We start from the raw sequence: 72,089 nt of genomic DNA on the forward strand, positions 1-72,089 counted from the left end.
CTTGGCCACAATAATGCGTTCACTATGCTGTTTGTAGTAGCTTACCCGCACTCCTATTTTTTTATTCATTATTAAACCTACTCCTGCATTACTCCTATTTGATTTTGTATTTAGAACCCTGTAGTCACCTGACCAAAAGTCTTGTTCCTCCTGCCACCGAACTTCACTAATTCCCACTATATCCAACTTTAACCTATCCATTTCCCTTTTTAAATTTTCTAACCTACCTGCCCGATTAAGGGATCTGACATTCCACGCTCCGATCCGTAGAACGCCAGTTTTCTTTCTCCTGATAACGTAACAGTGATTGCATACGAGTACATCAAGCCACTTCATAAGGAGAAGTTAGGTTAAATTTATTTCCTTTTTAGAAATTTAAATGTTCAGTAAATCTTCAAGTGTTCTGTACAGATCATTTTGGATTCCTGCCACCGGCCATCGCAACTTCCTCTTTTTTGTGTCGGTGCTGACTTCCACAGCAGCCAACAAAACATACATTTACGCTGATCGCAACCGCAACATAACTTATGGCGTTGTTAGCTTACAGGCCCATAAACAACGATTTAACGTAAGTGAGTCACTTCACAAATAAACCCACTTGCATGATAACATCCAGCACGGCTAAGCAAGATGTCACACCTTCACATTATTTGAACACAGCGTAGCTGGAATGTGCAAGCAAGGTGTGAAGCGTGTGAATCACATGTAATTCGATGAGAACTAATATGATGGAACATGGCTGTATACTACAGAGATCAAAACATTCACTAGCACAGGATAATGGGAAGTCAGATGCTCACCAGATGAAGCACATAAATACCCCCCGAAACAGCGCAAGGCCAGGCGGTTAGAGCTTAATCCTTAGAGCCGGCAGACTAATTGAAGTCTCAGCTTCACAGCTGCAGACGCCCTCCAGTACGAGCAGCAAGCAATGGCTCTTACCAAGGAGCACACCGGCGGTAAACACGTCCGCAGCACACCAACAAGCCACCACTGTCGGTGAACCAAACGCTCAGCATTAACTCTGAACCACAATGCTCACCGCGGACCACCAAAAGCAGCGCTGCCTCGTTGCGCCGCAAGCCACTTCCGCCAACTTCTCAGTCTACGGAACGCATGCTCACTCCTTGATACTTCCGACTCGCATGTCGACACGCCAGCGCGCCAAACAACCGACAACCGGTCAAAGAGGTAGGAATCTACAGTACCTACAACATGGGTCAGACACTTTGTTGCACTCTGTCACGCTCCTCCCACAATATATCACTTTCCTTCAAGCCCACTTTAACGTGCTACATATGCTTATGATATCGATATTAGTAATAATAATAATGTCCTGGGCAGAGTTAGGGATGAAAAAGAAGGGAATTAAAATTTCGATTTACCTGCCAGCTTCAAAGATATTTAAATCAAAACATCGTGGAATTTATAAATTATTCAGCGCAGCCATCAGTCATCCTTTTTTTTTTCAGGTGTTATTTAGCAAATCCACATTTCGGTTAGTGCCTAGCCATCACCAATGCGCTATTTTCTAGTCTTGATGCATGTCACTTCCCTGTAGTTCGGGCGTCAGTCAAAGAACTGTGACTGCCTCCTGAACAACAGGGAAGCCAAAATCTGGATTTGACAAATAACACATGGCAAATAAAGGACTGATGGCTGTGCTGTATAATTTATAACTCAAATCACTGTCGCTGAGTACACCCACGTTCCTAATGGAAAGTAACCTGACTTCTTCGAATGTTCGCGCTTTTTTATTTCTTAGTATTAGCCGTCTTGTCATGTAATACGCACAACAAAATTTTTGCATCACCCCGATTCGCAGAACTCCTGAAGATAGAAGTTGACTATGGATATTGTATCACAGACATAGTCCCTTTGACTGTTCAGAGATGTCACTAACCCCCCCCCCCATCCCCAAAGTAGTAAACAATAGTGCGTGAGCAGCGATTATTAGCCGATCATTTCCATTCATTCCACCAGGAAGGAGGTACACGGCTCGTGTTGTCTGTGGTTCAACCATGCCTACATGGTCAATACCGCAGTTCGATCACGTCCGCATTGTTACTTTGTGCCAGGATGGGCTCTCAACAAGGGGAGTGTCCAGGCGCCTCCTTGTGAACCAAAGCGGCGATGTTCGGACAGGGAGGAGATACAGAGAGACAGGAACGATCGACGACATGCTTCGCTCAGGCCGCCCAAGGGCTACTACTGCAGTGGATGGCCGCTACCTAGGGATTATACCTCTGAGGAACCCTGACAGCAACGCCGCCATATTGAATAATGCATTTCGTGCAGCCACAGGACGTCATGTTACTATTCAAACTGCACAAAAGGCTGCATGATGCGACTTCCAGTCGAGGTCCATCTTTGTAACCACGACACCATGCAGCGCGGTATAGATGGGACCAACTACATGCCGAATGGACCGCTCACGATTGCCATCATGTTCTCTTCACAGATGAGTGACGCATATGCCTTCAACCAGACAATCGTAGGAGACGTGTTTGGAGGCAACTCGGTGAGGCTGATCGCCTTAGACACACCGTCCATCGAGTGCAGCAAGATGGAGGTTCCGTCATGTTTTGCGGTTTGCGGTTGTTATGCGTGGCCGACGTAGGCCACTGGTGGTCATGGAAGGCGCCTTAACGGCTGTACAATACGTGAATGGCATCCTCCGACCGGTAGCACAACCATATCGACAGCATATTGGCGAGGCATTCGTCTTCATGGACGAAAATTCGCGCCTTCATCGTGCATGCCTTGCTTCAGGATAGTGACATCGCTCGACTAGAGTGGCAAGCATGTTCTCCATACGTGAACCCTATCGAACATGCCTGGGATACATTGAAAAGGGCTGTTTGTGAACGACGTGACCCATCAACCACTATGAGGGATCTACGCCGAATCACCGTTGAAGAGTGGGACAATCTGGACCAACAGTGCGTAAATGAACTTGTGGATAGGATGCCTCGACGAATACAGGCATGCATCGATGCAAAAGGACGTGCTACCGGTGTGTGCAGCGATCTGGACCACATCTGAAAGTCTCGCTGTATGGTAGTACTACATTGATAGTGTTGAGGATCAGTGGACAAAGTTCAAAACCATGGTACAATATGCGTTAGATGAGTATGTGCCAAGCAAGATCATAAGAGATGGAAAAGAGCCACCGTGGTACAACAACCGAGTTAGAAAACTGCTGCGGAAGCAAAGGGAACTTCACAGCAAACATAAACATAGCCAAAGCCTTGCAGACAAACAAAAATTACGCGAAGCGAAATGTAGTGTGAGGAGGGCTATGCGAGAGGCTTTCAATGAATTCGAAAGTAACGTTCTATGTACTGACTTGGCAGAAAATCCTAAGAAATTTTGGTCCTATGTCAAAGCGGTAGGTGGATCAAAACAAAATGTCCAGACACTCTGTGACCAAAATGGTACTGAAACAGAGGATGACATACTAAAGGCCGAATTACTAAATGTCTTCTTCCAAAGCTGTTTCACAGAGGAAGACTGCACTGTGCTTCCTTCTCTAGATTGTCGCACAGTTGACAAAATGGTAGATATCGAAGTAGACGACAGAGGGATAGAGAAACAATTAAAATCGCTCAAAAGAGGAAAGGCCGCTGGTCCTGATGGGATACCAGTTCGATTTTACACAGAGTACGCGAAGGAACTTGCCCCCCTTCTTGCAGCGGTGTACCGTAGGTCTCTAGAAGAGCGAAGCGTTCCAAAGGATTGGAAAAGGGCACAGGTCATCCCCGTTCTCAAGAAGGGACGTCGAACAGATGTGCAGAACTATAGACCTATATCTCTAACGTCGATCAGTTGTAGAATTTTGGAACACGTATTATGTTCGAATATAATGTCTTTTCTGGAGACTAGAAATCTACTCTGTAGGAATCAGCATGGGTTTCGAAAAAGACGATCGTGTGAAACCCAGCTCGAACTATTCGTCCACGAGACTCAGAGGGCCTTAGACACGGGTTCACAGGTAGATGCCGTGTTTCTTGACTTCCGCAAGGCGTTTGACACAGTTCCCCATAGTCGTTTAATGAACAAAGTAAGAGCATACGGACTATCAGATCAATTGTGTGATTGGATTGAGGAGTTCCTAGATAACAGAACGCAGCACGTCATTCTCAATGGAGAGAAGTCTTCCGAAGTAAGAGTGATTTCAGGTGTGCCGCAGGGGAGTGTCATAGGACCGTTGCTATTCACAATATACATAAATGACCTGGTGGATGACATCGGAAGTTCACTGAGGCTTTTTGCAGATGATGCTGTGGTGTATCGAGAGGTTGCAACAATGGAAAATTGTACTGAAATGCAGGAGGATCTGCAGCGAATTGACGCATGGTGCACGGAATGGCAATTGAATCTCAATGTAGCGAAGTGTAATGTGATGCGAATACATAGAAAGATAGGTCCCTTATCATTTAGCTACAAAATAGCAGGTCAGCAACTGGAAGCAGTTAATTCCATAAATTATCTGGGAGTACGCATTAGGAGTGATTTAAAATGGAATGATCATATAAAGTTGATCGTCGGTAAAGCAGATGCCAGACTGAGATTCATTGGAAGAATCCTAAGGAAATGCAATCCGACAACAAAGGAAGTAGGTTACAGTACGCTTGTTCGCCCAATGCTTGAATACTGCTCAGCAGTGTGGGATCCGCACCAGGTAGGGTTGATAGAAGAGATAGAGAAGATCCAACGGAGAGCAGCGCGCTTCGTTACAGGATCATTTAGTAATTGCGAAAGCGTTACGGAGATGATAGATAAACTCCAGTGGAAGACTCTGCAGGAGAGACGCTCAGTAGCTCGGTACGGGCTTTTGTTGAAGTTTCGAGAACATACCTTCACCGAAGAGTCAAGCAGTATATTGCTCCCTCCTACGTATATCTCGCGAAGAGACCATGAGGATAAAATCAGAGAGATTAGAGCCCACACAGAAGCATACCGACAATCCTTCTTTCCACGTACAATACGAGACTGGAATAGAAGGGAGAACCGATAGAGGTACTCAGGGTACCCTCCGTCACACACCGTCAGGTGGCTTGCGGAGTACGGATGTAGATGTAGATGTAGATGCTATGTGTGGTTTCATGAACAATAAAAATAGCGTAAATGATGTTTATGTTGATTTCGATCTCTATTCCAATTTTCTGTACAGGTTCCGGATCTCTCTGAACCGAGGTGTTGCAAAACGTTTTTTGATGTGTGTATAATTCATCGTGCTATGTAACATGATACATGTCATCCCTCGTGAAACAAGTCCACAACCAGGAATTTTATGCCCCCAGAAAATTTTTTTTGGCCATTAGATGTATGCTCTGCTACCATTTGATATTATAATTATAATTTGTTTACTCTGACTCCCGTATTTTGGGCACAGCTTCACGGACTTAATACTCTAAATTACAAGATGCATGTGTGACAAAACCTTGTAGCTAGGACAGCTCATTGCTTTGAGGAAGAAGGGTTACCTTGTGCAAAAAGTGCGGATATATCAAGATGTGATTTAAATGTCTTTGAAGGTGCCAGATATGTTTTAACGCTAGTTTTTTTCTGTTACACCCCTAACTCTGCCCAGAACAAGTTTACCTTTTTGGGTTAGTAATATAGGAGGACTTTTAATTCTGGTTGCCAACTTTTTACTCTACCACAATTTTGACATGAGACCGCCATATCGGATGACTGTGCGTGTTGAGTGATCGTGACTGACGGTCATTGAAGCGGATTTTGACGAAAAATAAGAGGACGACAGCAGGGAAATTTACTGCAGAAGTGGACGTCGCACTTACGAACGCCGTCAGCGCCAAAACAGTACGATGGGAGCTCCATAACCAGGGAACTGCAGGGCGAGTGGAACCCCAAAACCACTCTTCAGTGACGCAATCGCCAGTAACGGGAATACATGGTGACGAAGCCATAAAGCCTGGATTATAGAGCAATGAAAAACTGCCATTTGGTCGTATGGACTTGTTTCACATTATCTGGACGAGTTTACATCACAAGAGTTAAACGTGGCGGGCGTTCGGCAGCCTTATCATGCTGTTCCATAAGCCTCTTGAAGGTCGCGTTACTGCCAGCGATTATGTGATCATTTTGGCTGATAAGGCCCATCCGAAGGTATACGTTTGTTCCCCATTGTTTGTGCTGTGTTCCAGGTCAACAGGGCCCCTGCTCACAGAAGTTACATCCACCACAACTACTTTTCGAGCACGAAGATGAATTGTGGCATGTCTCCTGAATATTACTGGGACTTTATGGCTACCTCGGAGAGAAGGGTGCCTGATCGCTATTCACCTCCATCGTCGTTACATGAAATTGCCACTGTTTTGCAGGAAGGATGGTGCAAGATTTCCCTGAGAACTATACAGGACCTATTGAAACGCCCCTTAGAAAAATTATACAAGACTGGTCTATGTGAAACGTCCTCTTTGAACAATTATACACGAATGTGCTTAAACTGACACACAATATTTTTAGCGCAACGCAATCTGACTTCCAAAAATCCCTACGAAAGAATGGCCCTGACTAACATTAACCTATATGTTTCACAAATCACTTACCTCACAAAAATCTTCGTTACTCGAACTACTGCAATACAGCGAGCGCCACTACCGCCAGCTAACTAAAAGATTCAAACTACGGAAGTCACTAACTACTGAGGCACAGTTAGCAAATGAAAGATTTTAATAGAGAACAAACAATGTATTTACCTTAATAGTCATAATACATATATCAGTTTATGACACCAATTCTTACAAATTTCAAAACTCCACGATCTCTCTCCCCACGTCCACCACTGCTGGCGGCTCACCTCCAACTGCCCAACGCTACTCGCTGATAGCATCCAGCTTACGCTGCCCAACACTACAATGGCGAGTATTACAACAATGCCAACCAGCCACAGACTGCACACGGCACAGCCAGTGATTTTCATACAGAGCGCTACGTGGCGGCGGCGTTACCAATAAAAAAACCTAAACAGCTTACTTACACTATATTCATCGATTCCGATACAACTGAAAGCTGACAGGGAACCAGGAACTGTATTAAATTTCTTAAAGCGTTTATTGACGAATCTGTCAACAGTTCCAGTATTTACTTTAGCTGACTAATTTCGAACATTATAGGTTCATTTTAAAAGATTGGCCTACTGAGACTGCACTGACAGTGCCTCTTCTTAATAATAAACATATGAGTGGCAACATTAATAAAGCTTGTGTTGCCACTTTGATGTTTAGTATTAATAACTGGCACTGCCTGTGCAGCCTCAGCAGGTCACGCTTGAAAACGAGCCTCTAAGGTTCGAAACTAGTCAAAAATAGTTCAAATGGCTCTGAGCACTACGGGACTTAACATCTGAGGTCATCAGTTCCCTAGATCTTAGAACTACTTGTACCTAACTAAGCTAAGGACATCACACACATCCATGCCTGAGGCAGGATTCGAAACTGCGACCGTAGCAGTCGCGCTATTCCGGACTGAAGCGCCTAGAACTGCTCGGACACCGCGGCCGCCTCCGCAACTAGTCGCCTAATACAAAGACTGCAACTGTTGACAGAATCCTTAATAAACGGTTTAAGCTGTTTTCACGGTAGCGTGGGCAGCTTGCAGAACTCCAACTGCGATTTGCCCACAAGCTGAAAAGTGTATTCAGCGGTATAGAACACGGTATAATTCACAAGGAAGCCCAGAGTGCATTAAAGTCATAATAACCTCATAATTGTGGAATTCTATTCCTGGCACTCTCTCTCTCTCAGTGATTCCTAACGCAAACTCCGACTTCGCAGCATTCAAATCAGCTGCCTGCAGACACGCGGCTACTCCTTCGTAATGACACTACGTCCACATCTCTAACCATCATGAATCCACAGCCTGGCGACGAGCAACACAGAGACAGCGTCACAGACGCCTACTATACTGTTCTGCAACTCTGTGGCGGGTCCCGCCTTTTATAGCCGCCAGCCACGTACTACCCCATATTGGGGATGCCCTGGAAAATTCCACGTGACGTACATAGTGGTCACTTCTTTGAACCTTACCATATTTGGACATATTTCAAGGCGCAGCTTTCGGCGTACAACCGAATGTGTCGGGATAGTGGTCGCGTGCTTGGTGAACACGGCGCTTCTCGTATGTGCTTAGTCAGTTCGCCGCGGGCTGAAGCTAATTGAGTACAAGGATACGTAACGTTTCCGCTGCTTTCTGAAGGCAGCCGTCGTTAGAATTTGGAATTAGGACCTTCGTTAGATACCAGTTTCATCTTTCGATAGCCGACCGTGGAAGCCGAGTGGTTCTAGGCGCTTCAGTCTGGAACCGAGCGACTGTTACGATCGCAGGTTCGAATCCTGACTCGGGCATGGATGTGTGTGATGTCCGTAGGTTAGTTAGGTTTAAGTAGTTCTAAGTTCTGAGGGACTGCTGTCCTCAGATGTTAAGTTCCATAGTGCTCAGAGCCATCTTTCGATATCTACAAGTAATTTGCGACAGCCTGCTAATCTGTTATGTTTTTGGTTTTTGTCTAACTTCTATATGTAAAATATCGCGTGAGTCAAAAAGGATTTTATAACTTCGTAGTACCACAGAAATTTATTGACATAACTTACAGAATGGCAAATGTGTCGCTTTACAGAAAACAACTTCAAGGTTCGCACGAAAGTATCAAGTGTTATTTTGGTTAGATGAGACCACCATTTTTGATGCGTTAAACATCCCACCGATAGTCAATTTATTCTCACACTCGTCTCAGAAAATCGGACGTAGCATGTGCAACAGGCGCGCTAAATTATTTGGTAGGCGAGGAACATATACACGATCTTTAATAAAACGCCAGAGAAAGAAATGGAGTGGTGTCAAGTCTGGAGAGCGAGGTTGTCGTGCAATTGGTCATTCGCTGCGAATCCACCGACCTGGGGAGGGATTGTCGAAGAAACATCTAACTTCTATGAGGAAATGAGGTGGTACACCGTCTTGCTGTTAGTAAACTATCCCATGTCGGCCATCGATCTATGGAACTAAAAAGTTTTCAAACTTATGCATATAAACAATACCAGTGACAATTTTCTCTATGAAGAAGAAAGAGCAGCACACTTTCAATTTGCTATGGGCACAAAACAAACGTCTCAACAAAATTCTTGTGCCACTAGTAAATTGGAGGTTGTTTAGCGTATTCAGTGCAAAATTTGCGCCGAACATTAGTTGCAGAATTCGTTTCATGAAACCAAACCACACAGCGGGCACACTCCGCACCAGTGAGAGTAGTCATTTTAATAGTAAGCTACGCTGGCGCTACTGGTGGCGAAATGGGGTACTGATTTCACACATGAATCAAACTTGAGGTTCTTTGCTACAGAATGACACGTCTACCGATTATTTATCTCAATAAATTTCTGTATGATCCCAAAGTTGGCGAGTTCTTTTCGACTTACTCTGCACAAACGCTTCAACTAAAATGGTTTATGAGGGAACATGACCACCCACGTATATCCTCTTCCGCCCTCCCCCCCCCCCCCCCCACTCACCACTCCCACCACCGTATTTCATCTTGGATCCAGGCCGGTTTGCCGCCGAGGTACAAAGTTGTTTTTGTTTCGCGTAACGGCCAAGCTCGCAGTCCTCAGGTGGACGGGTCATTGCCTGAGAACAAAAAGCCGTCATTAGAGGGCCGGGCTGTGCCCTACATGCGGCGCGCCGGCAGCCGACACAGGCGCTGCCGCTCCAGCCAGGGGCAGAGGCACGTGTGTGACGCAATGCGCGCCGCGACCCGCGACATTTCGCCGGCAGCCTGCAGCCGCAGCCGCAGCCGGCCACGGCGCACGGAGGCAGCGGTGCGCGGCACAGGTAAGTGGACCCCTCCCCTGCCCTGCTCCGCTCTGCCATGGTCTGGTTACACTCGCCGCGGACGCTGCATGGCTCACTCGCAGCGCCCACTGCCGCTCAAACAGTTCATCGCCCTAGCGGCTGACCGTCTCTCGTGCCGCGAGCTGCTCGTATTTCCCGTAAAGCTCTACAAAAATTTGTTGTTGTGGTCTTCAGTCCAGAGACTGGTTTGACGCAGCTCTCCATACTACTCTATCCTGTGTAAGGTGGTTCATCTCCCAGTACCTACTGCAACCTACATCCTTTTGAATCTGCTTAGTGTATTCTTCTCTTTGTCTCCCTTTACGATTTTTACCCTCCACGCTGCCCTCCAGTACTAAATTGGTGATCTCTTGATGCCTCAGAACATGTCCTACCAACCGATCCCTTCTTCTTGTCAAGTTATGCCACAAATTTCTCTTCTCTCCAATTCTATTCAATACCTCCTCATTACTTACGTGATCTACCCATCTAATCTTCAGCATTCTTCTGAAGCATCACATTTCGAAAGGTTCTATTCTCTTCTTGTTTAAACTATATCGTCCACGTTTCGCTTCCATACGTGGCTACACTCCATGCAAATACTTTCAGAAACCACTTCCTGACACTTAAATCTGTACTCGATGTTAACAAACTTCTCTTCTTCAGAAACGCTCTCCTTGCCATTGCCAGTCTACATTTTATATCCTCTCTACTTCAACCATCATCAGTTATTTTGCTCCCCAAATAGCAAATCTCATTTACTACTTTAAGCGTTTCATTTGCTAGTCTAATTCCCGCAGCATCACCCGATTTAATTCGACTACATTGCATCATCCTACTTTTCCTTTTGTTGATGTTCATCTTATATCCTCCTTTCAAGACACTGTCCATTCTGTTCCACTGCTCTTCCAGATCCTTTGCTGTCTCTGAGAGAATTACAATGTCATCGGCGAACCTCAAAGTTTTTATTTCTTCTCCATGGAATTTAATTACTACTCCGATTTTTTCTTTTGTTTCCTTTACTGCTTGTTCAATATACAGATTGAATAACATCGGGGATAAGCTACAACCCTGCCTCACTCCGTGCCCAATCATTGCTTCGCTTTCATGTCCCTCGACTCTTATTACTGCCATCTGGTTTCTGTACAAATTGTAAATAGCCTTTCACTCCCTGTATTTTTACCCCATTTTACCCCTGCCACCTTCAGAATTCGAAAGACTATTCCAGTCAACATTGTCAAAAGCTTTCTCTAAGTCTACAAATTCTTTACTTAATCTATACCGGTCGACATGGCCGTGCGATTCTAGGCGCTTCAGTCTGGAATCACGCGACCGCTACGGCCGCAGGTTCGAATCCTGCTTCGGGCATGGATGTGTGTGATGTCCTTAGGTTAGTTAGGTTTAAGATGTTCTAAGTTCTAGGCGACTGATGACCTCAGATGTTAAGTCCCATAGTGCTCAGAGCCATTTGAATCTTCATCTATTTTCTAAGATAAGTCTTAGTGTCAGTATTGCCTCACGTGTTCCAATATTTCTACGGAATCCAAACTGATCTTCCACGAGGTCGACCTCTACCACTTTTTCCATTCGTCTGTAAACAATTTGTGTTAGTACTTATTAAACTGATAGTTCGGTAATTTTCACCTCTGTCAACACCTGCTTTCTTTGGGATAGGAATTATATTCTTCTTGAAGTCTGAGGGTATTTCGCCTGTCTCATACATCTTTCTCACCAGATGGTAGAGTTTTGTCTGGACTGGCTCTCCCAAGGCCGTCAGTAGTTCTAATGGAATGTTGTCTACTCCTGGGGACTTGTTTCGACTGAGGTCCTTCAGTGCTCTGCCAAACGCTTCACGCAGTATCATATCTCTTATTTCATCTTCATCTACATTCTCTCCCATTTCCATAATATTTTTCTCAAGACCATCACCCTTGTATAGACCCTCTATATACTCCTTCCACCTCTATGTTTTCCCTTTTTTGCTTAGAACTGCGTTTCCGTCTGAGCTCTTGATATTCATGCAAGAAGTTTATGACCATTAAAATGGAAAAACCGAGGTGGATCAGTGAATAGCGAAATTTTACTTACTGTACACGTACAGTACAGGAACGCAAATACGTGGTTAACTTCTTAGGGTCAGCTTCGAATCTAGTACGTGGGCACACAAACTGAACCTGGTCGCCAACAAATCAGATGAGGGCAGAGAAATGTCCTTAGTGTATCAGACGCCTTCGGCACCACCTCAGTGGATGCACTGTATATGGTGCTCGGAATATGCCTGATGGATATCGCGATCAAGGTACCAGCTAAGATAGGGAGAGTAGACAAGGTACACCCAATGACTGGTGTAACAATACAAACGACTCGTGACCTTAGAGTAAGTGATAAGGGACGTAGAGTGTACGACTTCCTCCCTGACATTAGGGACCGGTGCAGAAGGAAAAGTATCGGTCCGAATTGCGATATGGTACATTTCTCAAACGGAGGAGACCTTATCCCACACACCTGAACGGCGTAAATCTCAGACTCCTACATGCAAAACTGGGAAGAAATTTTCCAGGAACACAGTGTTTTCTTCTGCGGGCATACGCGAACAGTAGAAATACATCAGATTACACGAAACAGACATATACATGTACAAAGCAAGAAGAGACTAATAACAGTGGATACAGATACATTAACAGGCAGTATTTCAAAAACAACGCATCAGGAGTACCTGCGGACACGACACAAAGGACATGCGTATATTCAATGTAAAAACTATCTCCCGAGGGTACCTACGAACACTAACAGTGTTCAAAATGCTCAGATGTGTGTGAAATCTTATGGGACTTAACTGCTAAGGTCATCAGTCCCTAAGCTTACACACCACTTAACCTAAACTATCCTAAGGACAAACACACACACACCCACGCCCGAGGGAGGACTCGAACCCCCGCCGGGACCAGCACTAACAGTGACAGCTGCAACAGCGACACTGAACAGGATGACGAGGAGGAAGATGAGATGTAACAGTAAATAAGACACCTAGAACTGTGAATCAAACATAATATGCCAAAATGCTCTCACAAATTATACATATCAGCCAAGTAATACTAAGAATTACGAATACAAGAGTAAATGTAACGTAAGATACTGGAAATCTAGCCAAGAAATCATCCAGTGTTGTACATGGATGAATATCTAATGTTGATGCAATATAATTAGCAATTACATTTCTCTGCTACTAATTATGATAATTTTGTTGTGACTAACGATCAGCAACTCCAACAAATATTTACGAGGTATTCACCGCCAGTGACAGTCGGTGGTGAAACTAGGAAATCTGTCCTCTAATATCTTTTTACATTCTTTTTGAAACAACCAATTTTATTTGTTTTCAACCTCATATTTTTTAGGAAGTATTTATTCTGTCAAATATTGCACAAAAAACAGAACAATAAACTATTAAAAAAGACGGCAATATATGAACGATCTGTTTTAAAATATCAGCTAACAGGCCTCTAAATTAGCAGCAAATAAGTAACTTTTTAGGGCATCTCGAAGCATTTATACGGTGCAAACCATTTGCATCCAGAGCTTCGACGTCTTCCTGCAACAACGGCTCTAATAGAGCTGCTCATCGAGTAAAACTGAGCTTGCATGACTGATATGGGTACATCTTTCCATGGTGACTCATCTCTACCTTAGTCGAAGGAAGGAAGATTAGGGTTTAAAGTCCCGTCGACATCGACGTCATTAGAAACGGAGTACAAGCTCAAAATATTGCAAGGGCGGGCAATGAAAGCAGCCAACACATAAAAAAAATCCCGGCATATACCTGACTGGAGTGACTTAGGGAATCACGGAAAACCTAACTCTGGACTGCCGGATGCGGATTTAAACAGCCGTTCTCCCGAATGCGAGTCCATTGTGCTAAAGACTAGGCACCTAGGTTCTCTCACTCTGCTGTAGTGGCTATGTCTTGGCGACACCTTGATCAGATATTTTCATTGAGAACGTGCTGGCCAGGACAATAGTCGAACAACCCACTCCCGTACCTCGGGGTAAGTTAGGCCATCACGGGAAACATGCTGTGTTATGTTATCTCTTTGGAAGATAACTTCACGGATATCACGATGATAGGGTACAGCTAAAGGCTGTAACATGTTAGAAATGTAACCACTAAAGTACCGTCTATGTTCCCGACGCACCGTATTTTGCATCCGGTGGCAGCCATACCACCACAGGAAATGCCGTGCTACCAAAAATTAATTGAAACATTCCTCTTTAATGTAAACTTTGAATTATTGTTCTACTCGCCCTCGAAGTGGAGTTATTACCATTTTCCCCACGACTGCAGAGGAAATGGGCGGCCGCTGAATGCATCTAACACCCTCTCGTGACTTCCTGTCGAACTGCTTGGGACTATGATCACAAACATGGTTTGCCAGCTGTGATAAATGCAATAAAACCAATTTTTCATGACTTAGCACAGCCAGAATTGTTACACAAATGTCTACACGGAAAGACGCAGAATCCTAATGAGAGCATAAACAATTTGATTTGGAAAGTGATTCCTAGAAGAGTGTTTGTAAGCATAAAAACACTGCACTTTGGCATTTATGATGCAATAGCAACCTACAATCAAGGGAACAGTGTGAAGTTCTGAAGGCATTAGGATCTACAGCTTGGATGAACATTGTACGAGCACTAAGAAATATTGACAGACAAAGGATAAGAGGAGCAGAAAGAGAAAGGTATATGAAGTATGATGGAACAACAGACCAGAAAAGAAGACAGAAAAGGAAGCTTTTGGAGGATGAAGAAGAAGACCCTGATAATCCATCCTTTAGTGCAGGAATGTATTGAGAAACTTAGATAGCCATTTCTCGTAAAATAGATTTTTTCGAATATAAGGAACATTTTCTCAAAATCCACTCAAGTTAGAGAGATGAAATTTTTATACAGCGCTCCTAGTGGTCAAACTTACATTGTAACACAGCCATTTGGCAATATGTTCAGTAGTTTCATTTCAGTTTAATTATAAAGCAGTTATTTGTAAAAAATTTGGGTCATTAATAAAAAATAATTGAAAAGAAAGTAGATAAGATACTCCAAAATCCCTCTGTCATAACTGCAATACTAAACCACTCTATATGTAAAAAAAAATTAAAATTTTTCTATTTGGTAGTTTATTCATAAATGTTCCACAAACTTCGTGATTGTAACATGGCCAGCATAGGCACCTCCGGCTCCCCTTAACGGTCGTGGCGTCCCATTTTTAGTGAGCAAATTACGGAACATTTAACTGCAGCCCCGAGAGACCACGACACTGCTGCCGTAGAGTTCCGAAATCCTGCGGTAGACGTTTCTCCTCCTCCTCAGATGAGACAGACGCCATCTTTTCACAAATAATCACCATTCAAAAGTTATTTTTTTCCATTACTATAGAATGTAGATGGAGTTACTGCTATCTACACTGTGCGGGTCGCACTGGAATGATAATCATTTATTTATGGTGCACTTCAGTCAATTTGACTTTCGTTACATTCTGCCTTAATGTTGTTGCTATTTCAATGGTCACTAGTGTACTTCATGGTATTCCTCAGCTCCCACTATACGTGGCATCTACATATTTCGAAATTTCCCGTATCAGAAGCAATGCTTTCTCGTTGAATTTTGCTAATAAAATTTTCCTGGTTTAGCAGCCTTGCAACAGCTTCTCCTTTAAGCAACCTTAAGACTAGTTCCTTGCTCGTTAACATGCGAAGGTAACGAGTAGGAAATCTGTAACTCTGCTGATAGGTAGATCAAATTTCAGCACTGTTAAACTCGTTAATAACTAATGCATCGTCAGTTTACGAAAAAAGAAGAACAGGACGTTGCGAGACTGCACGGGGACTTTCATTTTAATGTACACTAGCCTCAACGTATCACCGGCAATTTTTCGGGTTGGAAATTTCTGACAGATTTAAACTGTGAGGGACCGGAAATTCAGCACAGGCCCATGTCTTGTGTGCAACGCCGTTACCAGATGTCCTGTTCGAGCACGGCTGATGACCCCTTTCGAACTTCAAATACGGGCACTGAATAATAGGTTTAGCGTCCCACCGGTGAGAATTAGGAAAGAAATCGGCCGTGTAGTTATTAAAGGAAATCTCCTATAATTCAAGCTGAACGGTTTATTGAAAATACAGAAAACTTGTCGGAATACTGCAAGGATGAGCTGCCGGATGTCTGTGTCCAAGGGGCACAATATTTCGGCAAACGACCACGTTGGCATCGTCAGGGGCCCGTTGGACAGTGACGTCCGGCAGTTCACCCGTGAACTATTTCATGATGAAGCAGGGAAGCACGTCGGGAGAAGCTGAAGAATCACGTCACAGGAAACTTACTTGAAAGCCATTTTGTACTAAAGGACTTCTTCTGTCATTCAGTTTTGGTGTTGGTACTTTCCGGCAGATTAAAAATGATGAAAAATGAAATAAAAAAGTAACTCACACTGACAGCGATTTGGAGCTATGGCAGCTGTCACAGATCGCTCCCTACCTCCAGCCCTAACCCGTGGTGGCGCAGCTATCTACAAGCTGTCTGCGCAAGCACCTCTCTGGGAAGATGCCACACCCGCGGAGCTCACCTCACGTCACCCGGCGGGACCCCGTGACCGCCGATCGGCTACAGCCGTGCGCCTACCGCACAGAGGACTCATTTTGTTTTGTGCTCGCTTGATGGAATGTTTACTGTACCGGCCGCTATCTGTGAAACTTAATGTTCAAATGTGTGTGAAATCTTATGGGACTTAACCGCTAAGGTCATCAGTCCCTAAGCTTATACAATACTTAACATAAATAACTCTAAGGACAAACACACACCCATGTCAGGGAGAACTCAACTGCGCGGCGACCAGCCGCACAGTCTATGATTGAAGCGCCTGAGACCGCTCGGCTAATCCCGCGCGGCTGTAATTTAATGTTGGCGGCTGTCTTCGGTTTATGTGATCTCGAACTTTACGTTACTGTATGTGTCTACTGTGTCCGTGTAATAAGACAAATAAATTGTGCTCATAACGCAGACTTCGACACTTTCATCTCGAATTGTACTCCAGCGCCCACATATTAAAAAACTAACAGTCTGAGAGCACTGCTCTCATGGCTCTGGGCACTATGGGACTTAAAATCCATGGTCATCAGTCCCCTAGAACTTAGAACTACCTAAACCTAACTAACCTAAGGACAGCACATAACACCCAGTCATCACGAGGCAGCGCTGCTCTCAGAGTTGCCACACGTGCTCTCTTGACACGTAGCTGGAACATCACACCTGATACTGAGCATTCGACAATGGTTTTTTTCTGATTTACAGGGTCCGTTTGTCGTGAATGACAATGGAAATATGCAGGATGAAACTGTGGACACAAGCAAGTACATTTCAAAGCGTACTGTACCTACTACACAGAAAGTTTGTATTAGAGCTCCCCTCACTATAAACTATAATTTTGTCGGACTCTGAGGAATTATCAATTTTTCTCCACGAAATAGGCCGAACGAGACAGCCCAGTGGTTAAGACACTGTCGACGAGACGTTACACCTAATCTTCCTTCCTTTTTTCCATAGAATAGAAATTTCTGACAGTTGGATTCATGTTCCATATCTGCACCTGTAAATATTTGTTCAATATGTTACAAAAGTTATCCTTTCGATAAACACTACAAATCTCCATATCATTAGAATAGCCGGCCGCGGTGGTCTCGCGGTTCTAGGCGCGCAGTCCGGAACCGTGCGACTGCTACGGTCGCAGGTTCGAATCCTGCCTCGGGCATGGATGTGTGTGATGTCCTTAGGTTAGTTAGGTTTAAGTTGTTCTAAGTTCTAGGAGACTAATGACCACAGCAGTTGAGTCCCATAGTGCTCAGAGCCATTTGAACCATTTGAACCATCATTAGAATAGAAATATTAAAAAAAAGGACACTTCATCGACATGGATTTGTCCGATTGGAGTAGAGTGCGGGAGGAAGCGGTTGTGGCCTATTCAAGGGCCCAGTACCCTATTAAAAAAAAAAGAAAAAAAACATGAAAAACTTTGATAGACGTGACTGGACACGTGTAAAGACTCCCTCCCCGGCCGAATAAGAGTTTTCAATACAGCTACAACAAAATACATTCGGTGTCTCATTTGTCGGAAGAGACCGGTAAAAGAGGAAAAAACGCTCTTTTCTTATCGAGCGAGGAGGCACAGTGGTTAGACAATTGGACTTGCAGTCGGGAGGACGACGGTTCGAATCCAATTCGGTCACCCTGATATACGTTTTCCGGATTTCCCTGAAACATTTAAGGCAAAAGCCGGGATGGTTCGTTCGAAAGGGCACGACTGACTTCCTCCTCTATTCTTCCCTAACCCGAGTTTGTGTTCCGTCTCTAATGACCCCGTTGTCGACGAGATGTTAAACACTAATGTCCTCCTTCCCCCTGAACTTTTCTTGCTTTAATGTAAGCCAGATGCTGTCTTTACCTCACGTCTGATATTCATAGCGAATTCATTTCTTAATTTTGTAATTATCGTGTTGATGAGAGGTGAGTGCGATGATAACACCCAGCACTGGTACGAACCCTGCTCCTCTGTGATAGCATCGTTTAGCTTAACGGCTTCATTCGATGGCCCGATTATCAATAGCAGCGTGGGAAATCCACGCTGTAGCCGGAAGCCACTTTTCTCTAGAGTCACAATCTTTAATGCATTATCACATCGAATGGAAATAATCAGGCAAAGTAAGTATTCTGTAAAGAAATACCTGACAAAGTAACCAATGTGCCAACGAAATGCGTATCTCATTTCTTAATACGGACACAATTGTTACAATTTCTAGGAAGACCTGCAGTACCTACGAAAGCCATACAGTGCCTGTGAGGTAAATAAGATTTTAGGAAACAACTGTACGAAATTCAAGTACAACTACTTGTGAATCCACTTAACGTTTATTATATGGTCGCTGAAGTTCGACATTTATTATGACGATGGAGCAGGACAACTTCTTAGAAGTTAAACAGTTACCAACCTGGGAAACCGATCGACTATACGAGAAAGTAAGTTGGCGGTACCGGCGTAAGAGATCATAGTTAAGGTCTGGAAGATCAAATTGTTTGCGAGATTCAAAAATTAACGTGAATGTGGTTATAAAAGAAGATGTTTTGAATTGTTGGATATAATGTACGCTTGGGATAGAAATGATTAGCATTTGAACCATGTCGGCCCGCGGTTTCAAGATCAACCTCGATATGTAGACGTGCAGGATGCCTCGCAGACCTATACACAAACCGTAATCAAATCAGTGAGTTTGAAAGAGGGCGGATTATCGGCATGAGAGAATGTGATGCATTGATACGGGAAATTGCTGCACGTGTGGTTCGAAGTGCAACGGGTGTGCACCGAATGGTTCACGGAAGGCTGTAGAACACGAAGACATAGGCCAGGTCTTATCCCCCGCCCCCCCCCCCCCCCCCCCCCCCCCGAGAAGATCGATACCTCATCCGAATGGCATTTCAGGACAGATCTGCGTGCTGCGTGGATCTGGTGCAACAATGGAACACTGTAATACATCGTACACTATCAGGGGTGATAGTCTCCGTCTATTACGGCAATCGCCGGCCGCGGTGGTCTCGCGGTTCTAGGCGCGCAGTCCGGAACCGTGCGACTGCTACGGTCGCAGGTTCGAATCCTGCCTCGGGCATGGATGTGTGTGATGTCCTTAGGTTAGTTAGGTTTAAGTAGTTCTAAGTTCTAGGGGACTGATTACCACAGCAGTTGAGTCCCATAGTGCTCAGAGCCATTTGAGCCATTACGAGACGACATCACCGGTGGCAGTAATGGCATCAGGTAGTGTTTTCGGACGAATTCAGGTTCCGTTTGTTTGAAAGTGATGGTTGTATTTTCGTACGTCGCGGACAGGGGGAGCGGCATCATGGTGACTGCATTCCCGTAAGACATACAGCGCCTACTCAAGGCCTCGTGGAGTGGGGTGCTACTGCTACAACAACAAATCACTGTGTTCAGGGCACTGTGATTAATGCGACCTTCGTTAATGACATCTTGCGACCTGTAGCTGTATCGTTTCCCCACAACACCGCAGACGCCGTCTTTCAACAAGACAATACGCGACCACATGTTGCTGCACTAACACGTGGCTTCTTTGTATCACATGATGTCACCCCTTTACCCTGGATCTCCAGATCACCAGACTTGGCGCCAATCTAAAATGTGTGAGATACGGGCAAACGATTTGTGCAGCTCTATGATCCAGTGCCAACCACCACAGATGAACTTTGGAACGAGGTGAACACAGCATGGATGGCTATACCACAGGACTCCATTCCATGGCTCACGCATGGAACAAGTTACGAGGGCCCAGGGCGGACCAATGCCCGCCAAGCAACAGGACACATGCTGAACCGAGCTGATTGAAATGCTCATCGTCTCTGCTAAATATACCAATGCATATGTCATGTGAATATGAACGTCCTATCTATCTCTAGTGGTTCAAGGTGGTCTGTTTAAATTTATAGCTTACTTTACTTTACTTTACTTTTCCGTGTCCAGATCAAATTTTATTTTTCCAATAGTCAGCCACCGCTACGGCTTTGTCGTTGGCTTGTAGCAGGTCACTAAAACTGCAGGGCTCCCGGCAGTAGTCGGCACATGAGCAGATGTGCCTCGTCTTGTACCTCTCCGCATCCGCAAAGGACGTCGTCATCGTCAGTCAGCAGTCCTCACTTGCACAGATTAGTTTTGCATCTGAGTACACCAGCCCTCAGCCTATTTAGTGTTCTCCACACTGTACAAGGAAGTTTGTTTCCGAATGCCATTTCCTCTTTTGGTATTGTCTGCAGTGCGGTTTGTTCATTCTCCCATTTTCGGACTCTTATCTTCCTGTGAACCGTCAAGGATCTTGGTTCTTGCAATAAAGCTATTTCTAGACTTAAGCCTCCGAACCTGAGTGACCTGCCCATTCAGTGGGTGTCGAGAATCTGTTTCTTTCTTTGTTCTCTCAGCGCCTGCTGCCACCTGCCTTCTGATCTTTGATGGGGCAATTCCAGCAAGTAGGTACAATTTACCCGTTGGTGTGGGTCTGAGACAGCCTGTAAGAATTCGGATTGTCTTACAGGCTCTCTCAGACCCACACCAACGAATAATTTGTAGCTACTTGCTGGAATTGCCCCATCCAGGATCAGAAGGCAGGTGGCAGCAGACGCTGAGACGCTTGTAGATGACAAGCTACCAGCATACGATAATTTGCAGAGTCCTGCCTAACCCTACCCAGCACACCCCATAACGTACAATTAAGGTTTAAATGAATAAAATCCACTTAGGCTAACACAAAGGTGCTCAAACATGTTTGGGTCTGCAAGAAAAACCAGTGTTTTGGATAACAGGTGAACCTTTTACCGCCGGCCGGTGTGGCCGTGCGGTTCCAGGCGCTTCAGTCTGGAACCGCGTGTCCGCTACGGTCGCAGGTTCGAATCCTGCCTCGGGCATGGATGTGTGTGATGTTCTTAGGTTAGATAGGTTTAATTAGTTGTAAGTTCTAGGCGACTGACGACCTCAGATGTTGAGTCGCATAGCGCTCAGAGCCCTTTGAACCAATTTTTGAAACTTTTACCCAGCAATTTTTATCTGCGAACACGGGCAGTACAAAAGCAGCAACACGTGTTCAAGAACAGGAGGTTTTGGTTCATTTCACAGTATGTATAACAAACTGGAAAAGAAAACAATGGAGTAGCACTGTATTACACACAAAGTCAAGAAACATATGTCGGTTAAAACTTCCTATGCGAAACGAAATTTGGAGCAATGAGAAAAAAAGGCATTAAGAACGCAGATATGTTATGAAATATAAATGGCAGCAATCAGTCGTCCTTGTTCTGCAGGTTCTATTTGCCAAATCCAGTTTTCGGCTAGCACCTAGTCATTATCAATGCACCATTTTCTAGTCTTAATGCATGTCACTTTCCTGCTTTTCTGGCGTCAGTCACAGGTCTTCGAATACTGAAATACACTTATGGAAATTGAAATAAGAACACCGTGAATTCATTGTCCCAGGAAGGGGAAACTTTATTGACACGTTCCTGGGGTCAGATACATCACATGATCACACTGACAGAACCACACGCACATAGACACAGGCAACAGAGCATGCACAATGTCGGCACTAGTACAGTGTGTATCCACCTTTCGCAGCAATGCAGGCTGCTATTCTCCCATGGAGACGATCGTAGAGATGCTAGAAGTAGTCCTGTGGAACGGCTTGCCATGCCATTTCCACCTGGCGCCTCAGTTGGACCAGCGTTCGTGCTGGACGTGCAGACCGCGTGAGACGACGCTTCATCCAGTCCCAAACATGCTCAATGGGGGACAGATCCGGAGATCTTGCTGGACAGGGTAGTTGACTTACACCTTCTAGAGCACGTTGGGTAGCACGGGATACATGCGGACGTGCATTGTCCTGTTGGAACAGCAAGTTCCCTTGCCGGTCTAGGAATGATAGAACGATGGGTTCGATGACGGTTTGGATGTACCGTGCACTATTCAGTGTCCCCTCGACGATCACCAGAGGTGTACGGCCAGTGTAGGAGATCGCTCCCCACACCATGATGCCGGGTGTTGGCTCTGTGTGCCTCGGTCGTATGCAGTCCTGATTGTGGCGCTCACCTGCACGGCACCAAACACGCATACGACCATCATTGGTACCAAGGCAGAAGCGACTCTCATCGCTGAAGACGACACGTCTCCATTCGTCCCTCCATTCACGCCTGTCGCGACACCACTGGAGGCGGGCTGCACGATGTTGGGGCGTGAGCGGAAGACGGCCTAACGGTGTGCGGGACCGTAGCCCAGCTTCATGGAGACGGTTGCGAATGGTCCTCACCGATACCCCAGGAGCAACAGTGTCCCTAATTTCTACATCTACATCTACATCTACATGACTACTCTGCAATTCACATTTAAGTGCTTGGCAGAGGGTTCATCGAACCACAATCATACATCTCTCTACTATTCCACTCCCGAACAGCGAGCGGGAAAAACGAACACCTAAACCTTTCTGTTCGAGCTCTGATTTCTCTTATTTTATTTTGATGATCATTCCTACCTATGTAGGTTGGGCTCAACAAAATATTTTCGCATTCGGAAGAGAAAGTTGGTGACTGAAATTTCGTAAAAAGGTCTCGCCGCGACGAAAAACGTCTATGCTGTAATGACTTCCATCCCAACTCGTGAATCATATCTGCCACACTCTCTCCCCTATAACGCGATAATACAAAACGAGCTGCCCTTCTTTGCACCCTCTCGATGTCCTCCGTCAATCCCACCTGGTAAGGATCCCACACCGCGCAGCAATATTCTAACAGAGGACGAACGAGTGTAGTGTAAGCTGTCTCTTTAGTGGACTTGTTGCATCTTCTAAGTGTCCTGCCAATGAAACGCAACCTTTGGCTCGCCTTCCCGACAATATTATCTATGTGGTCCTTCCAACTGAAGTTGTTTGTAATTTTAACACCCAGGTACTTAGTTGAATTGACAGCCTTGAGAATTGTACTATTTATCGAGTAATCGAATTCCAACGGATTTCTTTTGGAACTCATTTGGATCATCCCACACTTTTCGTTATTTAGCGTCAACTGCCACCTGACACACCATACAGCAATCTTTTCTAAATCGCTTTGCAGCTGATACTGGTCTTCGGATGACCTTACTAGACGGTAAATTACAGCATCATCTGCGAACAACCTAAGAGAACTGCTCAGATTGTCACCCAGGTCATTTATATAGATCAGGAACAGTAGAGGTCCCAGGACGCTTCCCTGGGGAACACCTGATATCACTTCAGTTTTACTCGATGATTTGCCGTCTATTACTACGAACTGCGACCTTCCTGACAGGAAATCACGAATCCAGTCGCACAACTGAGACGATACCCCAATAGCTCCGCAGCTTGATTAGAAGTCGCTTGTGAGGAACGGTGTCAAAAGCTTTCCGGAAATCTAGAAATACGGAATCAACTTGAGATCCCCTGTCGATAGCGGCCATTACCTCGTGCGAATAAAGAGCTAGCTGCGTTGCACAAGAGCGATGTTTTCTGAAGCCATGCTGATTACGTGTCAATAGATCGTTCCCTTCGAGGTGATTCATAATGTTTGAATACAGTATATGCTCCCAAACCCTACTGCAAACCGACGTCAATGATATAGGTCTGTAGTTCGATGGATTACTCCTACTACCCTTCTTGAACACTGGTGCGACCTGCGCAATTTTCCAATCTGTAGGTACAGATCTATCGGTGAGCGAGCGGTTGTATATGAGTGCTAAGTAGGGAGCTGTAGTATCAGCGTAATCTGAAAGGAACCTAATCGGTATACAATCTGGACCTGAAGACTTGCCCGTATCAAGCGATTTGAGTTGCTTCGCAACCCCTAAGGTATCTACTTCTAAGAAACTCATGCTAGCAGATGTTCGTGTTTCAAATTCTGGAATATTCCATTCGTCTTCCCTGGTGAAGGAATTTCGGAAAACTGCGTTCAATAACTCCGCTTTAGCGGCGCAGTCGTCGATAACAGTACCATCGGCACTGCGCAGCGAAGGTATTGACTGCGTCTTGCCGCTTGTGTACTTTACATACGACCAGAATTTCTTCGGATTTTCTACCAAATTTCGAGACAATGTTTCGTTGTGGAACCTATTAAACGCATCTCGCATCGAAGTACGTGCCCAATTTCGCGCGTCTGTAAATTTTAGCCCATCTTCAGGATTTCGCGTTCTTCTGAACTTCGCATGCTTTTTCCGTTGCCTCTGCAACAGCGTTCGGACCTTTTTTGTGTACCACGGGGGATCCGTTCCATCTCTTACCAATTTATGAGGTATGAATATCTCAATTGCTGTTGCTACTATATCTTTGAATTTGAGCCACATCTCGTCTACATTCGCGTAGTCAGTTCGGAAGGAATGGAAATTGTCTTTTAGGAAGGCTTCTAGAGGCACTTTATCCGCTTTTTTAAATAAAATTATTTTGCGTTTGTTTCTGATGGATTTGGAAGAAATGGTATTGAGCCTAGCTACAATGACCTTGTGATCACTAATCCCTATATCAGTCATGATGCTCTCTATCAGCTCTGGATTGTTTGTGGCCAAGAGGTCAAGTGTGTTTTCGCAACCATTTACAATTCGCGTGGGTTCGTGGACTAACTGCTCTAAATAATTTTCGGAGAATGCATTTAGGACAATCTCGGAAGACGTTTTCTGCCTACCACCGGTTTTGAACAAGTATTTTTGCCATCATACCGAGGGTAGGTTGAAGTCCCCACCAACTATAACCGTATGAGTGGGGTATTTATTTGTTACGAGACTCAAACTTTCTCTGAACTGTTCCGCAACTGTATCATCGGAGTCTGGGGGTCGGTAGAAGGAGCCAATTATTAACTTAATTCGGCTGTTAAGTATAACCTCCACCCACACCAATTCGCACGGAGTATCTACTTCGACTTCACTACAAGATAAACCACTACTGACAGACACCAACACTCCACCACCAATTCTGCCTAATCTATCTTTCCTGAACACCGTCTGAGACTTCGTAAAAATTTCTGCAGAACTTATTTCAGGCTTTAGCTAGCTTTCTGTACCTATAACGATATCAGCTTCTGTGCTTTCTATTAGCGCTTGAAGCTCAGGGACTTTTCCAGCGCAACTACAACAGTTTACAACTATAATTCCGACTGTTCCTTGATCCAAGCACGTCCTGTAATTGCCAAGCACCCTTTGACATTGCAGCCCATCCCGCACTTTCCCGAGGCCTTCTAACCTAAAAAACCGCCCAGTCCACGCCACACAGCCTCCGCTACCCGTGTAGCCGCCAGCTGAGTGTAGTGAACTCCTGACCTATTCAGCGGAACCCGAAACCCCACCACCCTATGGCGCAAGTCAAGGAATCTGCAGCCAATACGGTCGCAAAACCATCTGAGCCTCTGATTCAGACCCTCCACCCGGCTCTGCACCAGAGGTCCGCAGTCGGTTCTGTCAACGATGCTGCAGATGGTGAGCTCTGCCTTCATCTCGTAAGCAAGACCGGCAGCCTTCACCAAATCAGATAGCCGCTGGAATCCAGAGAGAATTTCCACAGATCCAAAGCGACACACGTCATTAGTGCCGACATGTGCCACCACCTGCAGCTGGCTGCACCCTGTGCTCTTCATGGCATCCGGAAGGACCCTTTCCACATCAGGAATGACTCCTCCCGGAATGCACACGGAGTGCACACTGGATTTCTTCCCCTCCTTAGCCGCCATATCCCTAAGGGGCCCCATTACGCGCCTAACATTGGAGCTCCCAACTGCTGGGAAGTGGCGGTGCGGTGCGGTCCCCTACGGCACTGCGTAGGATCCTACGGTCTTGGCGTGCATCCGTGCGTCGCTGCGGTCCAGTCCCAGGTCGACGGGCACGTGCACCTTCCGCCGACTACTGGCGACAACATCGATGTACTGTGGAGACCTCACGCCCCACGTGTTGAGCAATTAGGCGGTACGTCCACCCTGCCTCCCGCATGCCCACTATACGCCCTCGCTCAAAGTCCGTCAACTGCATATACGGTTCACGTCCACGCTGTCGTGGCATGCTACCAGTGGTAAAGACTGCGATGGAGCTCCGTATGCCACGGCAAACTGGCTGACACTGACGGCGGCGGTGCACAAATGCTGCGCAGCTAGCGCCATTCGACGGCCAACACCGCGGTTCCTGGTGTGTCCGCTGTGCCGTGCGGTGATCATTGCTTGTACAGCCCTCTCGCAGTGTCCGGAGCAAGTATGGTGGGTCTGACACACCGGTGTCAATGTGTTCTTTTTTCCATTTCCAGGAGTGTATATTGTGCATAATGCCAACATTGGATCTGATGATCAGCGAATTTCGTCATACAAATATGTTTTATATGCTGATAAACCACCACAGTTCGCCTCTTATTTGTCTTATTACCAGCCGGCCGGAGTGGCCGTGCGGTTCTAGGCGCTACTGTCTGGAGCCGAGCGACCGCTAAGGTCGCAGGTTTAAATCCTGCCTCGGGCATCGATGTATGTGATGTCCTTGGGTTAGTTAGGTTTAATTAGTTCTAAGTTCTAGGGGACTGATGCCCTCATAAGTTAAGTCGCATAGTGCTCAGAGCGATTTGAACCATTTGTGTCTTATTACCATTTCACTCACCAGGGACGAGAGTTTTCAGATATTCCACTCGGCACCACTGTCAACATAAAATAGCTATACACACCAATATTAACTTAATTATACTTTTATTCAGTGTTTAGAACAAAACAAAGAAACAGAGTCCGTTCATTTGTTTATTCCATCTCGTTTAGAAGTTCTATTGCCGATTTAATATTCTTCTATGATGTTTAACTGTGAGTATTAAGAGGAACTGCTACCCAGAAAGTTAATTTTCACGTCTAAATAAAACATCCGACAACTCACTTATAACGATCACATGACATAACGTGAAGACAAAAGAATATTACTATTATTATTACATCATCATCATCATCATCATCATCATCATCATTACCATCATCTCCTCCTCCTCCTCCTCCTCCTCACTGTCATCATAATCACCATTATTATTATTATTATTATTATTATTATTATTATTACTATTATATTTCCTGTCTCAGACGTTATGTCTGGTTAAAAATGGAAAGTGACGCGGACCTTGTCAAGCGTGACTTCCTTTTAACTGTACGGTATATGTTATATTGCATTTAGGAACTTTCGAGTAATTGAACATGTATCAATAATTACAGGTTTCTGTAGTTGTATATACAAGTTTGGATGTAGCTGTATTGCGTTGATGTACTGGTGGATATTGTGTGGTATGACTCCTGTAGTTGATAGTATAATTGGTATAATGTCAACTTTATCCTGATGCCACATGTCCTTGACTTCCTCAGCCAGTTGGATGTATTTTTCAATTTTTTCTCCTGTATATTTTTTGTATTGGGTGTGGATATTTCGATTAGTTGTGTTGATTTCTTCTTTTTATTGGTGAATATGATGTTAGGTTTGTTATGTGGTGGTGTTTTATCTGTTATAATGGTTTTGTTCCAGTATAATTTGTATTCATCATTCTCCAGTATATTTTTGGTGCATACTTTCATGTGGGAACGTGTTGTTTTATTAGTTTATGTTGTATGGCAAGTTGTTAATGTATTATTTTTGCTACATTGTCATGTATTCTGGGGTATTCTGTATTTGCTAGTATTTTACATCCGCTTGTGATGTGATCTACTGTTTCTGTTTGTTGTTTGCAAAGTCTGCATTTATCTGTTGTGGTATTGGGATCCTTAATAATATGCTTGCTGTAATATCTGGTGTTTATTGTTTGAGCCTGTATTGCAATCACGAATCCTTCCGTCTCACCGTATATATTGCCTTTTGTTAGCCATGTGTTGGATGCGTCTTTATCGATGTGTGGCTGTGTTAGATGACACGGGTGCTTGCCATGCAGTGTTTTCTTTTTCCAATTTACTTTCTTCATATCTGTTGATGTTATGTGATCTAAAGGGTTGTAGAAGTGGTTATGACATTGCAGAGGTGTAGCCGATGTATTTATATGAGTGATTGCTTTGTGTATTTTGCTAGTTTCTGCTCGTTCTAGAAAGAATTTTCTTAACTTGTCTACCTGTCCATAATGTAGGTTTTTTATGTCGATAAACCCCCCTCCTCCTTCCTTTCTGCTTAATGTGAATCTTTCTGTTGCTGAATGTATGTGATGTATTCTAGATTTGTGGCATTGTGATCGTGTAAGTGTATTGAGTGCTTCTAGCTCTGTGTTACTCCATTTCCACTTTTTTTGTATCTTCTAAGTCGTTTGGCCAATGCTTGTAATTTTTGCTTCTTTTCATCTAATTGCTCTATCGCTTCTTTTTGTGAGATTTTACCTAATATTTTTTGTTTTTTTGTCTGATATTTCATTTCTAATAAATTGTGTTAGCTGTTCGTCGTCTTTTCTCAGTTTTTCTATTCTGATCTGTAGCCTGTGTTGCCATGCTGGTTTTGTGGGTTTCTTCTGTGTGTTGGTTGGTTCTGATCTTTGCCTAGTGTGTATATTTAGTGTAGTGAGTGCTCCTATATAAACCAGTAGTTGTAACTCTTCCATAGTTGTATTTTCATTTATTTTGTTGTGTATGATTGTGTTGATAGTTGTTATTGTTGTTTTGACTTGTGGGTTATTTGGTGGTCTATGCAAGAATGGTCTAATGTCTGTATTTGTGTCTTTGTATTCTATATACGTCAGCTGAAATTTTTCTTCTATATCTAACACGTGTGTCACTTCGTGTTCTTGTTCTGGTGGCTGTCTTAAGATTTCGTTTTCCTCTGATTGTTTAATTGATGCGTGTTGTTCTTGGTTTGTTTGCTCTGGGATGTTTGAGTCCATTAGTGTATTTTCTTCTTTTTCTGACTGTACATTATTCTGTTCCAGTATTTATTGTACTTGTTGTTTGATGTTTTCTAATTCTGACTGGGGTATCCAGTTATTTTTTATTATTACACAGATCTGATCAGCTAGTCATTGTTCTGTTAAAAAATTTAATTCTGGGTATCTGGTAATAAATGTTGTGTATACTTGTGATCTGTATCAAGTTGTGTTGGTTCCTAAGTTTGTTGCTTGGTAATAACAGAACATGAGGTGTTGGTTAACTTCATCATCAGACCATCTCATCCTCTGTCTTTGTTTTCCTTCTAGGGTGGTTGCAGGAAGCATGTCCTGCAAAACACCTCTATTTGGATTTAAATCATTTTCCGCGTGGCTAGAAGTGTCCTTACCATTGTGGACGGGCATAGGGTTCAAGCGTCGTCCCCGACCATGACAGCGCTTGTCCAAGGCTCCATTAGTTCTGTCCTGAACCAACTAATCACACTAAAAGGGGTGGGGGGTTTAGCCCTATTAGTGGTTTGTTTTTTTTCGTCGCCTTTTACGACTAGCAGAACATACCGGAGGCCTATACTTTTCGCGGGCCTCCACGGGATTTATTATTATTATTATTATTATTATTATTATTATTATTATTATTATTATTATTATTAACATCATCATTATAATCATCGTCTTTGAGATATGGCCCATTTATGCAACTAAATAAAAGGCTGTTTGTTTCGCTTCCTTTTGCTTATGATGTATGGTCAGTGGAAATTTTGTGATCTTATATTAGATTATTATTCCGTACGTGACGCCCTTGAATCATGCCTAATTGTCCTCACTTCCAAAAATATAATAATATAGAAGCAACTAAGGAACCACCAAAAAGATAAAAAGTGATGGAAATATGACAATTTTCAAGGTTTACAATGACTAACCCAATTTCTTTAGAGCGAAAAGCTATACGCGAAGGACAGCTTGCTTTCTTGTTATTTAAAGGCCACCTGTTTCCGTCGCGTGACACGTCCTGCCTGCACACACGAGCAGCTGCGAAGCGGTTCGTGAGCCGTTTTGTGCATCACAGAACTTAGCAAACAAGCAAACATTCCGCTTCAGCAGCAAGAACTCTTCACACCTACAGACGTGTCAGCATTTCGTGGCTACTCCTAAGCAAACAGAAATAACGATTACAGCTTCTCCGCTTCACACATTAGGGCTAAGCAGTCTGTTGCGCACTTCTGCTGATGGTGATGAACGTTCCGTCTCTTCTTTGACAATTGTAGTGATTTTCGACCTCTTTGCTGGTAGATGTATAACATTTACGGAATAGGAGTATATTCTATAAGACTTACTGATTTATCGGTTTTGTTCTATAATTGTACATTGTATTTCTAACTCCGCTATTACTTTTGTGTTCCTTTGCTGTCTCTTCTTGTGCAATCAGCCGTCCCTCTTCAAAATGCCGTTCACGCTGTCCACAGTCTACTTTCTTTTAGTAGTCCATACTCTATCATACAGTAAAGCAGGATGGACACAGTTTTATTTAATTTCATCACAATCCCACTTTATGTTTTAAACTTCTCTGGTGCGATTTAGCTTTCTGTGTTATCTGTAATATCTAATTTAAAGGATATATCCTTTGAAATTAAATTAATAAACGCTTTCTACTGATTTATTGTCAATGATAAATGTAAATGTCGTGTGACTAGGGCCTCCCGTCAGGTAGACCGTTCGCCGGTGCAAGTCTTTCGATTTGACGCCAGTTCGGTGATTTGCGCGTCGATGGGGTTGAAATGATGATGACACCCAGTCCCTGAGCGGAGAGACTCTCCGACCCAGCCGGGAATCGAACCCGGGCCCTTAGGATTGACGTTCTGTAGCGCTGACCAGTCAGGTATCGGGGGGCGGACGTTGTCAGTGATTATATTAAACCTCATAAGCTGTACTCCTGAAATCTCTATGCTTTTAGTATCGTAAGTCGAGATACGAATATTATGTAATGATGTAACTCAAAGGCTCTTAGTAAATAAAACACCCTGTCAGGTATTATCATAATTTTATAAGCGAATAAAACATTCATCACATATTTATAATGATGGAAGTTTTTATGTAGTAGTTGTGTTTTCTATACATTGCCCTAACAGTCCATCAATATTCAAATTAAAATGTTTTTGGGACATAGTGCACGCTTGTTCTATGCCTGAACCTAATTCCTCCCAAGAATATTCGTTTCCAGCCAAAGGCTAGATAGGATTTTCTGTACATGGTTTCAGACCAAATTTTTATCAGGTGTAACTGACGGCATCTTTCTTTCAGGTTGATCGATAATTAGCTTGATGATATTTTGTGTCCACTGTCAGAATATTTCCCTCTACGTGCGAAATTGAAACATTTTTTTGTATTTGTGTAAATGAGTACCTTTTTTTACAGAGAATATGTATTTGGTTTGCCGCGGCCTGTAATGTGCCAAATACTAAAACTTTCTTGCTGTTGCAGCAGCTGGACTTGAGGGGAAGGAAGACGAGAGCTTAACGTCTCGTGCCGGCGCCATCATTAAGGGCGGAGGAGAAACTCTTGTGGCAGAAAAAACGGCCGCCCTTTTTCAAAGGAACCGTACGATATTTTGCCTTGAACTATTTGGGGAACCCACGGAAAACCTAAACGTGGATACACGAGGATATAGATCCCGGTCCTTCCGAATGCAAGTTATTTGTACTTGCCGCGCGTCGTAGCCGCGCGATCTGAGGAGTCTTTTCACGGTCCGCGCAGCTTCCCCCGTCGGAGTTTAGAGTCCTCCCTCGGGCATGGGTGTGTGTGTGTGTGTGTGTGTCGTCCTTAGCGTAAGTTAAAGTTATGTTAAGTAGTGTGTAAGCTTAGGGACTGATGACGTCAGCAGTTTGGTCCCATAAGATCTTACCACAAATTTCCAAATTTATCTGTACTTGAATTTAATCACAGTGAAGCAAAAAAGTAAATTTTTTATTTTTATTATTGTAGAGCTTTCGAGTAGGCTTATACTGAACAGGTCACTAACAGTCTACGATTATTTCTTTGACTATTGGCAAATGTATAACTCATTCAGGTTGTGATCAAGTTTTCCAGAAAAATGCATTCGCCTTATAATGATAACTACGCGGAAAAGCGGCGACAGTATAAATAAACACCGTCAACGGGGTAGCGTATAAAAATATGATGGATGGTCTTTGTCGACAGACTCGAAGCGAAAATCAAACAGTTTCGTGGTTTGTAAACTTGAAAAGAACTTTCCACTAGATCCAAGAAACAAGAATTTATAAAGGTGTAGATTACAAATGTTTCCATGGGCGCGAAAGGGGCTCGGGCTAGAACGCGACACATCGGCATAATGCCCTGGTTAAGACCCCATACGTTTATGCAGTACCTGCCGAGCCGGTGACATGGTTCTCTTTTTTCCTCGTCCTTTCTCTCAAACACTGAGCTGAAAGATGGGATGGTTGCTATATGAGGGCCTTGTCTAACTGAGCTTCACCTCTAACGACCGTGACGTCCAAACTGCACTTCAGGAAAAAATGAACAGTACATACTTTTAGTGGATTCCATTTCACTTAAGATTTATTGTTGCGATAGTGCAAATGGAGTGCGTTACATGATTACATTTACAAGTCGTTAGCACAAGCACTTATAAGGTAACAGTTATCGATCCATCCTGAAACACCCATTTTAGTTCGTAGTGCAGCTTCGATGGGCGGCAACGCAGGTGCTGACTCTGGCATCCAGTCGACACTACAGTTGGCGAATACTGTCCTGAGACACGTTATGCAACGCCTGCTCGACCTGTTCACGTTGTCCTGTAAGAGTTGTGCTGACGAGTCGCCCGAGTCACTTTAAGTCGCATCACATCCCACAAGTTCTCGATTGGAGACAGGTCGGGAGATGGTGTTGGCCAGGGAGGTTGCTGCACGTATTGCAGAGCAGTTCGAGTTTTGCGGGCAGTGAGACGACGAGCATTATCCTGTAGGAACAACACATCACGTTCTTGTCTGGTAGGAACGGCAAAAGAACGTGCCTAACAATATTCTGACGTACCGGGTGCTGGCTAGCGTCCCCTCCAGAAACACATTAGAGTACGTGAGTTATAGATTATCGCACCATAAATGATGACCACTTGCGTGGAGAGACAATATTGTTTCATCGCTGTAGACCACGGTGCGCCATTCCATCTCCCAAGTGATCCTCTGGCGGCTCCAGTCTAGCCGTGCACGGCAACGATGTGGTAAGTGGAAGTCAAGCTATATGTGTGCGTGCCTTTAATCCCGCTGCCAACAACCTGTTCCTGTCGACACATCAGCGTTCATAAGCCCTCTTATCGGTGCTGTGGCAGCTGTACGATTTGCTACTGCTGCCCTTACAGTACGACGATCTTGGCGGTCGTTTGTTCTGTTGGACGTCCAGAATCTCTTCTACGGCTGAGAGAATGTTCACGTGATCACTGATAGCAGCGGTTCAGACGCTCAGTCCGGAAACGCGGAACTGCTACGGTCGCAGGTTCGAATCCTGCCTCGAGCATGGATGTGTGTGATGTCCTTAGGTTAGTTAGGTTTCAGTAGTCCTAAGTGTACTGGGATAATGACCTCAGATGTTAAGTTCCATAGTGCTTAGAGCCATTTGAACCATTTTTGAACAGCCATCATTGGTCGGAACGCAACCCATATGTCACCAATGAACGTGGCTTTCAGGCAAGCTTTTGCGTAAACTTGTGAACTGGAATCGTGGGAGGAGTGCTTTTGAGTGCTTACCTACTGTTGGATAAGTTGAATGAGCGTCTCTATCGTACGTTTCTTTGCAGTTCTTTGCCTGATGCATTAGAAAACGTTCCACTTCGTGTTCGACGACGACTATAATTTCTGCATTATGTTCCACTGTCACACTTTGGTATGAATGTGTGTAACTATTTACATGAAGCTTTTCCAGAAAAACGAATTGGTTGTGGAGATCCAATGTCCTAGCCTCCATATACCCCGGACCTTAATGAACTGGATTGTCATTTGTGGAGACACTTAAAAAAGTTTCTAGTACTCTAACCATGGACGTACACAACCTAACACTTCGAGTGCATGCCGCTTGGGCAATTGTGGAGGCAGATGTGTTCCGTAGGGTTCAGCAAAGTATGATCCAACGAGTAGACAAGTACTTGAAAGTAATAGGTACTCGCTCTGAACATCATCTCGAAAGTGAACGTTGCTCGTAGGAGTAAGTACTGGCTCTGTAAAGATTACATTGGACGTCAAACTTACCGGATGGAATTATTGTGCGTAGCACAACGTGCAGTCTAGCGTAGCCTACCTATAGTGTTTTATGTACCTCATGGGATACAGATGATGTTATTGTATCCACTATTATTTTCTGTCGGCTTTATCTGTGTCATGGACGATATAAATTGGTCATTTACATCTGTAAGAAGTTTATGTTATGCCTTAATGTTTAAATAAAGGCAACAGTAACAGAAAGAAGTACACAAGTTACCGCACTGTGAAGATGTAAATTGGATACAGCTTGAAGCTTTAACTAAAAAAAAAATTAAAAAAATTCCCCGAACACGACTCGAACATAGGCAAGTTGGCTTGTCAGTTCTCCATGGTGCTGCCTCTTCTCACTCTTTTTCTCATTTTGTTCATTATTGTTCAAAAAATGGCTTGGCTCTGAGCACTATGGGACTTAACATCTATAGTCATCAGTCCCCCAGAACTTAGAACTACTTAAACCTAACTAACCAAAGGACATCACACAACACCCAGCCACCACGAGGCAGAGAAAATCCCTAGCCCCGCCGGGAATCGAACCCGGGAACCCGGGCGTAGGAAGCGAGAACGCTACCGCACGACCACGATATGCGGGCCGTTGTGGTTCTTTCTATTTAGTTTTAGCGGACGTCGCATGACAACCATTGGAGTTCGTTTGTGATCGCTTCACTCAGTTTATTTTACTTTAATTACAGACAGCAGACAGTTCTCTGATCGAATACGCTGAGCTACGGTGCCGGTGTCTCACTGAGCTAATGGGGCAGCTCCAGCACACTTCAGAGTCCATGCTACCTGTTCCTGGCCACGTTGCACGCAGTTATAGTGTTGCCAGAGCCAAGTTCTTTTAAATCGAATTTCTATTAAACATATTGGCGGAACTGGGCTCTGCTAGATATAACATTTACCTAGAATTTGTATGAGGAGTCGCATGTCGACCGCCAAGTGCGGCATTTTTTCTTCGTCCTGTATACATAACCTGGCATGGTAACAACAGTAAACATGAACAACACTAATGTACTGCGGTGTCCACTGTACCAGTCCCACAGAATTAGAACTCCAAATCATTTGCATATTTGCTGATAGTGTGTGTGTCTGAACGAAGTTAGTGACATTCGACCATATTCCCTGGGTGCTTCACTTTTTCTGTCAGGCTGTGTATGTCCCAAAAACCAGGAGTGGATTTTAAAAAATTGCGCACTGGGAAATGATTAAAAACAGTAATTCATATTAAGACACAAAGGGATTTCAGAAAGTGGCTCCGAGTGTGCCTTGATTAACTCAATGGGCAAAGTTGGAAAAAAAGTGCCAAACCGGGATTCGAACCCGGGTCTCCTACTAAATAGGCAGACGGGCTGATCACTGCTCCATGCGGACGCAGAGGTCATCCCAATCGCACGGGCCACTCTAGCGCGCCTCCCGTCAGACCCAAATTCTCAACGCGTCCACACGCTGCTGTTGTAGTACCCCTGGCCACTATTCCCGTTACTCGCGGCATTTCGCCGAGTCCCGTAAGAGGGTTCGAGTTTTGTTTGCATCTGCACTGAAGATATCATTGGCCGTCCACGTCTTAATTACATATGCGTAGTGTCTGTTCTTACCGTCATATCCGAAATAACAGACACCACATACTCTGTTTATAGTATGTAAAAGTGGTTCAAATGGCTAAGCACTATGGGACTTAACATCTGAGGTCATCAGTCCCCTAGAACTTAGAACCACTTAAACCTAACTAACTTAATGACATCACATACATCCATGCTCGAGGCAGGATTCGAACCTGGGACCGAAGCAGCAGCGCGGTTCCGGACTGCACCGCCTAGAACCGCTCGGCGACCGTGGCCGGCTGTATATGGTACGTAATTCATATCTTTGACGAAAGCATTCCATAATATTTGAAAACGTTCTGCAGTGTTTAATGTCTGACACAGAACAGCATCAACTTAAAAGTTTTGGTATTAGAGCAGAGCTCCTACCTGCCTACATCACCGTCCAAATCCCGCAAACTACTGTGGAGTGTGTAGCATAAAATATTTCCCATTGTACTTGTTTTTGGAGCCTTCCCCATTCCATTCATGTATTGTAAAATTGGTGATTAAACGCCTCTGTGAGCCCTGCAATTAGCGTAATCTTGTCCTAGTGATACCTTTGGGATCGTACTTTCGATAACAAGCAGAGGTTTAGGATAAGACAATTGTTTTTCGGAAGTCAAGCACCTACCTGACCACCCTGATACATGAATTTCAGTATTTCATGCCAGAAAAGTGCGAGACCTGTTTCACATTATCTATGTTCTCGGACTCCATGCTCGTTGGCATTAATGCCGTCGTTCGTGGAGGTATGTACCGTCAATGCAACTAATTGAAGGCAGTTTGTTTGTTTCCATAAGCGTTTCGCTTCTTTTATTTAGAAAGCATCATTAATGGCGATTTCCAGCGGTGTGTGTGGTCCTGGAGATGAAAACGCGTACGGAAATAAAAAACCTGCCTTCAATTAGCTGCATAGACGGTACATACCTCCACGAATTTGGAGCAACTACGGGAAAGACGGGAAATAGAGAAAATATCTCTGTGTAGGATATATCTCACTATGTTTGAATTCAGAATATTTTCTCAGATTCTACAATAAATATATGTCAGAGACATTGCACGGTAGTTTTGTGAATTACTTCTGCTACCCTTTCTACAGACTGTTATGTCGTTCTTCCAATTAGTGGACACCGTTTTTGGTTCGAGAGATCTTTGAAGTAATTTTGGTTTTGCTAATTAAAGTGTACCGGCTACAAAATTTCATCTTGTCCACAGGCAGTATAGAATGTAGTTATTGAATGTTTTTAGTTACTGATAATGTTTCGTATTTGTTAGGCATCAACTTCTCCACACATTCTGTTTCTGCTAGGATGGACGACTTTTCCATATCAACGTAACTGTGTCACTGTATAATTTTGTTCCTCAGGGACCACCCTCATCACATTCATCTGTAGTTTCTCAGAAACTAGGACTGCAAATGCATACCACGAGCGCTAGTAACAGGAACCATTTATAATAAAATTTAATTTTTCCAAGACGATAAAGTAAAAGAAAAGGAAACAGAATATGCTGGAAGACGCAATCTAATTTTTGCTTTCGTTGTCTGCGCGAGTTGACAAAACATCGGCTATTTGTCGATCTGCTGTTTCGTCCTCTGAGGCATATAACGCTCTGGTGATAACGAAATGAAATTAAAAGGTGTCCGGCTGCTGTGGCCTACAACTATGTTGAAACCCTTTGCAGAGTTCTGTAGGTTGGTATAATGTGAACTAATTAGATGTGTCTTCTAGTTAGAAGCAGCCTGAAGCTTAAAGAGCATTCAGAATGCAGTGCTAGTTTCACATTCATTTTCTGATTCATTTTGTCTGAAACTTGAACGACAGAAAAAATTTAATTTTAAGTCCTGTTGAAGTATGTGAATGGTGTGCATAGTGTCGGAAGGAGTTTTTGACAAGGAAAGACTGCCAGAGAAAACCGAGTAAAAATGGCGTGAACATAAAGGCTCTGTGGCACTTTCGAAACTAAAAGCAACGTAAGAGCGCTGTATACACAACTGTTACAGAGTTTTGCACTTCAGTGGCCATGGTATTCTCATGGTGCAAGAAACAAGAGAGATACCTTTCTGGCGAGAAATATCTTTTTTTTCGTAAAAGATTTTTAGGTGATCAAGGATATCGACATATGTAGATGTAATCGTGCACAGTTGGTACTGAAACCGCGCCAACCCACAGACGATATGTGCAGTGTCCAACAACTTCGGCAGCACAGTACGAACACTGGGAAGCAATCGAAAGACACGGAAGGAGATAAAGTCCTAATAAATGACCTCATGTACTTGCAGCCCAAAAGTTGACAAAGAATCGTCGCTGACGAGCAAAAAATGTAGATAGTGAAAGGATTTTTATCAGTACGTATGTAATTATCGCCGTCTTTGAAAACGCTATGGGGGAAAAAGAGGCATCCGAAAAAATACAAACTTCAGGAAAATGGGTAAAGTCTTGCAACGCCGATGTTTGTATGTATCATCTGAGATGAGACCCAACATCATCATCATCATGCATTATCCTTAGAGTGTTCTTCTCAATGTAAAATTTACTAGCTTTTATTGATACTGTTTTTCCCACACCATCCAACACCTATGAATTTTTAAGCTTTCCGGGTATTAAATATTGTTACATCATTCAATAAATGGAGTGCAAAATCTTCGCTAAACAGTCTTAAACAGTCCGTGAAGACATCAAAGGAGACTATGTATTGTTTTGCAAGCTAACGGCGCTAAATACCACGAGGTAGGCGGTTATTTTGTATGGCAAAAAAGGAATTTGCATACATATTCCCTAAACATATTAGTCATTCGAATAACCGTGGTACCTTAGACATGCAATCTGATTTCAAAATACTCAATTTGGAGTCGTTTGCTACTTGTTTAATTTCGGCCCTCGTGCTATTGAAAACACACTCAATACGAAACGATTTTATAACAGTATGTGGCCCTCACATCTAAAAACTTTAGAAGTCTCTGATCTATTTTGCTAACTAATTGAATGAACTAACTTGAAAATCGCATTACGACGCTCTTTTTTAACCTGGCCAGTCGTTGTGCCAGCTGAGCGACAGTATTACAGAGGATGCTATAGTCTGTCGTAATCTTTTTGTTAATTTCTTTCTCTGTTTGGAAACACATTCGTGTCAGTACGTTTAAGAATCTCCGACATTCATGAAAAAACATTACACCTTGCAGTACGGTCTGTGGTGGGACAACAAACAAACACGTGACGTACGGGTGTCTCCAAACATGCTTTACAACTTTAACCTGTTAAAACATTCGTCGATAGGCTATGACAAGCACCAGGGAAAGTAGTTTCTTGTGGAACTCTTGAATATTTAGACGAGAATCCCTAAACAGCATGTAAGGTTACATTTTGATAACAGTACTAAAAATAAGTGTTTCAGCCCGTCGGAACTGTTAAAGAATACTCCTGCGTGAAACGGCAGTAAAATTTCCTCAAACGACGGCTTTTTGTTTTCGTAATCGTGAAAGCAGGGCAAAGTGCTTCTGTTTCTTCCCAGTTCACATTTTCATACGCTTATATCCAGACATGTTATTATTTAAAGTTGTCAGAAGTAGTGTGTACCGTTTACTTTATACGAGGGCGTGCTGAACAGTAATATCTCCGAATTTTCTGTGTGATAACTCTTAAAGCTTTTTAAATAAAACAAACATAATTAATATCCTACATCTTTATTCTTCCTGTCTTCATATCTGCAGCCTTCGGGCTGCTAGAGGGCTCCAAATTGTAGCGTAAACATTGCGGGGTGTAACGCAACTATTCCGGAGCTTGAGAAACAGCGTGCTGTAATCCAGTTTCGCATCCGAAGAGTTCGCCAATACACTTAAGTATGTAAAGTATATGATCTTTCAGTTCTCCAGTTCTCGGTGAATGAAATTACAATGAAATCCAGACCATTAGCTGCTTACAGGCGTTGATAAATATCAACGGGGACAGTCGAAAACGTGTGCCCCGACCTGGACTCGAACCCAGGATCTCCTGCTTACGTGATAGACGCTCTGTCCGACCGACTCACCGAGGACACAGAGGACAGTGCGACTGCAGGGACTTCTCTTCGGCACGCTCCTCGTCAGACCCACATTTCCAGCTTACTGTCCACACACTACATCTGTAGTGCCTCTGCCCACTATACTTATTACTCGCGGCAGTCTGTGTATCGATTCCCGTAAGAATTTTAGCAATGTGAGTACATCCGCACTGAAGAAGATCACTGGGTGGTAAGCCTTATCTATATGAAGATGAATGAAATTACAATGAAATCCAGACCGTTAGCTGCTTACAGTGTAAGTAGGCTCTTTAGGTTATGTTGTTAACGCCACGTAGCGCTCTATATGAAAATCACTGACTGGTGTGTGAAGGCTGTGGTTGGTTTGCATTGTTGGGCAGTTCGCTGTTAACAGCGCGTAGCGTTGCGCAGTTGGAGGTGAGCCGCCAGCAGTGGTGGATGTGGGGAGAGAGATGGAGTTTTGAGAGCGGATGGTCTGGACGTGTGTCCATCGGAGACTGCTGTATATATTATGACTTTTGAACACTATTAAGGTAAATACATTGTTTGTTCTCTATCAAAATCTTTCATTTTCTAACTATGCCTAGCAGTAGTTAGTGCCTTCAGTAGTTTGAATCTTCTATTTAGCTGGCAGTAGTGGCGCTCGCTGTATTGCAATAGTAACGAAGATTTTTGTGAGGTGAGTGATTCGTGGAAGATATAGGTTAATGTTAGTCGGGGCCATTCTTTTGTAGGGATTATTGAAAGTTAGATTGCGTTGCGCTAAAAATATTGTGTGTCAGTTTAGTGTTGATCAGAATAGGTAAAGAGCGAAATGTCTGAGTACGTTCAGTTCTGCTAAGCTGTTTGAAAATCAAATAATGTAAGAGGTTTATCAGCACAGTAATTCATTAATTTTTCTAAGGGGACGTTTCAAGAGTCGTTGATAAATATCAACGGGTACAGTAATGAGTATAGTGGACAGAGACACTACAAATGCAGTGTGTGGACAGTAAGTTGGAAATGTGGGTCTCAAGGGGAGCGTACCAGAAATAAGTCCCTGCAGTCACACTATCCTCTGTGTCCTCGATGGCTCAGTCGGATAGTGTGTCTGCCATGTAAGCAGGAGATCCCGGGTTCGAGTTCCGGTCGAGGCACATATTTTCAACTGTCCCCGTTGATATTTATCAACGCCTGTAAGCAGCTGATGGTCTGGATTTCATTGTAATTTCCTTCCCCTACTTAAGCATGACAATACCAGGCCACAGACATGCACTGCGTCATCTGCATCAATCCATCGCCTTGGGTTCACTGTCATTTATCATTCTACATTCGGTCAAAACTTTGCACCATACGATTTTCATCCGTTTCTCTAACTAAAGTACATCTTGGAGGGCTTCACTTTGATAGTGTTTGAGCCGTGTCGGCTCGTAGCGATTTCTCTTCCAGGTGACTTACTCTGCTTGGTTTTCTCGTCTGGTCGTCCACTGGCGCTGCATGCGCGCCGCGGCCGGTGGGCTGAATTTTCGCTGCGTGCGAGTCTCGTTTGGACAGCGCTGGAAGATGGGACTCCGAGCTGAAGCGGTCGGGACGACAGTTGGCCGAATGTACGGGAAGTGGCGAAAGGGCCCGTCCCACAAGAGGCTGATGGTTCTCAGTTTCCCATCGAAAGTGTACGTCGCCGCCACCCACTGTGTTGCCGTCCACCAAAGTGACCTCTTTCTGACAAGTAGTCAGTTGGCGATTCACTAGCAAACTTTTCCCTGTTCTGTGATTTCATCGGGAACAACCGTTGGTGGTTTTGGTCAGTCATCTCAGCAGACTAAGTGTATTGGGTCTTATGGCCGCTTCTGGTTTCTATATGTCTAGTAGTGTGTGTGTGTGTGTGTGTGTGTGTGTGTGTGTGTGTGTAATCTGTGAAGAGTTCCAACTAATAGGAGTCACACTGGGATAGCCAGGCCAGTTGCTACACCGAGTTGTTAAACTTTTCTTAATTGTGTTTTCGAATTACATTGGCCATCCGATGGGGTGTCCATTAGACCTAGCAACACAGAGAGACGGCTGTGATGTAGCGGACACAGTGTACTGTTGATAAATGCCCTATATTTGTACGGTTCAGTATTTGTATATAGCGGAATCTTAACGCTGTCCGAGTACTGTATTTGCAGTTATTGTATTTTGATTATTTCTTGGGCATTTAAGTGACCTATTTTTTTTCTTAAAAATGGCAAACAAATTTGCAGAAGATTCAAGTGGTGAATTGCTTTTGTTGTACGTGGTTACTGTCTAAGTTGATCAAACACTAGCACTAAATTGTCAGTTTGATGGGCTTGGGCTAGTTATATTATATGCTGACTCAGCTGACCGGCCACCAAATTGTTCCGATGGGTCTCACCAGCCTGGAGATGTCACTTGACGACGGGAGTGGAAGCGGGCGCGGTTCTGGGCGGAGACTGGTACGAGAACCTCACTGGGACAGCTGCTCCGTGCCGAGTTGCGGTTGTGGGTCATCTGTCGCTTAATTTCTCATGCTTTTTGCGACGCTCTGTCCCGGGGATTTTCTTAGTTTTCCGTTCCTCGTTAAATTCGCCCTTGCCTGCCTTCCCCTCCCGAAATCAAGCCTCAGAATTGTGCACATGGAAAGGTTTCAAGCCACCAGACAGTTACTAAATTTCAAATTTCACCAAGTTAAACTCTGCTGCAAGTTAAGTTCACCATACTATGCCAATATACCAAACGTTTAAGCCCGTGCAGGCCTGCTTGCTGTCACTATTTTTACTTTCAGTGAAACACCATTTCAGTGATGAAGCGGCGCAAGCAGAGAAAAAGGTTGTAGCCCTATCAATAACATCAAATATTCAACGGCGACTGCATCAACAAATTGGCCTCTAGTTGAGAGGAGTGGTTCATCGCCAGCTTAACTGTGTTGGGAAGTAAATATATAGACTTGAAGAATAAAAATGTAGAATGTTAATACTGTTTCTTTCATTTTAAAAGCTTTAAGAGTTTTCGCATAAGAAATTCGGAGGTATACTTTTCAGCACGTCCTCTTAGTTTAAAGCTGTTTTCTTCATAGTAAGGAGCAACAGCTTGAACTAGCTCTGGAAATATGTCCTGAAAAATGTTTCACACGAATTCCCCTCCTCCTCCCCCCCCCCCCCCCCCCCGCCCTCCCTCCCGCACCATATCATCTCTCAGCCTGTCTGTGTGCGAGCCCTCGAACGCGCGGATAACGCGCATTCTTTCCAAATAACGATCGATAAACTGAATCCACCTGCCATTAATAAGTGACTTTAAAATGCAGCTGAACTGCTTGCGTCTGAGCACCTGTCCAGAATTGCCCGCTTAGTACAAGATCAGTTTCATGAATGTGGAATTTTGGGGTTTGCGTTGCATATAGTATACCGTTAACAGTAAATTTTAGCGTCGCAGTGCATGATAATGTTGCGATGGCTAATTGTATTATGAAACATTTACTGCAAAATTTCACGTTATATGTCAAGAAGAAACTACTGGAATACCTCAACATACGATTAGTAACATAGAACATTGAAAATATTCATTTCTCAATTTATCTTTCTACGTTTTCTCAGCATTTAAAACTTGACTGACCATAGTACGAAGTCGCACAGACTAAATTGTTCAAGACAAAAAAACTCTTTTACATGAAGTTGGATCAACAAAGCTCATTTGTTTTCTTAAGGGTCGAAAGTTACCCACAGAACAGTAAGATATTTCAGTGATCGAAAGTTAATTAAAAATGAAAAAGGACACCTTCTCTGTCCGTAGGCAGTACTGCAAAATAAACTAAGAGATCTTGGACCTCTAAAAACAAGATAAAAGTGTTAGCCATTTCGAGGATGATACAAGACACGTAATACAACAACAGCTTGTAATATTGTGATAGTTGAAAAAATGGGATATTTAGATTCACAGTGCAAGAAGCATTCAGTGAAATATAGATTGTCTTTAACTTTTATTTTCTGTGTGAAGACTAAAGAACAGAAAAATACTGCAGTAAACTATCGTAATTCGTTACAAGTTGGTTTACTGTACGGTCCTTGTCGCGTAGTTGCAGCGTCTTCAAGCGCTAGAGAGTCAATTGCCAAAGGAGGTGAATCACGCTGTAATCTAAGCTGGGGGCAGCTGCAGCGGACGCTCGTTAACAGATCCGGCTGGAGTGAGCCCGTGCAGTGCTAGGCATGCAGTCCAGGGGCCAGGTACATACTATCTCACAAAATGACCCCATTTTAAAACTTTTAGTATGATATATATAGATCGTATGTGTGTAGAGTGCCAGTTGTCGTCCTCGAGAACTCTGTGCCACCATAGGGACAGCAGAAAAAGCGTGAAATTATCATTTTTCAGTTTTTCACTATAACGCTTTTCCCTTGCGTCCTGCGACGTAAAGCAACGGAGATCTTTCTTGTAGAACATAACGTTCTTTAGGTTGTACTGATTACGCTAACTTTTACTTCACATCGTCAGCGAGATTCAGGAAGCGTAGAATGCCCACAAATTATATAAACAAAACTACAAAAAGTACAGCTTTAAGCATTTGAAGCCTTTTTAAAAGAATAACATCAAAATAACACCCCCCCCCCTCGTTTTTATGGTCAGTGCGATGCTCATTTCTGAAACGTACGTTTTTCATGATAAGTGCTTCTAACTTATTCTTCAGTTTCTTCTCCTCAGCTAAGAGGTCTTCGGTTAGGGATTCCACGTCACCGATATCTCCCTTCGGTATAGTCTCGGTGTAGTCTGAGGCTACGAGTGAATGCTGACTTGATGTCATCCCATGCAAAACTTACTGTTACAATTCTCATTTCATTCCCTGTGGAAAAAGACAGGCAATTACCAAGAACAATCGTGAAATGCTGGACTGGAATATAATACTACCATCCAAGAGCCATTCTTGTAGTCCGATACTTGCAGTGGCAAAACCGGGGTGAAATTTTAAACTTGTTTTAGATGCCGCAGCTATTAACAAAATCATTGTACCTGTGCACAATAGACGAGAAAATACTGAATAGGAGATTTTAAAAAAGCAATGATGTTAAATTTCTAACAAATACATATCTACAAGTATGCCTGTGGCAGATACTTCTAGCTGAGGAGTCAGGGAAATACACAGTTTTCATGTATGCAAGAAGAAACTATCAGTTTAAGTGATGCTCTTCGACCTGAACGTTACCTCGAGTGTGTTTACTGCAGCTTTCTGCTCTGTACTAGTGAGTTGCTTGATAGGGTAACCCTGTTTGTCAATGACATTAATTGCGACAAACATAGCAAAATCATATCATCCTAGAGATAGTGTTATCCAGAGTTTTGGAAGCTGGCATAACTGCCGACCTACAAAAATCAAAGTTTGGACACGAGCAGGTAAAATTCCTGGAACATTTAATTACATCTCATGGTACACGTCTGAATAGTGAAAAAAATAAAAAAATTACGGCTCCTTGTATAAATTACATGACAGTCGAAGGTATGAATAACAATTTACAGCTTAAATCAGCCAACTGTACACCAAACGAATTACTGCTCAATATAATCTAAACACATAATCATAAAGCGTATGAAGTGTTCCTCATGAGTCGTTTGGCGCATGTTCTCTAATGTTTCGGCTGATATCATCCATTTTTCTTCTGCAATGCGTGCATGGAGCCAGCCCGAAGAACTACTACTCATCAAGTCTCTCATGCGACGCTCGTGGCGACGAAAAACATCGGTTTTTCCCATTACGAACAAAATTATGTTTAAAGCGGAATTTTACGTACGCATTCGATAGCAACTGAAGACGAAGTCTGTAAATGAGATGGCAATCATGTTGTGGCACTTTATTTGTAAATGCCCTTGCTGAGCATATATTTTTTTTAAAATCCACTATTACCGATTTCGGCTACTGACATCTTCAGACCTGTTACAATAAACGAAAGTGAAATTTGGATTTCAAACGAAAGATACAACTTGTTCTAGGCTTCCCCACAAAGTTGGCAACAATAGCAACAAATATTTAGGATTTAGTGTTTATAAAATCAACTGACAAGTCAGTGACAATTCTTATATCGGTCAGACAGGAACGAATTTCAAGACTCGTTTGAGAGATTGCACATACATCTAAAACAAGAGCGCTTTCGGTACACATTCGGATAAAGAAAAACATGCGGTATGAAACAGAGGATACTATGAAAGTGTTGCGTAAGTCACCAAAGGGAGAATTACTGTATCTACTCGAAATATAAAGATTCATGGACACGGAAAAAGACAACGTGAATTACTGCTGAATGAACAGAACGAGTTTAACCCGGGTGCTTACTCTGATGAATTCAGGAAACTACTGGTCTGACCAGCGCCGAGCGCCGTGCGGCCGCGTGCACCGGCCGCCAGCTGAGAGGAGGCTGGGCCTCCCGGCGTAACTCCACAGCAGGAAGAACAACTTCACGAGGTGGAGCCGCGAGCCGGCGCCACTGAGATGTTTTATCGAATGTCGGGGCTCTAATTGATAGTCACTCTATTGTAATTATCTTACATTTACGGTTATGGTTTAATTGTTTGGTCATGATTGAAGATTTCGATTTACAGACGTGATGCCATTTTTAAACTTTTTATTCCGGTTTTTGTTAGTTAAATTTGCCAGCTAGTAACTTACCATTATTTCTTTACACCTTTTATGTGGAATTTATGTATGAAAATAGTTCCACATATTGCATGTTAGGTCATGTTTCCTTGTCAGACGCTTATACTGAAAGTGAAGTGATTTTAATTAATGACTGCGCTTATTACATTTTGACTATTAAATTTACGACACTGCTTGATCGTGTTCCCTAGCTATAGCGCCCTCTGTTGGCCTCAGTTATTTGTATAACTACCTGACGCATCCTGGCCATCTCCAACACTTACTATGTACCTACACGTAGAGATTTTGACGTTGGTACCTGTATCAGAATATTTTATAGTATGTATGGCTGATAATAATATAAATATTTTATTTTCCTTGTGTTTCACCAGACCTGTTATAGATTTCGCTTCGGTTAGTTGAACTTAATTGGTTACACCACTGGGTTTTCATTTGTAACAGATCTGAAGATGGAATTAGCTGAAACCGGTAATAGTGCATTTTAAAAAAATTAAAAAGATTAAAAAGATGTGTGATCAGGAAAGGCCTTTACAAATAAAGTCCCATTTGATACCGCAGTTCCAGGTGTAAGGATGGGGTCTCCAGACACGCGTACTGACCAGAATCACCTATCATTTTTTCCAAGAGTGCTAGTTCGGCAACTTTCATAGGATAGCTTCTGTGAAGTTTGGAAGGTAGGAGACGAGGTGCTGGCGGAAGTAAGGTTCTGAGGACGCGTCCTGACTCATACTTGGGTAGCTCAGTCGGCAGAGCACTTGCCGGAGAAAGGTGAAAGTCTCTATTTCGAATTTCGGTCAGGCACAGAGTTTTAATGTGCCAGGAAGTTTCGTACGTACCAACTGTTTGTTCTACACAAGTACCACATGTTATGGCTCTTGCATTCCATTTTGGACGTTTAGACTCTTTAATTCCGTTGTTGTAACATAGTTCACATTTGTTTATTTGTTCCAGAATGAGATTTTCACTCTGCAGCGGAGTGTGCGTTGATATGAAACTTCCTGGCAGATTAAAACTGTGTGCCGGACCGAAACATGAACTCGGGACCTTTGCCTTTCGCGGACAAGTGCTCTACCGACTGAACTACCCATGCACGACTCACGCCCCGTCCTCACAGCTTTACTTCCGCCAGTACCTCGTCTCCTACCTTCCCCAAGGCTGTGGCTAAGCCATGTCTCCGCAGTTTCCTTTCTTTCATGAGTGCTAGTTCTGCAAGGTTCGCAGGAGAGCTTCTGTAGTTTGGAAGGTGGGAGACGGGGTACTGGCAGAAGTAAAGCTGTGAGGACGGGGCGTGAGTCGTGCTTGGGCAACTCAGTCGGTAGAGCACTTGCCCGCGAAAGTCAAAGGTCCCGAGGTTCGAGTCTCGGTGCAGCACACAGTTTTAATCTGCCAGAAAAGTATATTTGTTGTTTCCATTTCTACGAGAGATCTATGAGACATGTCTCCTGCTCTCACTATTCATCACATTTACTTACAACTGTCATATACTTTTACCTCATGATTCATATTCTATATAATCAATGTACCGTATGACAGTTGCCGAGACTAAAGAAGGAGAACAGACGCGTCAATAACCGGTCGGGAAAGTACACAATTCTGTGAAAAAGTAAAACGGGGTACGAGGGAGATTTGAACACGTATCTCCTGCGTTGCAGTCCAAAACCATGAGCACATCGCTCGATGTTGCATATCTAGAGCTTGTGCCGTCCTCTGTTTCTATTTTGCTTCTTTTTCTACAGTTCGGTACACCTTTTGATGGGCTATCCACTGGGGCATTTTACCACTAAATCTGATGGGATACGATGGGGAGTTTCCCTTGTCAGTGATAACAGGGTGGTTTGATAAGTCTGGTAAAAAAGCAAAGAAAAATTTTTCTTCCGTAAATAATTCACCTTACTTCTCGGCCAAGTCTCCTTCGAAAGATATACACTTGGTTCAGCGATCCTCCAGCTTCTTTATAGAATGAAACAATAAGTTCTGTCAACTCTGCAAAAGAATCGTTGACTATCAGATCCTCATTTGATGAAAATTTCTTCCCAGCGAGCCAAAGTTTCAAATAAGTAAACAGGAAGAAGTCACTTAGGGTTAAGTCTGGTGAACATGGTGGATGAGGAACCAGTTCAAGGCCCACTTACCGATAAGGTGTGGGATCGTGCATTGTTCTGGTGAACAATTTTTGCCTGCCAACGTTGGTCTTTTTCAGCCAGTGAAAGTTTCAAGCTATCCAACAATCAACAATGGAGCATAATAGACGGTCGCAGGTTCCTCGGGCTAGGATGTGTGTGATGTCCTTAGGTTAGTTAGGTTTAAGCAGTTCTACATCTACATTTATACTCCGCAAGCCACCCAACGGTGTGTGGCGGAGGGCACTTTACGTGCCACTCTCATTACCTCCCTTTCCTGTTCCAGTCGTATGGTTCGCGGGAAGAACGACTGTCAGAAAGCCTCCGTGCGCGCTCTAATCTCTCTAATTTTACATTCGTGATCTCCTCGGGAGGTACAAGTAGGAGGAAGCAATATATTCGATACCTCATCCAGAAACGCACCCTCTTGAAACCTGGCGAGCAAGCTACACCGCGATGCAGAGCGCCTCTCTTGCAGAGTTTGCCACTTGAGTTTGCTAAACATCTCCCTAAAGCTATCACACTTACCAAATAACCCTGTGACAAAACGCGCCGTTCTTCTTTGGATCGTCTCTGTCTCCTCCGTCAACCCGATCTGGTACGGATCCCACACTGATGAGCAATACTCAAGTATAGGTCGAACGAGTGTTTTGTAAGGCACCTCTTTTGTTGATGGACTACATTTTTTAAGGACTCTCCCAATGAATCTCAGCCTGGTACCCACCTTACCAACAATTAATTTTATATGATCATTCCACTTCAAATCGTTCCGCATGCATACTTTCAGATATTTTACAGAAGTAACTGCTAGTAGTGTTTGTTCCGCTATCATATAATCATACAATAAAGGATCCTTCTTTCTATGTATTCGCAATACATTACATTTGTGTATGTTAAGGGTCAGTTGCCACTCCCTGCACCAAGTGCCTATCCGTTGCAGATCTTCCTGCATTTCGCTACAATTTTCTAATGTTGCAACTTCTCTGTATACTACAGCATCATCCGCGAAAAGCCGCATGGAATTTCCGACACTATCTACTAGGTCATTTATATATATTGTGAAAAGCAATGGTCCCATAACACTCCCCTGTGGCACGCCAGAGGTTACTTTAACGTCTGTAGCCGTCTCTTCATTGATAACAACATGCTGTGTTCTGTTTGCTAAAAACTCTTCAATCGAGCCACACAGCTGGTCTGATATTCCGTAGGCTCTTACTTTGTTTATCAGGCGACAGTGCGGAACTGTATCGAACGCCTACCGGAAGTCAAGGAAAATAGCATCTACCTGGGAGCCTGTATCTAATATTTTCTGGGTCTCATGAACAAATAAATCGAGTTGGGTCTCATACGATCGCTGTTTCCGAGATCCATGTTGATTCCTACAGAGCAGATTCTGAGTTTCCAAAAGAGACATGATACTCGAGCAAACACATGTTCTAAAATTCTACAACAGATCGACGTCAGAGATATAGGTCTATAGTTTTGCGCATCTGCTCGACGACCTTCTTGAAGACTGGGACTACCTGTGCTCTTTTCGAATCATTTGGAACCTTCCGTTCCTCTAGAGACTTGCGGTACACTGCTGTTAGTAGGTGGGCAAGTTCTTTCGCGTACTCTGTGTATAATCGAATTGGTATCCCGTCAGGTCCAGTGGACTTTCCTCTATTGAATGATTCCAGTTGCTTTTCTGTTCCTTGGACACTTATTTTGATGTCAGCCATTTATTCGTTTCTGCGAGGATTTAGAGAAGGAACTGCAGTGCGGTCTTCCTCTGTGAAACAGCTATGGAAAAAGGTGTTTAGTATTTCAGCTTTACGCGTGTCATCCTCTGTTTCAATGCCATCATCATCCGGGAGTGTATGGATATGCGGTATCGAGCCACTTACTGATTTAACGTAAGACCAGAACTTCCTAGGATTTTCTGTCAAGTCGGTACATAGAATTTTACCTTCGAATTCACTGAACGCTTCACGCATAGCCATCCTTACGCTAACTTTGACATCGTTTAGCTTCTGTTTGTCTGAGAAGTTTTGGCTGCTTTTAAACTTGGAGTAAAGCTCTCTTTGCTTTCGCAGTAGTTTCCTAACTTTGTTGTACCACGGTGGGTTTTACTCGTCCCTCACAGTTTTACTCGGCACGTACCTGTCTAAAACGCATTTTACGATTGCCTTGAACTTTTTCCATAAACACTCAACATTGTCAGTGTCGGAACAGAAATTTTCGTTTTCATCTGCTAGGTAGTCTGAAATCTGCCTTCTATTACTCTTGCTAGTTATAAGTTCTAGAGGACCGATGGCCTCCGATGCTAAGTCCCAAAGTGCTTAGTCATTTTTGAAGCACTATGATGGAAAATCTAGGCTCCAGGTTTGGGATCCAGATTTATGCGTAGACTCTACACATCACTATGAAATGAATTACCTCCGTACATGATGCAGTTATTCGTGCTAGGGCGGAGTCACTTTCCCCGAAGGCAGCCACTTCGAATCCATCCCGTGAAAGAAATCACCATGTTAAATTTTTTGCCAACAAGGGCAGGAGCGTTGGTCGAGAAACTGTTCCTAATCACTGTACCCCGGTGTCCTGATTTAAATACCAATCCTCTCCGCAAAGTCTTTCGAAGTACGTCCATCAAGCAGAGTGGATATTGATACGGCTGTCGCGAGCGGACGTTAATCTCAGCCCGCGCCCCGATGCTTCTCAAGAGTAGCGGCTACCCACCAAGATCTGGTTTCATGCCTCTCAGTTCTCGCATCTCTTGACGGCAACACGATTTACACAGCGCAGGGACCCAAGGCAGTCGCTAACACTGTACAGCTACGCTTCTGGTAGAGAGCTCACAGACTACATTATTTTGTTAAACCTAAAGCCTTGCACCAGGTGGTGGCCCACACTGAAGTTTGTGAAACGTCAAAGGCCGAAGCTGGAAGCCCTTATAATTGTACCACGTGTTTAGAACTTTTTCCGTTCCACATACACATCATGGGTATTTCAAGACTCCCTGTTCAAAACCATTTTTTCTAAATTTTGCAGTATGACACGAAAATGATGTGTTCCTCCTAGCCCCTAGGAATTCATATTTCCCAACGTTTGTCTAAGGTCATACAACCCTTCGACTTTTCGTACCAGTTTTTCTTCTTCACACAAATTACTCCAATCAAATCTATGTCCTGGAAACTCAAGCATTATTCCGCAGTAATCCTTACAAACGCTTTGTTGACGATTGCGTAACAAGATGAGCTGTAATTATCAGCATCCTATGAATGAATTCTGCTATTTGCGTTGTCAACCAATGAATCTTTGCTAGCTTTGCACTTCGATATCTCTGCATTTGCGATATCACTTATTCATGTAGGATTGGCTACAGTAGTGAGTCATTGATCTTACAGCCCCAGGTCTCCAAAATTTTTATACCTTAGTGAAGAATTCTTTCTTTGAAGTCAAAGACGAATTTGTAAAACCTTCAAAGTATTGGACAAATCACATAATGCATACCACTAATGCTTATCGTTTGTACTTCTGTAAGTCACGAAGAAATATCTTCCGCTTACACATTCTACATTATATGGTGAGGCTAGGAAGACTAAAGCTGTTTCATATTTTTGTTTTTCTACTATAAAAAATTTGGTAACTGAGCGTCTGTTTACAATTTTGCTACATTTTGCATTAACAAAATGCGTAAGGCGTGGAATAGTTAGCTCTTCTAAGTTCAACTAATATGTAAAGTGTGAACAACGTCTTCGTATTTTTCCAAGTCTAAAGGGACAAAATATCGATACAGCTCACATGACCTGTACATTTTTCGAACACATCACCTTTCTTAGAGGCACAAACACAGTTAGCATTCCATTTCTTGATGACGCCTTTAAAGATGGCGATCTATGTTGTGTATATCAATCAAATCTCCAATTAGTAATAAAATCTGCCATGATGTTTTTTAAGTATTTTATCTATGAATACTCACGAGTTATTGACTCCCAGAGCTCTTCAAAAGTCAGGAAACAGTGAATGTACTTTACGTCCCATTTGACTGCCAAACAATCAAGCGCGAAAGTTATACATAAGGTTTCACATGTTGTACAACACTTTTCGCGTTCTTCAAAAGGTTACTGTTGAGAAGACTGTTTTGCTGAATATAAGAATTAAGAAATTGGAACTAGTTTCTTCTACAGAGACATTAGCAGTGGTTGACAGCAGATCACTGAACCGCCTTAACCCCCTTCTAGTTTCCTGCTTTCTCTTCCCCCCCCCCCCCCCTCTCCACCACGCACTTCTGAAACTTGTGTTCACATCCATCCACGGTCTACAGTTTTTTAAGAGTATATCTACCATTTACCGTAACATAGGGATCCAACTAAAATCAGTATTGTCGTTGTCTTCAATCCGAAAATTGATTTGATACAGCTCTCCATGTCTGTATATCCAGTGAGTAAACTTTGCAACCTACATCTCAAAGCTGCTTGTTTACTCCCCCCCTTATCATCCTCCTACAATTATTCCCCCCGCTTCCTCCCTCCCGCTCATACTTCTACTCGTTAGCAAATTTACTATTCTTTGATGCCTTGGTACATGTTTTATCAATCGTTTCCTAAGTTACGTGAAATTGTAACGTAAATCTGGTATAGAACGTAAAAGATATTCATCAGGCCCATGGGATTTGATGATTAATTGTACTGTCGTCACTAATACTTTCAACAGCACAACTGTTCGTCCTATGGTTGAGAGAGATCTCACATTTACAACAATCAACTTCCAATCGCACGGTTTTCTTGACAGTAACATGCATCAGGAAGTGCAAAATGGCTAAACAGGGATGGCTAGAGGACAAATGTAAGGATGTAGAGGCTTATCTCACTAGGGGTAAGACAGATACTGCCTACAGGAAAATTAAAGAGACCTTTGGAGAAAAGAGAACCACTTGTGTGAATATCACGAGCTCATATGGAAACCCAGTTCTAGCAAAGAAGGGAAAGCACAAAGGTGGAAGGAGTATATAGTGGGTCTATATAGGGGCGATGTTCTCGAGGAAAATATTATGGAAATGGAAGAGGAGGTAGATGAAGATGAAATGGGAGATATGATACTGCGTGAAAAGTTTGACAGAGCACTGAAAGACCTGAGTCGAAACAAGGCCCTGGGGGTAGACAACATTCCTTTAGAACTACTGACGGCCTTGGGAGAAACAGTCCTGACAAAACTCTACCATCTGGTGAGCAAGATGTATGAGACAGGCGACATACCCTCAGACTTCAAGAAGAATATAATAATTCCAATCCCAAAGAAAGCATGTGCTGACAGATGTTTAATAAGCCACAGCTGCAAAATACTAACAGGAATTCTTTACAGACGAATGGAAAAACTAGAAGAAGCCTACCTTGGGGAACATCAGTTTGGATTCCGTAGAAATATTGGAACACGTGAGGCAATACTGACCCTACGACTTATCTTAGAAGAAACATTAAGGAAAGGCAAACTTACGTTTGTAGCATTTGTAGACTTAGAGAAAGCTTTTGACAATGTTGACTGGAATACTCTCTTTCAAATTCTAAAGGTGGCAGGGGTAAAATACAGGGAGCGAAAGGCAATTTACAATTTGTATAGTAACCAAATGGCAGTTATAAGAGTCGAGGGGCATGAAAGGGAAGCAGTGGTTGGGAAGGGAGTGAGACAGGGTTGCAGCCTCTCCCCGATGTTATTCAATCTGTATATTGAGCAAGCAGTGAAGGAAACAATAGAAAAATTCCGAGTAGTAATTAAAATCCATGGAGAAGAAATAAAAACTTTGAGGTTCTACGATGACATTGTAATTCTGTCAGAGACAGCAAAGGACTTGGAAGAGCAGTTGAACGGAATGGACAGTGTCTTGAAAGGAGGGTATAAGATGAACACCAACAAAAGCAAAACGAGGATAATGGAATGTAGTCAAATTAAGTCGGGTGCTGCTGAGGGAATTAGATTAGGAAATGAGACAAAGTAGTAAAGGAGTTTTGCTATTTGGGGAGCAAAATAACTGAGCATGGTTGAAGTAGAGAGGATTTAAAATGTAGACCGGTAATGGCAGGGAAAGCGTTTCAGAAGAAGAGAAATTTGTTAATATCGAGTATTGATTTGAGCGTCAGGAGGTCGTTTCAGAAAGTATTTTTATGGAGTGTAGCCATGTATGGAAGTGAATCATGGACGATAAATAGTTTGGACAAGAAGAGAATAGAAGCTTTCGAAATGTGGTGCTACAGAAGAATGCTGAAGATTAGATGGGTAGATCACATAACTAATGAGGAGGTATTGAATAGAATTGGGGAGAAGAGAAGTTTGTGGCACACAAGAAGAAGGGACCGGTTGGTAGGACATGTTCCGAGGCATCAAGAGATCACAAATTTAGCATTGGAGGGCAGCATGGAGGGTAAAAATCGTAGAGGAAGACCAAGAGATGAATACATTAAGCAGATTCAGAAGGATGTAGGTTGCAGTAAGTAGTGGGAGACGAAGAAGCTTGCACAGGATAGAGTAGCATGGAGAGCTGCATCAAAACAGTCTCAGGACTGAAGACCACAAAAACAACAATATGCATCTCGTTGGAGCTTCAGAATCTTCAGTAATGGAACAAAGTGATATTAGCACACACACAGAGTCCACAAATTAAGTTGATAATATGTTACATACAATAAAGTTAGAACACAACCTGATATAAACCACATGTTGTGGTCTTCAGTCCAACGACTGGTTTGATGCAGCTTTCCACGCTACTCTATCCTGTACAAGTTATCTCCAAGTAACTACTGCAACTTACATACTTCTTATTCTGCTTAGTGTATTCACCTCTTGATCTCCCTCTACAATTTCTTCCCTCCACGCTTCCCTCCAATATGAAATAAGTGAGCCCTTGATGCCTCAGAATGTCCTACCAACCGATCCCTTCTTCTAGTCAAGTTGTGCCACAAATTCCCCTTCTCCCCAATTCTTAGTTACTTAATCTACGCACCTAATGCTCAGCATTCTTCTGTAGGACCACATTTAAAAAGCTACTATTCTCTTTTTGTCTAAACTATTTATCGTCCATGTTTCACATCCATACCTGGCTACACTCCATACAAATACTTTCAGAAAAGACTTCCTGACACGTCAATCTATACTCGATCCTAACAAATTTCTCTTCTTCAGAAATGCTTTTTATTTGCCACTGCCAGTCTACATTTTATATCATCTCTACTTCAACCATCATCAGTTCTTTTTCTCCCAAAATAGCAAAACTCGTCTATTACTTTCAGTGTCTCATTTCCTAATCTAATTCCCTCAGCATCACCATATTTAATTCGACTACATACCATTATTGTAGTTTTGCTTTTGTTGATGTTCATCTTATATCCTCCTTTCAAGACACTGCCCATTCCGTTAGTCTGCTCTTCCTAATCCTTTGCTTTCTGTGACAGAACTACAAAGTCATCGGCAAACCTCAAAGTTTTTATTTTTTCTCCATGGATGTTAATTCCTACTCCAAATTTTTCCTTGGTTTCCTTTACTGCTTGGTCAATACAAAGTCTGAATAACGTCGTGGATAGACTACAACTCTGTCTCACTTCCTTCCTAACCATTGCTTCCCTTTCGTGACCCTCGACTATTATAACTGCCACCTGGTTTCTGTACAAATTGTAAATAGTCTTTCACTCCCTGATTTTACCCCTACCACCTTCAGAATTTGGAAGAGTGCATTCCATTCAGTATTGTCAAAAAATTTCTCTAAATCTACAATGCTATAAACGTAGTTTTACCTTTCCTTAACCTATCTTCTATAAGAAGTCGTAGGGTTAATATTGCCTGGCGTGTTCCTATATTTCTCCGGAATCCACACTGATCTTCCCCGAGGTCAGCTTCTACCAGTTGTTCCATTTGTCTGTAAAGAATTCGTGTTAGTATTTTACAACCGTGACTTATTAAAGTGATAATTTGTTAATTTTCACACCTGTTAGCAAATGATTTCTTTGGAAGTGAATAATTATATTCTTATTGATATCTGAGGGTGTTTCGCCTGTCTCATTCATTTTGCTCAACTGATGGAGTTTCGCCATGGTTGGCTCTCCCAAGAATAGCAGTGGTTCTAACGGAATGTTGTTTACTCTGGGAGCCTTGTTTCGACTTTGGTCATTCTGTTCTCTGTAAAACTCTCCACATAGTATCATCTCTCCCGTCTCCTCTTCATTTACATCCTCTCCAATTTCCTTAAATATTGCCCTCAAGTACATCGCCCTTGCAAGACTCTCTATGTACACCTCCCACCTTTCTGCTTTCCCTTCTTTGCTTAGGACTGGTTTTCCAACTGAGCTCTTGATATTCATACATTCATAAACAACACATGTACAATAAATGTTCAAAGCGCTTAAATTATTTCCGAAGTGAAACCCACTGTCGTGGAGCGGTGATAAATCAGTTACGAGTATTATTGGCCAACTGGCCAATGGTCAACGGCATGTTGCTTGAATAAACAGCGCCGATAATAAAGCACGTAGCGGCATTCTCTTTGTGTTCCGACATGCGTATGTGTAATTTGAAATGTAGCAGGAGAGACAGATGTTAGGGAATTTTTATCTTTACAGAGGCTGTGAGCCACGATTCAACTGAAATACAAGAACTATGTTCCGTTTCTTATGTGCGAACTTATTCGCAGTTTACGTTTTAAGGTAAACGCAAGAAGAAGTAAGATGCGTCATGGTTGAATTGTGGAAAATACTGCAATGAAGCGCCGCCATTGCACAACGACAAATTTATTATTTCAGTACGAATTAAATAAAGTATAACATGACAAGAAATCACGGATTGAATAGGAAGGAGTGAAATTATGGAACACATAATAACAAGATTTACACAAATCTATACAACTGTCTATTGACTATTGCGTGATGGCAAAAACATTGAATGGTTCCCGTGCTATTCCATTTGTGCAAGGAGCGAGGCAATAATGATTGTCTGTATGCTCCCATACATGCCCTACTCATTCTTATCTTCTTGTTCACTCGTGCTGCTCTAAAGATGACCCAACATGTGAGAGCAATGTTATCTCCCGTCCAGTGTTTCCCTTTTAAATTTCCTGGACAGACCTGTTCCCCTTTCGTGTTGACTGCACTTTTATACTCCCAGCAGCACTTTTCTGAATTCTATTGGTGTCTTCCTTCAGGCCTAATTGATATAATAAAACAAAAGAAAGAAAAAAGAAAATGGAGCATCTCTCAAGAACAGGTAGCATTAGGGTATTTTGCGCAATTTTAACAGCTGCTGGTGAATCTTCCGCGTCGTATGGTTGTGCCAAACCTCAAGACTCATCGGAAACAGGTCTACCAGTGAAGACGGCTTGCGCAGCTGTGGACGAAACGTTAGAAATGGAAGAGTTTCATGGACCACGGCCATACAACCCGGATGATTCACCAGAAGCTAAGACGTCCGGTCGTGAAAGCCTTCAGTGTATTTCCCAGAATTCTCCCAACAAATCTAAATCTTTGAGTTACTTTCCCCAGTACTAATTCCATGGGTTTCCCATTTTACTCGCTTAGTAGTAGTATTCCCTGGTATTTAGAGGACATCACAGTTATACTACTCTTTCCATAGTCAACCACAAATGCCGTTTCTCTAATTTTTTTTTCATAAGTATTTCGCTGAAAGAACGTTGACTTGTCCGCAGGGATGCTCATTCGGGTTCACGAAGCATCTCCTTAATACTCGAGCGTTGATCGAACCTGCCGGTAACAAATCTGTCAGCACCCGCTTCTGAATTGCTTCTGGAAGTCGACAATTATTCGGCTTCCTTACACCGACCTTAAGTGCTTGTTTCATTTCATATCACTTTTGAGCGTTACACCTGCATATTTAACCATCGTGACTGTATGGACAGCACATTAATTTCATTTCACTTCATTTATTTCATATTTAACGATCTGTTAACTAGTGTTTTAAATTACAGTACATTTTACAGTTATCATCGCATAACATTTTTCCATTATTCAAGCAAATATTGTTTTAAGCAAAGAAAAATCAAATTAATAATAATGAGTTGCAAAGAAAATTAAACAAAATGGAAGCTGCAAATTAGGTGAAGAAAACGGAGTGTTTTAGTAATTTAGAACAGGAGTATAGATAGTATGATTGCCAGCAACCGACAATGACTGGAAGGGAAAAATTCCTAATTGCGACGAGCGTTTTTCGTTCGATTTGACATTACAAGTTATATATACACAGCGAAGATCCAAATATCCTAATATCGTGTAGGACCTCCGCGAGCACGCAGAAGGGCCACAACACGACGTGGCATGGACTCTGCTAGTTTCTGAAGTGGTGCAGGAGGGAACTGACACCATGAATCTTACAGGGCTGTATATAAATCCGTAAGAGTACGAGGGGTTAGATATCTCTTCTGAGTAGCACATTGCAAAGCATCCCAGATATGCTCAATAATGTTCATGTCTGGGGAGGATGGTGGCCAGCGAAAGTGATTAAACTCAGAAGAGTGTTTCTGGAGCCAGTCTGGACCTGTTGGGTGTCGCAATGTCCTGCTGGAATTGCGCAAGTTCATCGGAATGCACAATGGACATGAATGGATGCAGGTGATCAGACAGGATGCTTACGTCCGTGTCACCTGTCAGAGTCGTATGTAGATGTATCAGGGGCTCAATACCGCTCCAACTGCCCACACACCTCACACCATTACAGAACTTGCACCAGCTTGAAGAGTCCTTTGATGACATGCAGGGTCCACGGATTCATGAGATTTGTCTCCATACCCGTACACGTCCATCCGCTCGATACAATTTAAACGAGACTCGTCCGACCATGCAACATGTTTCCTGTAATCAACAGTCCAATGTCGGTGTTGACGGCCCCAGGCGAGGCGTAAAGCTTTGTGTCGTGCAGTCATCAATCAAGGGTACACGAGTGGGCCTTCGGCTCCGAAAGCCCACATGGATGTTTTATTGAATGGTTCACACGATGACGCTTGTTGATGACCTTGCATTGAAATCTGCAGCAATTTGGGAAGATTGCACTTCTATTACGTTGAACGATTCTGTCCAGTCGTCGTTGGTTTCATTCTTTCAGGATCTTTTCCGGCTGCAACGTTGTCGGAGATTTTATGTTTTACCGGTTTCCTGATATTCACGGTACACTCTTGAAATAGTCGTACGTGAAAATTCCCACTTCAAAGCTACCTCGGACATGCTGTGTTCCATCGCTCTTGCGCCGACAACACCACGTTCGAACTCACTTCAGTCTTGATAACCTACCATTGTAGCAGCAGTAATCGATCTAACAACTGCATCATACACTTCTTGCCTTATATACGCGTTGGCGACCACAGCGCCGTATTCTGCCCGTTTACACGTCTTTGTAATTGTATACGCCTGCCTATAGCAGTGTCATTGGCTTTTCAGTTCAGTCTTCAATTTTTCTGTCCCTTCGGACAGACGTGCTGAGCGGGTGGACGAGAGATGGAACAGATGTGAACATCATTTCGTTGAGGGCTTTTTTATTTTTATTTAATTTTATTTATTTGTTTATTTATTTGCAACGCTGGGCTGTGTTATAGATCTAAATCGAATAACAGGAGGGTAGGAAAATATTAAGAAGCGTTCTTGCGTGAATAACTCATGGTCAGCGAATGTGAGCCAGCCTGTAGGCTGATTAAGTTTTCACATCGTGAATTTTTTGTATGGTTGCAGAGTAGACATAGCTACGTAATATTTGATTTTATCTAGCGTTTCAGCTGTTTCTCCTGGCAACTGTGTCGGTGTTTCATAGCCTCATAAAACAGAAACGTTTACGAGGTGAATCCAGGCGCTTGCTACTAAATGGCTCGTTCTTTTTACGACACGTAAGCCAACAAGCCAGAGTAGCTAATTCAGTCTCAAAAGGCTCATCCTCTAACAAAGGGTCTGTCGACCCTGACAAAATATTTACACGGGAACGATGTAAGCACGTGAATTATGACTGGCGGAGATCCCGTCGGTAATACAGTCTTTCGAGGTTTAACGTCGAATTCTCACCAGATAGCAGTGATTACCTAAGTTCCCGACTGATTAAGCGACGTAACTGCAACTGCACCCACCAAAGATCCGCATCCCTGGCCGAGTTTATTAGCACACCTACGTGCGACAATAAGTATTTAGGCATCAAAAGGAGGAGGGTAGTTGTCCAACAGTTTGACATCGCCATACTATGAACCAATACGCTAGATTTAAACCCAAACTTGTCGCGTGGAATGACAAACATATTGGTCACGTGCCGTCCATTTGAGTCAGACAGTAAGCTGGACTGCCTCCTCATTACTATTCGAGAGGAGCTGGCTATGTGCCGGAAAGTATTCTAGGCTTCTCCATTTCCTTCACTTCAATAATCTCAGTAACAACACAGACGCACCATTACACTGCACAACCCACAGGCCTCAAAGTTGTTGGCGACACAGGAGTGGGTGACGTACTACGCCGAGAAAAGAAGTAGTCCATACCTCCGTGTGTCAGCTCGGAATTCGGAAGGACAGGAAGGAAATCAGCTCTTTTCAATTCAGTGCTACCGCACCGATGAAGCCATTTAGGCAAATTAAAAAATGATACAGACAGCATTAATGTTCCACAATATTTATTTTATATTCATTGTGTGATGGTGGCCTAGAAATCTGAAAGCCAGTTCAAGTCGAAATATAAAATAAATATTGTGAAATATCAATCCTATGGATTTCAGTATTTAGTATGTCTATGTTCCTCCAAGTACCGACGGAATATTTCATAACAGATTTAGGAAAACCTTAAAAAAACGAATTTGGCTGGGTGTACGGGGAACTGCACTGCAGTCCTTCGCAACGCGATTCAGTAGAGTTACCTATGCGCCTCCACGCTCATTCAGTATTCACAGACGAATGTATATAATATGATGAAGTAAATAAAACGTGTTTATTAATTTTACAATTAGGTAACATTAAAACTGACCTGTGATGATTGAGGCTGCATCGAACGTAATATAGAAAATACAACTACGGCGACTGGAAATAATGTGTCAGCAAGGGCTTAAATATCAGAATTAAATCTCTCATTATGATCACTGCTGAACACAGTTCTGAATTGTCCGAGTCAACGAAAGCAAAAAAGTGTTTGCTCTCATTTTATCCAGTTTACGGGCTTCTTCGTCGAAGCAAAAAACATTCCTTTATACCGGTAATGTGTGTGTGCGAGGGTAGCCTTGTCTTCAGCAAACACTGTTAGTCCACGCGAACATCCCTGAGCGTTTACGTATTTACGGCTCCGAAGGACTAGACTTGTTCCGCTCTGCAAGTCAGCAGTGATACTGCGGAATCTAGGAGCGACTCCAAAGACCTTACAGACAATACAGCGCGATGGAACAGAGTGTTTCCATGTTGTGGCGGCTGTATCAGGAAACTCAGTCTGTAATGCTTTTAAGATGAACATTTTGGGCATGTGTGCCTTTTTTTTTTTTTAGTGAAAAAGCACGTTACTCACCAGCAACTGAATCTTGAATCTGTTAATAAGTAATACAAATGGTGAGATGAGGAACCTCAGCTGGCCAGCCGAACGTTAAGACCTATAGCATATTTTTTTAGAGCACCACGTGGAGGGGGTGGGGTGGGGAGAGACTTACATGCACTATATGATCAAAAGTATCTAGACACCGTCATGAAGTGCGGAATTGATCACTAAACGTCACGAAAGGCAGTAGTAGTAGTAGTTGTTGTTGTTGTTGTTGACTTCAGTCCTGAGACTGGTTTGATGCAGCTTTCCATGCTACTCTATCCTGTGCGAGCTGCTTCATCTCCCAGTACTTACTGCAACCTACATCCTTCTGAATCTGCTTAGTGTATTCATCTCTTGGTCTGCCTCTACGATTTTTACCCTCCGTGCTGCCCTCCAATACTGAAGTGGTGATCCCTTGACGCCTCAAAACATTTCCTACCAACTGATCCCTTCTTCTAGTCAAGTTGTGACACAAATTTCTCTTCTCACCAATTCTATTCAATACATCCTCATTAGTTATGTGATGTACCCATCTAATCTTGAGCATTCTTCTGTAGCACCTCATTTCGAAAGCTTCTATTCTCTTCTTGTCCAAACTATTTATCGTCCATGTTTCACTTCTATACATGGCTACACTCCATACAAATACTTTCAGAAACGACTTTCTGACACTTGGGTCGTTCAGGAGAATTCAGTGAATGCGAACGTGGACCAGTCACTGGATGAAACCTGAGTAACAAATCCGTGACGACAGCACGGCCGCCCAAGTCGATTGTGAAGTGTGGGAACGAGAAGTGACAACCATAGCTAATGCCAGGCAGACATCATGTACTAACGAACTGGGATCATCGAGCATTGCGGAAAGTCGTTATAAAAAAATCGCATGAAAAGAGCGCAACAAATCACGTTATTTGGAGTGATAAATCGTGTGATACCGGGTGCAATCCGATGGAAAGCTTTGGTTGTGGTGAATGCCTTGAGAAGTTCACCTGCCATCATGTGTAGCACCGAACATGAAGTACAGAGGAGGTTATGTTATGGTATGGGAGTGATTTTCGTGATTAGGATGTGCTTCACTTATTGGTCTTAAGAAATGCTAAATGCGGAGGGAATCGAACGCATTTTATAGCATTGTGTATTGCGTACAGTACAGGAACAGTCCAGAGACGATGGCTGTATCAGCATGACAATGCACCCCGTCATTAAACAGCACCTAGAAGGCAACTGTTCATGGAGAAATAGACTGGCCTGCTCAGGTCCCTACCTGACGTTCACTCCAGACCCCAGCGTCCAACATCATTACCTGCTCTGGTTTCGGTTCCTCACTGGACGTGTGCCCAGCAGAGTTCAAGCCGTCATGAATGTGAGGGGTGGACACAACCCATATCAATGTCCAATTATGGTTTTTCGGTACTTTTGATCAGGCAGTATAACAGTATCCTTGTTGCTGGACATTTTGCTCATACGTCTAGTACGAGGCACTTAAATGTTGTTGAAAGATCGCTCAACAGTTCAGTTAGAACAAGGGAATTCGGAAGATTGTGGTTTTTCGTGCTGTGTCGACGATGAGGTCCCACGTCACGCACAGTATCAGGTTGGGGCACATGGGGAAGGAAATCTGCCGTTTACTTTTCAGAGAACCCGTCTTCTCATTTACGTTACGTGATTTGCAGGGATGACAGAAAAGTTACACCAGAATGATAATACTGGGGACCTAACTGCCGTCTTGGCTAATGCGAGACCCGTATTTTAATCACTGCGTCACTTACCACTTTCATTTAGAGTCAAAGCTGCTAACTCTTGGTCCGGTCCAGTTGTAGTAAAAACCACACATACAAAAAGTTTTTGTATGTCCATCCTCCTGAGTGATGGTTTGCGGGACATTGGACGTTCACTTACGTAATAAAACGAAGCACCTGCAACCGTCGTTTTGATCCTATTTTATGATATTGCAAGCACTTTCGGTGACTCGGTACACTCATATTCAGACCTTAACTGACGCTGAAAGGGTGAACTCCACGCGCATACACGAAGCCATCCGTGGGCAAGATTTATGAACTAGCTTCTGCAGAATACTGTAACATCGATGTCGTGCCTGCAACCATCAACTACAAACTCATTACAGTTGACAGTTGATGGTTGAAACGTAGATGAACTGATAAGGTAAGAAATGAGGTTTTCTGTAGAACCGGCGAGGAAAGCAGTGCAGGATGGGGCGGTTAAAACTGTTTTGGGAAATATATGGAAAACTACACATCGGACTGCAAAAAGGGCTGTATTAACAATTGTTGTTCTCTAAGGGGGGGCATCTAATGACACTACACTAAACCACTACCTCACCCCCAGAGGATAGGATGCTGGTAAACTTTGAAATTTTCAGTACAAACCACAGTTTTAATTGTAGATTCCTGTTGAAGATTTCAATTTTGACCCCCTCTCAAACTCTGGGGAGGGGGAGGGGTCCGAGTTTAGTGTCACTGGACGTCCCCTTATACCGACGTCTTTTCTTTTCTTGTTTCTTGATGCCGGCTTCATGCGATCTCTTGTGAAGAGTCACGATAAAAGTTTAGTAGTAGCATGGGACAATCTGTCGTGGGTGAATTGAAATAATGCTGTATGATAGAAGTGTTCGGATGAACCTAATTACACTTCAATATTTTAATAATTCCACCTGGTACAGCTTATCCTAGAATTGGAAGCTGATTTCTCTGTTTTAATGAAGCAATGCCCGTTCAGTTATATCGGCATTTATTACTGATTGTAATGTGAACTGCTGCTTGGCAGTGTTAATGACTATTCAAAATCTACTTGCAATTAATGTTCATTACTCAATAAGAATAGTGTTCGTCGGTGAAATGCAATATCAATGAAGTTACACAATAGTTGGTAATTTAACTTTTGAAACCGTTGGTTTATTGTCATTTCTGGCAAAGAACACTCTTATACTCTCATTCGATCAGCAAATTCCGTGTAATAGTTTTTATTTGCAATGGGACTTACTACGTCGCAAATCATTCTAATGAATGAATTGATTTTCATTACAGTTTTGGTAAGCAACGTGATCAGCAAGGTGATCTGAGTCCTAATTAAAACAGAACCTCTATATTTTAAATAAATTTTCGGTTCATTTTTATCAAAAATGACCATTTGTCTCGAAAAGTAATTTCAAACTTCGTGCATTAAGTCCAAGGACGTTTTCAATTATTATACGCGGTTTAATGGAAAGCTCAATCACGTGCTACGTGTAACGTGTTTCAAATCGAGCGCGCAGGTTTCAATTTTCCCTCATGGGCTAAACGACTTCTTGTAATAACGTGATTTGTCTATCTCACATAAAGTCTAAATAAAACTGGATTTGTCTGTATTCGGATCAAAATCACAAAATGAAATTCACCGCACAGGTCAGCGAACTTTACACGCGCACCTTTAGTACTCTAAGTGGTAACTTGTCTAAGAGTAAAAGCCGCACATAAATTTACACTTTTTACATACATGCAAAAATCAAAACATCTTTATATTAAACAAATAAATTATGGCATACAATTACTAATTAAACATTTCCTATTCTAAATAAACTTCAAGAACTTGTATTTCATAAACAATAAAATTTTATCCTGTGAAAGAAAATATTAATCTGCTGTCAACTCATGTCTGGACGATGACGTTACTAATTGATACTTGTTTCGAATGAACGAAATACCTATACTGAAAAATATAGCAAGTTGAGTAATTTACGGGCTTTTATGACAAATTTGGTACCCTTCGCATTGTTGCACCCTTTCGAGAACATCTTTTAATACAACCTTTTTTGATTCCGATTGTTGTGTCCCAGATATTTCCACAAGAAGTTTTAGCTGCCCACCTGGTATATGGGAAACACTGACAATAAGAAGGAGCAGGATGATATGACATCGATTAAGACACCAGAGAGTAACTACCATTGTACTGGAGGGAGATGTAGATGGTAAAAGCTGTAGAGGAAGACAGAGATTGGAATACCTCCAGCAAATAGCTGAGGACATAGATTGCAAACGCTACTGTTGGTTACCACCTAATGACTGACTGACATCGCTTGTTTGAGATAGAGTTTTGGTGGAGGAGCAACACCTTCAGGGAATGGCTAACACTGAAAGAGTTACCAAGTACATGACTGTAATATGAGGAAACAATCGAAATAGGATGCAGAGCCATCAGCTATTCCATCACTGTGACAGATGAGTTTAAATGTAGAGGTCATCGATTACCTTTGGACAGCAGTTTGGTAACTCTCCACAACGCCACCAAACTCTTCCAGTTTCCTTATGTTGTAACTGTTTTTTATTTAAAATCATGGAGTGTGTGTGTGGTGTGTTATGGTAGCAGCAGTAACAACATGAGTTATCCCATGCGAAGTCTACTTTTCTGTGAGAAGCAATGCATCAGAATGTGTTAATGTCAGTTTAGTGCCCGACACAGACCTCGAACACGTGTCAGAAAAAAACAAAATGTGTGGAGTGTACAAAGTGTGTTACAGCAGGAAAAACAATATTTCAAACAACAACAACACAGCGTCACAGGGTGGGTCTCTTCGACTTATACCAGGTGTGCCGGTATGAAATGAGCGTTTTTTTTGTGAAAATGAAACTAATTTTGAATTGAAGAGCAAAAACATTTTATTCAAAGTACTGACCATTGCTTTCTATACATTTTTACCACCTTTCTGGCAATTTGTGGACACCGAGCCAATAGAAATGTTCGTCTTTTGAAGCAAACGAATCAGACACCCAATTTTCGACTTCTTCGTAGGAATCGAAGTGTTCCTCAGCCAATGCGTGTCCCACTGATGAAAACAAATGGTAGTCGGAAGGGGCCAAGTCTGGTGAATACGGCGGGTGGGATAGCAGCTCCCAGCCAAGTGTTTTGATTGCATCCTGAACCAGTTTCGCTTTGTGTGGAGGTGCATTGTCGTGTAAAAAATTACTTTGCCAAGTCTTCTGGCCCATTGTGGTCTTTTTCCGATCTATGCATAGTTCAGATTGATCATTTGTTGCCTGTAGATATTATTATTCACAGTCTCACCGGGTTTTAGAAGCTCCACAGCTTTCTGATCACACCAGACACAGAGCATTGTCTTCTTACCGAATCGATCTGATTTTGCAGTAGATATTGATAATTGTCCCGGATTAACCCATGATTTTTCCTGTTTAGGATTCTTAAAATAAATCCATTTTTCATCGACAATAACAATTCGATGCAAAACTTATTTTCTTTCTGTCTTTGGAGCAAAATTTGACAAATGGTTTTTCGATTTTCCATCTGCCTTTTATTCAATTCGTGTGGCACCCATTTTCCACACTTTTGGATCTTTCCCATAGCATTCAAACGGTCAGAAATTGTTTGTTGTGCAACATTTAGCATTGCTGCCATTTGCTTCTGACTCATAGTATCATCTTCATCCATTATTGTTAGCAATTCGGCGTCTTCGATCTTTTTTGGTGGTCTTTCACATTCTTCATTTCTTACATCAAAATCATTATTTCTGAACCGTTGAAACTGTCTTTTGCATGTTGCTTCTGATACAGGATAATCACCATATGCCTCGACAAGCATTCGATGCGACTCTGAGCACTTGTTTCAAATGAATACAAAAAAATTAATGCTTTCCGCAAATCATCACTTTCTGGTACAAAATTCGAAATTGTTAACACGATGAAAACATATGATGTTTGTTCCATAACTTGATGTATACTAAATATCTTTGACAGATGTCATACCAAACAAACAAACAAAAAAATTAAGGCTCGTTCACAACAAATGTTCCCTATCGACACATTTGTATCTTAACGCTCATTTCTTACCGGTACACCTGGTAGTATAGTTTGTGGGACATGGTCATCCTCCTACAGTACAGGCGATGCTATTTTACACTCGTCCATGCAATGGATCAATAGCTGTATATTTAATAGGATCGTCAGATGTGCTCGAAGCTGGCACGCAGACAGTATTTGTTTTCGATATATGGGAGGGAAGAGTTGCGGTAAAAATCTAATCGAGTTCTCTAGCAGATGAAGTTAGAGGAGCTTTTCTAGATCGTAATTTTTCTCTGTTGGATGGTATAGAATAACGAAGATAGCATGTTGGGGTGAATGGGTCCTGAGGGACACGGATCTGCTTCAGCAGCAGTACTTGGATGCAGTTTGGGGGCGCACCACAATGCAGTAGCAAAATCCTCGTCCTTGCCCCAGGTCTCGTACTGTCTTTTATACTACCCCGTGTTGCAGGGGCAGGCTTCGTTTGGCACTGACCTTACACATCGTACGCTGTTGGCAGAGCTACGAGAACATGTTCCCATTTCCACCGAATGGTCAAAACACGGTCCTGTCGCGCTAACTCAGGTCACTTGTTTCTACATGGGTTGCAGAAGGTGGTAGATATAGCTATCTCCGACTTCTGCTCAGTCCCTACTTAAATTGGAAGCAGAAATGGCGGCAGTTGCAAGAGGCATAGGGACTATCTAAAATTTTACTGTAGCTCATAGGTTCGAAAAAGGGGACTCGTTTCAGGACATGAGAGTGCCAGAAAAATGATTCACTAGTGCGTGTTATCATTAAAAGACTTCTCCATAGGATCCAACGCAGGTATGTGGTTGAATGGACAGACTTGATTCCAAATCAGACATCATTTCTACCAGAACGCGTAGCACTAGAGATCTGGAAGGCTAGTGTACATTTCTTACGACCTCAATCAGCACACCATCTACTGTTTCTGATCCTTCTCAATCAACCATCGCCTATGACCCAGTTGATGTATCATCGAACGTCTGATGTGGCATCGAAACAGAATGTATTACAAATACTGGAGAAATACAACATCAGGTGGATTGTAAGATGATTATGCCTCTCTTTCTAAGACACACTAAGAAAAACTTATGAGACATGTCCACTCATCGCTGATTTTCGGTCAGTTTTATTTCGTATAGCCAGCAAACAGTTATTGGCGTAGTAATAAGTAACAGGCTATGCGTGATAGGTTCGACTTCAGCATCAGGCTTATAAAGTATGTTTGTGTTCCGACGTGTGCAAAGGAAATGACTATGTCCAGTTGTAAGGAAGGTATGGATTTGACGTAGAATACTGTGATAGCAAAGGGACGAGTATGTCAAGTGATAAGAATGCTACAGATATTTCTATTCCCGGAGCCACAGCCGTCAGCAGGGTTTATTTCCGATACTTCGCTCATTGACGAATGTCGTTCAACTGAGACCACAATCGTAGCATTTAATTGTAAGTATAGCGATCAAATATATATGCAGGACGATTCTGTCTATGTGTGCTTGGCGTGGCGGCGGTGGTGGCCTGTGCCAGGAATGGTTCGCGTTTCCCGCTGTCGGTAGGAGCCATCTGAATGGAGAGACCTGTTGGGATGCAGGAACGTAGTTGACTTAACCATACCGTCCTCTAGACGGCCGAAAAGCGGACTAGTACTTAGTATGTGTTGGACAGATTTCGTGATAGCGTGGAAATTTGAGAAGATTCAATATGGACATGTGTTTGCGCAGGACATGGTCCAGCGACTGCTTCCTTCACATTTCCCGTCTTTATTTGGTTGAGAGAAGGTCGATTGTGTTGTGTGTTGAGTGCATCTATCAGTTGGAAGACGGGTGGAGGACACGCTTGCTGGTTCTCTAGAAATGAGAAACACCTTAGTTGACTTTGTAAATTATAAGGATGATTTGGAATCTGTTGTATCACCGACATCGGTATTCGCGAGTGGAAATATCAGTTTCCTCTATTTTTTCGAGTTTTCACGCAAAGGTATTCGCAGATGGGATACGTTTGCAGTTAATCAGTGGCTCACAATGATTTCTTAGTCAGGGGAAAATTGTGTGAACTGGATGGTGGAAGCTATGCATGGAACGCACTGACACAAACCCCGACCTGGCGGTCTGAATATATAAATACAGTATATAAAAGACGCCACTGTGTGGTGGCTGGATTTACAAGTATCGAAAATACCATAAGGTTTTGTGGAAGGGGTGAAATCGATAAACCGAAAAGAATCTAGGGCTTTTTTAAAATTGTAATTACATCCTTCATTAATCGACAAGTATGTGATGGCGGGAGGTGTTTTTGCAGTGAGAAAACGACACCCAGCCAATGCAAGTGTGGACGTATAATTTTTTATACTCCAATAACTGATAGAAATGTTATGCTGCGGCTTGAATGTAAAGGGAATGTTCCGACATATCACCAGACTTTGTGGGACGTAATCAAACTCCTGTTCACGTAAAAAAGAAAATTATGTACGTCTAGTCATAAGGCAAGGATAGATTTGACGTGGTGAATTGTGATTTCAACGCATTGAGGAATATGTACAAACGTAAGGGGTGATAGATTCATTTGGTAATCAGCTGCGCAATATAGCAATTCAAGGGCTCAACTGGACCTGCTGTAGTGTACAAACAGGACGAGCAATCGCGTTTTCCTTGTCACATTACCAGCAATGATGTTGATTACAGTACACCAACCAATATCGATGAAATTTTTCCACCCTTTCGACCGCGGGGGCGTTGCTGATCATCACATAGTGCCGGACGCCTGTGCTTTATAACACTTATTTAAGACAGTCTTCACAGGATGCAGCACCTTCGGGAAGTGCTGATTGGAAAACTTAAATGTCAAATAATTTGCTAGAACTGAAGAGAATAGAGACACATAGCTGGTGTGAATGTGGCCATGCAATAATTTCTTCAGCTGTTGTACACACGTAAACGATAACTGCACTGTTTATTCGAAATGCGTATATGTTGGAGTGTAAAGTTACTGTGGCTTATGTTTAGGCATGTCCATAAAATAGTTCAAAAGGATCTGAGCACTATGGGACTTAACATCTGAGGTCATCAGTCCCCTAGAACTTAGAACTACGTAAACCTAACTAACCTAAGGACATCGTATACATCAATGCTGAGGCAGGATTCGAACCTGCGACCGTAGCGGTCACGCGATTCCAGACTGAAGCGCCTAGAACCGCTCGGCCACCAACGGCCTGCTGTTAATTAATTGATCAATTTAATTAAGTAATCAATAAAATTGATAAGAATGAGAGGGACGTTTCTAACAACTGAGACCTGAAAGTGTACCTGTAGCAGTGCAGGGGTAGGTTTCCCCGAGGAAGGATCGTTTTAGCAGAACAATAGGTTAAGTGCCTGTCAATGAAAGAAGAAAAATAGGTCTGCCCCTGAGTGCATACCTGCCCCTGATATAGACAACCTGCACTAACAAAATGCGTTGGCGCCGCCCTTGTTCTGCTACTGATGGGGTTCGTGTAAGATGACGCACAAGTAACCAGTGGTTTGCGTCATGCTCCGTGACGTGATTCAGACCAGGTTTTATTTGAAGGATTCCAATCTACCAGTATGCAGACTCAGGTTACAAATCACACTGTAGTGCTCACTGTAAACTGAGGTGATGAGAGTCATGGGTTATTTCCTAATATCGTGTCGAACGTCTCTCTGCCTGGCACAGAGCTGCAATTAGACGTGGCATGGACTCAACAAGTGGCTGCAAGACCCCTGCAGAAATAATGAGCCATGCTGCCTCTATAGCTGCCCATATCTACGAAAGTATTATCGGTGCAGGATGTGCACAAACTAACCTTTCAATGATGTCCCATAGATTTTCCATACAATTCACGTTTGACGACCTGGGTGGCAAGTTCATT

Source organism: Schistocerca gregaria, chromosome 2 (genome assembly GCF_023897955.1).
Source record: "Schistocerca gregaria isolate iqSchGreg1 chromosome 2, iqSchGreg1.2, whole genome shotgun sequence".
Classification (NCBI taxonomy): domain Eukaryota; kingdom Metazoa; phylum Arthropoda; class Insecta; order Orthoptera; family Acrididae; genus Schistocerca; species Schistocerca gregaria.